The sequence below is a fragment of the Papio anubis genome, chromosome 5 (genome assembly GCF_008728515.1).
Source record: "Papio anubis isolate 15944 chromosome 5, Panubis1.0, whole genome shotgun sequence".
Lineage (NCBI taxonomy): Eukaryota > Metazoa > Chordata > Mammalia > Primates > Cercopithecidae > Papio > Papio anubis.
Window position 1 is genome coordinate 168,063,218 of NC_044980.1, and position 65,630 is coordinate 168,128,847.

Consider the following 65,630-nt stretch of genomic DNA (forward strand, 5'->3'; position numbering starts at 1 on the left):
GATTCCTCAAGGATCTAGAACTAGAAATATCATTTGACCCAGCCATCCCATTACTGGGTATATAGCCAAAGGATTATAAATCATGCTACTATAAAGACACATGCACATGTATGTTTACTGTGGCACTATTCACAATAGCAAAGACTTGGAACCAACCCAACTGTTCATCAATGATAGCCTGGATTAAGAAAATGTGGCACATATACACCATGGAATACTATGCAGCCATAAAAAAGGATGAGTTCATGTCCTTTGTAGGGACATGGATGCAGCTGGAAGCCATCACTATGAGCAAACTATCACAAGGACAGAAAACCAAACACCCATGTTCTCGCTCATAGGTGGGAATTGAACAATGAAAACACTTGGACATAGGGAGGGGAACATCACACACAGGAGCCTGTCATGGGGTTGGGGGGGTAGTGGAGGGATTACATTAGGAGAAATACCTAATGTAAATGACGAGCTAATGGGTGCAGCAAACCAACATGGCACATGTATACATATGTAACAAACCTGCACATTGTGCCCATGTACCCTAGAACTTAAAGTATAATTAAAAAAGGGAAAAGTTTTAAATTTTGATTAAGTTCAACTTATCATTTTGTTTCATAGATTATGCTTTTGGTTTCATATCTAAAAATTATTTGCTTAACCTAAAGTCATATAGATCTTCTCCTATGTTTTCTTCTAAAGTTGTTAGAGTTTTTATATTTTACATTTATATTTATAATTTATTTTGAGATAATTTGTCAATAAAGTATGAGGTTTAGATCAAGCTTCATTTTTCTGCAAATGAATATCCAATGGTTCTGATGCCATTTGCTGAAAAACTATCCTCCATTGAATTGCTTTTGCATTTTTATCAAAAATTAATTCACCATATTGATTGGTTTTTAAACTCTCTATTCCAAACACTGTTTCTGAAGTCTCTACTCTGTTTCATTAACCTGTGTGAGTATGCCCTCACCAATACCATACTGTTTGATTATTATAGTTTTATAGTTAATCTTAAAATGCAACTTCATTCTTCTTTGTCAAAATTTTTGTAGCTATTCTAGATTCTTCTTCTTGCCATATATATTTTATAATAAGTATGTCTATATCTATTTTTTAAAATCCTGTTGCAATTTTGATTGGACTAGCATTAAATTCATAGATCAATATACAGAGAACTGTCACGATTAACTCTATTGAAGGTTCCAGCCCATGAGCAGGGCATGTAGCTCCATTTATTTCTGTCTTTCTGAATTTTGTAATATCATTTCTCGTTGTTAGTATATAAAAATATAATTGATTTTCATGTGCTGACTTTGAATATGCAAACTTGCTAAGTTCACTTACATAGTTTTAGCAGGTTTTATTTCTTCCTTTCTAATCTATATGCCTTTTATTTCTCTATCTTGCTTTAATCCACTATTACAGGAGAGAACGAGAATGGACATTATTGCCTTATTCCTAATCTTAGAGGAAAGCATTCAGTCCTTAAGTATGTTATCTGCCCCTTATCAGGATAAGGTAGTTCCCTTCTATTCCTACCTCACTAAGATTTTTTAATCACAAATGATGGTGTATTTTTCAAATGGTTTTTCTGCATCAATCAAAAATAATCATCTAGGGTTTTTTTTCTTTACTCAGTTGACATGGTGAATTACATTGATTGGGCTCAACTATTGAACCAGTCTTTTATCACAGCAATAAACCCCAGTTACTCATGGTATATTATTCATTTCATATGTTGCTGAGGTTTTTTTTGAGTTTTCCTGAGAACTTTTACAACAATGTTCATGAACAATATTGGCCCATACTTCTCTTTTCCCATATTATTTTTGTCTGGTTTTGGAATCAGGATGATGTAAAACTCATAAAGTGAGTTGGGAAATGTTCCTTCCTCTTCTCTTTTCTGGAAGAAGTTATGTAAAACTGGCATTATTTCTTTTGTAAATGCTTTGTAGGACTCACCAGTGAGATCGTCTGGACCTGAAAATTCTTTCTTGGAAGGATTTTCACTACAAATTCAATTTTGAAAATAGATTTAGGACAATTCAGGTTATCTACTTTTTTCTTCAGTGACTTTTGGTAGTTTGTGTCTTTCAACAAATTTATTTTATGTAAATTGCCAAATGTATGTACATGCAGTTGTTCCTAGTATTCTCTTATTACCTTTTAATCTGTATGGAATCTATAGTAACATCCACCCCCCCACCCCCATTTTGTGATCTTATTTTTGCTCCATTTGTTTTCTTTTTTTAAATTTCTATTGTAACTTCTTACGGTTGTAGCTTCATTTGTGTTACCCCTTTTCACTTCTTAATATAAATCTTTTAAGCTGTGAATTTTCCCCTGAACACCATTTATAGGTTCTGATATGTAGAATTCATTTATCATTTCCTTCATATAATCCAATTTTGATTGAAATTTTTTTTCTTTGCCCTGACTTAAAAGAGTTTTGTTTGTTTACTTCGAAGAGATGAGGGTTTTTTCCGATTTTATATTTAATTCCTACTTCTACTGCATTAAAACTAAGAAATTTTCCTGTACCGTATCTACCTTTGGAAATGTATTGGGACTTTCTTTGTGGACTAATATGTGGTCAAGTTTTGCACTTCTTCCATAGGTACATGTTTTAAAAAGAACTCTATTCTTTATTTTCAAGGTAAAAAGTTTCCTTTATGCTAACTATATCTATATTACTAATTGATTATACTGTTTAAATCTACTTGGTTTGTAATTGACTAAGAAAGTTGAATTAAAATTCTTAATATTACTATATATCTGTTATGTATCTGTTTTTTTCTTTAGGTGATTCTTGTAGTTTTCACTTTGATCAATGCTGATACTTTTATTTAGTTCTTCATTGAGAATTATACTCTTTGTCCATTTTTTGTTTCTCAGCTTACTGAATTCCTCAATTTCATACATGTGTCTTACAAATATCATAATGGTAGTTTTCTTTGGTGACCCATCCAGAATTTATTCTTTCATTCATAGGTAAGTATATGAATTTCCTATTGCGGCTATAACAAATTATCACAGACTTAATGGCTTAAAACAACAGGAATGTATTATCTTACAGTTCTGGAGGTCGGAAGTCTGAAATGTGTCTCACTAGGCTAAAACCAAAGTGCTGACCTGGTTGTGTTCCTTCTGGAGCTTCTAGGGGAGAATCTGTTTCCTTATTTTTTTCCAGCTTCCAGAGGCTGTCTACATTTCTTGATTTACAGTCCCTTTCTCCATCTTCAAAGCCAGCAATGGTGGGTTGAATCCTCCTCGGACGGCGTCACTCTGACCTTCTTTTCTAGACTTAAATCTTCCCTCTGCCTCTTTAAGAAACCTTCGTGATGGCATCAGGCCCACAGATAATCCAGGGTAACCTCCTATTTAAGATTGGCTGATCAGGAACCTAAATTCCATCTGCCATCCTCACCATGTAACATAACAAATTCACAGCTACCAGGGAACAGTCCTCTATTTTCTTAGTCCTCTATGTTTTTACTTATTCATTTGTTCTTTATTAGCAAATGTTAGTTACTATTATATTTTTTAATATTTACATTTTAATATTTATATTTGTACCAGTGAAATTTTTGCAGATGCAGCATGAGCAGAGGCATGAAATGTTCTTTACTGGTTGGCTTGGTTGCTTATGCTCTTGTGGTATGCTATGAGAAGATTTCCTCTGGGTATCTGCTGCCCTTTCACCTGGGTCCCAAGCTAATACAGGTAGATATCTAAACCCCGTCTGGCCTGGAACCAAGCCCAGATGGCCCACAGCCTCAGGCAGGGTTACCTGACAGTATCATTTCTAATCAGCCCAAACCTCAGACAAAGAACACATCAACAACAATGATGTGATGCTCTCGTAAACCACTAGCTTCTTGAGGTCGATTGTTACATAGCAAAACCTGGCTATTATGATTTGTATTGCTACTATTTAGTCAATTTTAAATGATATGTTTTTACTCTCAGCCATTACACGAAATCTTCAATAAAATTTTTTCTCCATCTATTTTTTTTTTTTTTTTACCTTTTCTTCACCCAGTTTGGGTAAGGTCTATCATTTCTATAATGTGTTACAATATATAACATTCACCTTCTATCCTGCCAGTTGAATACCCCCATTAATATTAGTCTTAGTTCTTCTATCAAATATGTATAATGCTAACCTCCAGTCCTTGTATATAGTTTCTTGAAAAATGGTTGGTTGGTTGAAAGTTGTCATTTTTATTTTCCTCAAGGAAGGCTCATGGGAACACATTCTCTGAGTTCTTGTGTTTTTAAAATTGTATTTTTTTAACCTTTCTATTTAAAGAAATTTTTGACTGGGTATAAAATCATTGATTCATGCTCTCTTTCCTTAAATAGTAAGTGTTGTTTTACTGTAGTTTGGAATTAAATGTTGTTCTAGAGAAATCGGAAGCCAGCTGGGGACAAAGGAAATAAAGTCCTATATAAGGTATAATACTAGGAATCTTTATATTCACAGTCCACTAATTTTTCTAGGAAATGTCTCAGCATTGACCATTCAGAGTCACCTTTCTCGGGCACACAATGTATTCTCGGCAATGTGTAGATTCAAGTGTTATTTTATTTTAGGAATGCTTTTTTGATTTATACCTTTAATATTTGCTCTGTTTTGTGTTTTGTTGTCTTCTTTGGGAATGCCAGTTATGCATATATTTAATGTCCTTTGCCTGTGCACTAAATCTATCACTATCTATTCCTCTTTAACTCTTTCTATTTACATTTTATTTTGTTCACACTTCTCATTTCTATTTTCTATGTCATTATCTTTTTGTAGTGTTTATTAACACTTACGCTCTTTCAAATATTGTCTTCGTTTTTATCATGGTTCTATTTTTCTTCCCCTTCTTCTCTGAGTTTTGCCAGATCACATTTCATCTTCTGCTGCCCTGCAATCCCATCTCTGAGGTATTACATAATGGTTATTTTTAGAGATTATTGCTTCATTATGATGTTTAATTCATAGTAGAGTGTTTGTTCACAATTCTAATCTGTTCCAAGGCCATTTTACTACTGAACATTTTTATTCATAAATTTTGCTGTTCCCTTCCTCCTTTTTTTCATAGTATCTTCTTAAAAATGCAGCACTAGTGTATTTTTTTTAATCACTTATTGTTAAATGCATTAGGATTTCATGAGCCATGTATTTGCTATAGATGGAGAGAGGCCAGGGTGGAATTATAATCAAGTCAGCTTTCACAACTCAGAGGCTCTCTTCTCCTCACTTGCTACAAAGTGAGGCTGCTTCTCTTAAACATGGATTGTCTAACATAATTCTTCTACATGTAACCTGGTGTGGAAGATTAAATTCCCATTCTCCCTTCTTTTCTCCCTGTAGTAACACCATATATCTACATCTTTGCCACTGCCTTCTGGTGGATGGATTGTACTTTTCTTCCCCTTAAGTTTGGACTTGGTCATGCAACTTGCTTTAGCTAATGAGCTATTAGTGAGTATCTCATGATCAAAGGCATGATTCTTGGCTAAGCTGCCATTAGTGAGTATGCCATGATCAAAAGCATGACATATGCTCATGCAGTTGAGTTTATCCTCTTGACTCTTGCTTTTCATCATGAGAAGAACTTGACTCAGGTAGCCATTGATTTGAGAAGGTTGAGTTACATGTGGAAAAAAACAGCACTCAACCATCAAACTAGGGTCAAACCTAGCTTAGAACAGCCTACATACATTAACCCCAGCTACCTTAAAGATGCATGAGCAAGAACAAATGTTTGTTGAGTTTGGGTGTCTTTGTTACCTAGCTAAAGCTGACTGATACATCCAGCCTCCTCACTTCTCTGAACCTGACCAAGCTTAGGGGGACTTCTTCCACCTCTCAGTGTATTCTATTTCTTCACTCTCTTTTTTAATTAAATGACATAGTTTTTTCCCTTCAGAGTGGTTCCCCCAGCTTCAAAACGTTTTTATAATTTTTTTGGTCCAATGCTTTACTGACCTCACTCCTCTGCTGTTGGCTCCTCCCTCTTGCACAGCTCCTGGGTGCTCTTGGCAGCTCTTACCAAATATTTTTCAGTCTGTCTCCTAGCTTCACTGAAAAAGGAGTTTGAATTTTTGTTTTCTGTTCTCCTTATTGCTTTGGATGATTTCCAGGAAGAAAAGAAGAGATTATGAAGTTTGTGCATCCATTTTCAAATAGAAGTCTGCCTTGCTTCTAGAATAAGAAGCTGGCATGGAGTGTTGGAACAAATGTGGGCTTTAGAATCAGACAGACCTGAATCAGATCCTGGGTCTGCCACTAATTTCTGTGTGAATTTGAAAAATTTACACTGACCTCTCTGAGCTCCAGTTTGTTTCTTCAATCTATAAAAAGGATCTAGTAACACTTATATCAGAGTTATTAAAAAGAACATCTTCAGAGAATGAAAGCTAAAATATGGACAGCATCTAGCAGTGCAAATAGTAGGCACACCAAAAAATGAAATGAAAACCTATTTTTTTTTTTTTTTTTTTGAGACAGAGTCTCATTCGTCACCTAGGCTGGAGTGCAGTGGCGCCATCTCGGCTCATTACAACCTCCGCCTCCCAGGTTAAAGTGATTCCTGCCTTAGCCTCCCGAGTAGCTGTGATTACAGGCACACACCACCACAACCAGCTAGGTTGTTTAAAATTTTTTTTTATTTTTAGTAGAGATGAGGTTTCACCATGTTGGCCAGGCTGGTCTCAGACTCCTGACCTCAGGTGATCTGCCCACCTCACCCTCCCAAAGTGCTGGGATTACAGGCTTGAGCCACTGCACCTGGCCTGAAAACATAATTATTATAATCCTTTCATTGCACTGTTGGTGGTGACTACAGAACAAAAGATATAAGAATGCAGTTTTTAAAACACCTAGATGAAAAGGCAATAAAAGTACAAAGATAGGTCTTCCATTCTGTGAAATCTGCACAGGAACAGTGAGACCTGCTGATTCTTCGAGAAGTTCAGAAAATAATTTAATTCCTTGCATCCTGTCCCTCCTCTCCATACTTGGGTTTTCTATCCCCACCTCTACAGAACACATGTCTTGGTCTGGAGATGGGGCCAATGGCTAAAGTCAAGCCAATTTGCATAACCTCATTCCCTGACCATGATCCATTTGTTCATTGATGGGCACTGGATTAATTCAGGGCCAATTAGATTGAAAGAGATGTTAGCTGGTGGTTTTAGAAGAGTAAGGTTTTAGTCTTCTGAGGGAATTTCTAGGAACAACCTTGTCCCTCTCCCTTGACAAGTCCCAGAAGATTTTGAGAGCCCTCTGAAAACTGCAACAGGAAAGGGATGTGGTCTTGAGATGAGGCTGGCATGGCAGAGAGGAAACACGCAGAGAAAAAGACCCTGGATCCTTGATGATATTGTTGCACATCTGAATCAAACCAACACTGGAGCCCATCCAACCTCTTCACTGTATGGTAAATAAGCCACTTAACCTTCTTCCAATTGGTTATGCCCATTTGAGTTTGGTTGTCTCTTACTTGCAGCTAAATGTACTCCATTACATTATCAGACAGCAAAGTTTCCCAACAATTCCCATCACCATCATTAACACTTTCTCCACAAAAGACCATCTTGAATCCTGTGTCCCAGGTGCTTTCCAGAATCAAAAAACCATTGCTCAGTGTCCCTTTTATAATTCTGTTTTTTTCATAGACTATGCTCTTGCATGGTTCTAACAAACATTTATCAATAATAAAAGCTAATATCTGTTAAGTTCTTAATACATGCCAGTGTCTCCACCAAGCCCTTTGCTGCATTCTTTCATCTAATGCTTACAACATTCGTATGAGATAAGCACCATTGCCTCTTCCTACAGAGGGAGTAACTAAGACTTAACCATCTTAGCCTCCGACCTAAGTTATAGATCAATAAAGTGGTGAATCCAAGAGTCAAACTGACTCCAAAGTTGAATTCTTAAACAGTAGGCTGAACTGTGTCTAAAAAACATTTATTTGAGCCCCATCTATGCCCAGAGAGGAGTTAGTTTTTCCTCATGAGTTGCACATGAGCTAATGGGATAAGCAAATTTGTACACAAATCATCATAGCACAGCAGGGAATGCAGGAACATGCCTAAAGAGACAAGTGGAAGTCAATTCAGGAAAAGTCCCATACCATGCAAAGCAGCCAGGACTCTATCCTGAGGGTGATGGTGACCCAGGGAAAGGTTTCTGGCAGAGGAGTGACATGATCAGATGGGTTCTATAAACTGTGGATGTGACTGTAATGTGAAAGATAAACAAATGGAATGAGACTGGGGTTTAGCCAACCTATGAGGAAGGTGTGCAATACCCCAGGTGTGGTGCGATGTGCACATGGCCCATGAAAGAATATTCAAATGACTTCCCCTTGAATGGAAGAAAGAAAAGGAGCATAAAGTACTTCCACATTCTGCTGCAAGCCAACATTCAGCCCAGTGGGAACTGCAGACATGGACATCCTATATTAGGGAAGTGCCCCATCACACAAAAACCATATCCCTCCCACCCACAATGAACACCACTCTTTCTAGGTGAGCTGCTGGACTGCCCAGCAAGTGCCTATGATAATTGGATTGCAGAGAATTAGGCCAGAGTCAGCCAAGGGTGGGGTGTGGCCTCCAGAAGGAGAATGTGCTCCATCGTGCTTTCAACTGTTGTAAAGACTAAATTGACTCTGTGACTCATCCCTGTTCTCACCATGGAAATCGGCCCTTAACCATGCTAAAGCACACACATACGCACACAAAAAAATGTAAATACATCCACACACACACAAGAGGAAATGAAAAGAACACTTAATTGCAATTAGTCAATGACGTAAGCCATTTCTTTATTTCTATCTGTGTCCTAACCTTTGTAGCATTGCTTCTGAGCCAGAGGTCATCATCAGACTACAATTGCTAAAATTTAGTGAGCATGCACATTAATGTATTCATCTCATTGGATCAAAAAAAAAAAAAAGATCCTGTTATGTCAGTATTTCTGTCCTAATTTTGAAGAAGAGAAAACCAAGGTTCAGCAAGGAAGTACCTGAGCTGAGACTCGAATCTAGTCTGTGTGACCGCGACCCCATGCCTTCCAAAAATGAGTACTATCCTTCACATTTATCCAGCACTTCAGATTTACAGTAATACAATGTTATGTTGTTTAATCATCACAGCCACTGTCTACAAAACCATTGACATTTTTCAGGTTCATGGGTTGAGGCTTAGAGAGGGGAAATGACTAACCTGGGATCACACAGCAAGGAGTAGAAGCAAGGTTTATATTCAACCTCCTGAGACAGTGGTTCTAATCACAGGGATACACTGCCCATTTCACTGTAGGAACTTTGCACCTGCCTGGATTGATATACACCTTCTGTTTCTGACTCCAAATGGCTAAGTAATCTGCTCATGTTAATACATCAACCTAAATTACAGTAGAAAAGAATCTAAAGTTGACCACCACCTCATTATCTCACCCTTTTGCACAGAACGAATAAGAACAGTAGAGAATGTAGCCTTTGGCATTCTTTCAAAAAAACACTTTTCTTATTATTGTATTCTAAAGTATCTATGCACCAAAATTGCAAAGGAGTTTAAAGAACTGTCTTGAAACACATTTGGGAGTAGATTTGCTTCCCGTTCTTTAACAAGTCCTGGGCTGAGGTAAAAAACATTCATTTTATTCTTAAGGGTCTTGAAATCCATGTCTTTCACTTTTTAAGAACTAGGATTAAAGCATCAAAAGAAAAGTCCTTATTGAAGGGCTTTGTGTGGCTGGCCAAGAGTGAATTCACCAGCTATCTCTCCAGGCTCCTGTCAGCTCTGGCCACAGGGTACAGGCCACCATTGCCAGATCAGGGCAACTAGTGAACCAAGAGAAAAGGAACTGCCCTTTACTGAAGGCCCACCACATGCCAGGGGCATACCACTTGCCAAGCACTCTATACAGCCTAGGGATGCATAGCTAAAGGGCTAAATGCACACACCCTGGAAACAGCCTGTCTGGGTTTGAAGCCCAGATCTGGGCTATTGGCCGGAGGCCTTAGTCAAGTCTCTTAACCTCTCCATGCCTCAGTTTCTCCTCTGCACAATGAGGGCTGTAACAATAGCTTTCTTGTCGTATTGTTGTGGGTTGGGATATACAAAGAGCATGAAGTAATTCCTGGTACACAGTAAGAGTCCTCTTTCTTTAAATATTAACCACAATTGCTACTACTGTCTTTTTCAATTCTTACACCCACTCTGTGAGATAGTGTTCTCATCTCTTCTGGTAGATAAGGAAACTGCAGCTCAGAGCAACAAGGCAACAGTGGCTGGGGAAGTGATTGGAAAAGCTGAATTTAGCCCTGGTCAGGCAAAGCTCAGGCCTGTGGTCTGCACTCCCTCACCTCCAGCTGATAGGCACTATGCCAATATTTTCAAGTTTCATAATCCCGGTAATACCCCACAAGGAGAAACCCACAAGGTAAAAGTGCTATCAACATAGAACGGTATAAACAGATTGCTGGCAGTCAAACACACACAATAATCTGGTTGTGTCTGGTTCGGCTGCTTATAATCAGTCTCAGAAATTTTAATGACATTGTCTTCCTCCAATCCACCCACATGCCCACCCATCCATCCCTTCACCCACTCACCCATCTGTCCATCCATCCTTCCATCCACCCACACACCCATCCATCCATCCTTCCATACACCCGCAAATCCATCCCTCCATCCTTCCATTCACCCACACACCCATGCATCCATCCTTCCATCCACCTACACATCCACCCATCTATCCTTTCATCCACCCACACACCCACCAATCCATCACTTCATCCACCCACCCACCTATCCATCCATCCTTCCATAAATCCATCCCTCCATCCTTCCATTCACCCACCCACCCATCCTTCCATCCATTCACATGTCCATCCATCCCTCTACCTATTCACCCATTCATCCATGTATCATCAAATATTTACACAGAACATACTTCTTGTCCTTCCTGGTAAAACTGCTAAAAATCTTTAAAATAATTCCAAATTGAACTGCTTACTGAATTATGTGCTGGGTGCTACAGAGATATAAAATGACTATTTGGCAGATCTCAGCCACAAATGTACACCCTTCAACACTGGCACACAGAATTTATTTATCATTTACCCTCTGTGCCCATCACCACCCCCCAACAGGAAAAGAATTACTCATGAGACAGTTCCTGATTTGCAACCAAGGAAAAGGGCCTTGTTATTTGGACAGCTGACACATCCAGCTGACACATCCAACTTTGCTAGCTTAAGATATATATTTTTCTTAATATTCAAATGAAACAACTTCAATCTCCCACTTTACCTGCTACAGTCTGCATATTTGTCTTCAAAAACTTGCATGTTGAAACCTAATTACCAATGTGATGTAATTAGGAGGTGGGGTGTTTCGGCTGATTAGATTTGAGAGCTCATGAGTTTAGTGCCCTTATAAAAGAAGTTCCAGAGAGCTGTCTTTCCCCTTCAGACATGAGGACACAGCTGTGAGGACACAGGGAGAAAACACCATCTATGAACCAGGAAATGGGCCCTCAACAGAATCTGACTCTGCTTGATCTTGGGCTTCCCAGTCTCCAGAACTGTAATAAATACGTTTCTACTGTTTATGAGATACCCAGTCTATGATATTGTATTGTAGCAGCCCAAACTGACTAAGACATTCCCTATCAGGAGCAGGTCTGTCTTCCCACCTAGGGTGATCCCAAATACCTGCAAGGTGTCTCTTCAGTCTAAGGAGGCAGGTCTTATAGCCACTATCAAAAGATCAGAACACAAAAAGCTCTGCTTTGCTCAATTGTTGCCTTAGGCAGCGTGGGCTATGGGGCTTTGGTAACTGATAGGGACATACTTCTTCATCTCTGAGGAGGCGTAACATCAAGGCCGTGTCCAGCTGGGACATACATTCCCATGGCCGAATAGCATAGGCACTGTTTTCTTCGGATGCTTCATGAAGAGGGCAAGGGGAATAGGGAATACACAGTATCCTCTTCTTAAGTGTCTTGCTTAGTTGTGGTTGCTGCACCAAACCTCCACCTCCACAGTGAAGCTCTTTGAAGACTCAACTCTGTCAACACATGCCACACACACACATAGTTCTATGCATCATTAATAATCCATGGAGTCTATGTTAGAAAGAATTCAGTCCGTTGTGCCATGTGTTCTGCCTAGAACTAGTCCTCCCCTAAATTTTGGAGAGCTTATACAAAGAGGTGGGTGGGTTTCAGCGTGTTGGGTCCAACAGTGCCTCACAGGCCAAATAGATCATCCTAGCATCAGAACTTTAGCCTGACCTCCACACACACTCCGGTCCAGCCTAGGGGAAGTCCTACCCTCCCCGATCCCAGGGCCCACCCACTCCCTGAGCCATGACGGTTAGCAGCCAGAATGCCCATTCTCTTGCCTCATGTTTCCCTAAAGACTGATATCAGCAAATTGCCCTCAGTTCAAGATCCTCAGTTACCACCCTATATTTCTTTCCAAATTTTCCACCACTTCATTTTCTGGTATCCTCCTCTTTTTCCCTGAGAAGCATCGCTATGCTGTGGGCTGGGGATGGGAGGGAGAATCCATGGGCTGTGGAGACATTTCACAGGCTTCTTCTAGGCATTAAATGAGGAAATGAATGCAAAAGTGCCCAGCACAGTGCCTGACACATAAAAACACCAATAAACTTCAGCTGTCTTCCCCCTTCTTCAAACTACTTAATTTTCTGTGAAACTAACACTTCTTTTCTAATTGCCCTTGACTTCACATTCTTTAGCCCATACTTCATTACTAATCCATTCTTGCCTAGTTCCTCCTACATTCCTATTGTTCATGATAAAGATGACTTTTCTACTCACCTGTATAAGTCTTGCTGCCTCCTACACTGATTAATTTAGCTAGATTGAAAAGGAGGACTAGTGCTTCCTCCATAAAACTCCAATTAATCAATCATTTTAGAACTTGAGCTACTTTGTGTGATGGTATTTGTGGAAGGAGCAGGAACGTTGCTGTCAGTCCTGAGAGGTGGCATTTACTGGTAGAAAGACCTCAGACAAGTAATTTTACTCCTGTAAGCCTGAATTTGTTTATAGTACCCTAACTCATAAGATTGGTGAGATGTTTACGAATAACCTACGAGAAGTTTCCTGGGCAAAGCCTGACTTAAAGTTGCAAGGTAACATGAAATTACTGCACTGCGACAGATTTGATTCGGAGTACGTTTATGCCACTTAGCCTATTTTTGTGTATAAAATGTACAGAATACTTTATCAAACAAGAATAGGGTATACATTCTTCTCAAGCTCATGCAGAACATTCACCAAGATGGACCACATTCTGGGCTATAAGGATACACCTTAACAAATTGAAAGAGATAAATGCATACAAAGTGTGTTCTCATACCACAATGGAATTAAACTAAAAATCAACAACAGTAAGATAACCCTATCTATTTATAAGTTAAACAGCACGTTTCTAAATTTCACATGGGTCAAAGAAGAAGTCTCAAAGTTAACCAATAGTTCAAACTAAATGAAAGTATGATTATCAAAATATATGTGATACAACAAAACAGTTCTTCAAGGGAAATTTATAATATTAAATGCATATAAAAAAAAAAATCCCAAATCAATAAGCTAGGTCTCCACCTTAGGAAACTAAAAAAGTAAGAGTAACTTAAGCCTAAAGAAAACAAAAGAGCTAGAGCATAAATCAATGAAACTGAACACAGAAAAAAACAATAAAATCAACATGTGTTCTGCCTAGAACTAATCCTCCCCTAAATTGATAATTTGATAAATTTCACAAATCAAGAAAAAAAGGAGAGACGACACAAATTAAAATATCAGAAATGAGGAGGGGAAATGACTTTACAACTGATTCCATGGACATTAAAATGGTAAGAAAAGAATACTATGAACTACTCTATGCCCAAAAGTTTGATAACCTAGATGAAATGAAAGACGATTCCTTAAAAGATACAAACTACCAAATTCGTACAAAGAAAAAGGTAACCTGAATATTCCTAATCATTTTAAAACTTGAATATTCCTAATTATTTCCTAATATTCTTTTATTTAAAAATCAAATTAATAATGTTGCTCTCAACCTTCCAAAAAAGGAAACACCAGGCTTAGACAGTTACACAAGTGAATGCTACCAAACATTTAAGAATTTAAGGAAGAAATAGTGTCAACTCCTTACAATCTCTTTCAGGAAATAGAAGCAGAGGAAGCAGTTTTTAACTCATTCTATTAATATAAGGCCAGTACCAAAACCAGATGAAGACATTACAAGACATTACAAAAAAGAAACACTGTAGACCGAAATATCTCATGAACATAAGCACAAGAATCCTCAACAAAATATTAGCAAATCAAATCCAGTAGTGTTTAGAAAGAAATTTACATGATGACCATATTGTATTTATTCCAGATACGCAAGGCTATTTCAACATTCAAAAATCAATCAATGGTCTGAAGTCTTACATTTGTGTCTTTAATTCATCTTGAGTTAATTTTTGTATATGGTGAGAAGTAGGATTCCAGTTTTAGTCTTCTGCGTATGGTTAGCTGGTTTTCCCAGCACCATTTATTGGGTAGGGTGTCCTCTCTTCATTGTTTATTTTTCAAAGAATTTATGATGAAGACCCCAAAAGCAAATGCAACACAATCAAAAGTTTCGTTAAACTGAAGGAGCTTCTGCATAGTAAAAGAAACCCTCAACAGAGCACACAGACAGCCTACAGGATGGGAGAAAATTTTTGCAACCTATGCATCCAACAAAGAACTAATATTCAGAATCTATCAGGAACTCAAATGAATCAACAAGAAAATAACAAAAAAAAACATTAAAAGTGGGCAGAGGACATGGACAGACACTTCTCCAAAGAAGACATACAAGCAGCCAACAAACATACAAAAAAATGCTCAACATCAGTAATCATCAGAGAGATGCAAATCAAAACCTCAGTGAGATACTCTCTCACACCCCAGTCAGAATGGCTATTACTAAAAATTCAAAAAATAGCAGATGTTGGCAAGATTGTGGAGAAAAGAGAACACTCATACACTGTTGGAGGAAATGCAAATTAGTTCAGCCCCTGTGAAAAGCAGTTTGGAGATTTCTCAAAGAACTAAAAATAGAACTACCATTTGATCCAGAAATCTCATTACTGGGTATATATCCAAAGAAAAATAAGCCATTCTACTAAGAAGATAATAAGCCAATAAGTCATTCTACATGCACTCATATGTTCACTGCAGCACTGTTCAAAATAGCAAAGGCATGGAATCAACCTAGATTCCTATCAGCAGTGGATTAGATGAAGAAAATGTGGTACATATACACCATGGAATAGTACACAACCATAAAAAAGAATGAAATCATGACCTTTGAAGCAACATGAGTGCACCTGGAAGCTGTTATCTACGTGAACTAATGCAGAAACAGAAAATCAAATATCACATGTTTTCCCTTATAAGTAGAAACTAAATCCCACTTGGGTTCACATAAACATAAAGATGGAAAAAACAGACAGTGAGGACTCCAAAATAAAGGAAGACAAGGAGGGGTCAAGGGATGAAAAACTTTCTTTTGAGTACTATGTTTACTATCTGGGTGATGGGATCAATAGAATGCCCAAACCTCAGCATCATGCAATATACCGTTGTAACAAACCTACACGTGTACCCGCTGAATCTAAAATAAAAATATATATTTTTTTTGCGATGGAGTCCCTGTCACCCAGGCTGGAGTACAATGAAGAGATCTCGGCTCACTGCAACCTCTGCCTCCTGAGTTCAAGTGATTCTCCTGCCTCAGCCTCCTGAGTAGCTGGAATTTTAAAAAATCAATCAATATAATCCACCATATAAACAAGCCAAAGAAGAAAAATTGTATAATATCAGTCGATGCAGTAAAGACATTTGACAAAAATCTAGCAGCCAATCATGATTTTTAAAACTCTTAGGAAACTAAGAATAGAGATTAACATCTTCAACTTGATAAAACTAAGAATATTTACAGAATTCTATAGCTAATGTCATATTTAATGGTGACAAGCTAGATGCTCTTCCCTTAAAATAAGGAACAAGAGCCGGGCGCGGTGGCTCAAGCCTGTAATCCCAGCACTTTGGGAGGCCGAGATGGGCGGATCACGAGGTCAGGAGATCGAGACCATCCTGGCTAACACGGTGAAACCCCGTCTCTACTAAGAAATACAAAAAATAGCCGGGCGAGGTGGCGGGCGCCTGTAGTCCCAGCTACTCGGGAGGCTGAGGCCGGAGAATGGCGTGAACCCGGGAGGCGGAGCTTGCAGTGAGCTGAGATCCGGCCACTGCACTCCAGCCTGGGCTACAGAGCGAGACTCCGTCTCAAAAAAAAAAAAAAAAAAAAAAAAAATAAGGAACAAGAAAAATATTTTTTTTCTTCAACCACTCCTATTTAATATCATACTAGAAATTCTAGTTAATGCAGTGAGACAAGAAAAGCAAATGCAAAGTATACAGATTGGAAAGAAATAAAAATATTATTTTCACAGATCATATGATTGTCTATTTTAAAAACCTCAAAGAATCTACAGAAAAAGAAAACTCTTGAAACTAAAGTGATTATAGCAAGATTGTAGGATACAAGGTCAATGTACTAAAGTCAGTTGCTTTCTCATATACTAGCAATGAACAATGGAATTTATTTTTTTTAATTTCATACAGAACAACAAAATAAAATACTTATATATAACAAAATGTGTACAGAATCTGTATGCACAAAACTACAGAGCAGTGATGAAAGAAATGCAAGATACAAATAAATGGAGAGATTCTATGCTCAGGGATTTAAAGACTCAATATTGTGAAGATGCCCACTCTTTCTAACTTAATCTATAGATTCAATGCAATCATAATCAAAATCCCAGCCAGCAGTTTGGTAGATATCGACAGACTGATTCCAAAGTTTATATAGAAATACAAGGGACCTACAATGGACAAAACAATTCTGAAAACGAACAAAGTTGAAAGACTCACATTACCCAATTTCAAGACTTACTGTAAGATACAATAAATAAGACAGGGTGATACTGGTGAAAAGGTAAACATAAATTAACGGAACAGAATAAAGAGCACAAAAATAGACCCACATACATGTAGTCAACTGATCTTTGAATAAGGACCTAAAGCAAGTTGCTCTTTGTGTTTTCAACAAATGATACTGGAATAATTGGATGTCTAGATGTAAACCAATGCACCTAGACACAGACCTCACACCTTACGCAAAAATTAACTCAAAGTTGATCATAGAGCAGTGTGACATGTAAAGCTTTAAAATATCTAGAGGGGGGACCTGGCATGGTGACTCAGGCCTGTAATCTCAGAACTTTGGGAGACCAAGGCAGGAGGATTGCTTGAGCTCAGGAATTCAAGACCAGCCTGGGCAACATAATGAGATCTTGTCTCTACTACAAATTTTTAAAAAATTATCTGAGCATAGTGGTCGTACCTGTAGTCCCTGCTACTCAGGAGGCTAAGGCAGGAGGATCGTTTGAGCCTAGGAGTTTAAGGCTGCAGTAAGCTATAATCATGCCACTGCACTCCAGCCTGGGAGTACAGAGACCCTGTCTCAAAAAAAATTAAAATAAAATAAAATACTTATGAGAAAACAGGAGAAAATCTCTATACCTTTGGGTTTGGTGATATATTTCTAGATACAACAGCAAAAGCACAGTCCATGAAAGAAAATATTAATATGTTGTATTTTATTAAAATTTCAAATTTCTGCTCTGTGAAAGACACTATTAAGAGAATTAAAAAACAAGCCACAGGCTGGGAGAAAATGTTTGTAAAACATATATTTAATTGTAAAAAAAAAGTTGCATCTAAAATATACAAAGAACACTCAACAAAAAGAAAACAATCCAGTGTTGGGCAAAAGACATGAAAAGATACCTCACCAGAGAAGGTGTACAGATGACAATAAGCCTGAGGAAAGATGCTCAACATCACTTGTCATTAGGAACTTCAGGTTAAAACAGCAATGATATACTATTGCACACCTATTGAAATGGCTATTTTTAAAATGCCAATACAATTTGCTGGTGAGGATGTGTAGAAGCAAGAACTGTTATTCATTGCCGGTGGGAATGCAAAACTGTATAGCCACTTCGGAAGATAATTTGGTGGATTTTTACAAAACTAAACAGAAGCCCCATATGATCCGGAAACTGCAAGCAGTCCTACATATTTACCCAACTGATTTTAAAAATTGTATCTACACAAAAATCTGCATGCAAATATTGATAGCCGCTTTTAAAATAATCAGCAATAACTGGAGGCAATCAAGGTGAACTTTATATAATAGGTGAATGGACAAACTGTCCATCCATACAATGGAATACCATTCACTGTCCATCGATGCAATGGAATACCACTGAGCAATAAAAAGAAATGAGAAAGAGAAAGCTACACAGAGATGTGGATGAATCTTAAATGCACATTGCTAAGTGAAAGAAGCAGTCTAAAGGCAGTGCATATTGTATGAATTCATGGATATGACATTCTGGAAAAGGCAAAACTACACAAAAGGTAAACAGATCAGCAGTTGCCAGGGGCTTGGCAGAAGGAAGGTTGAATAGGTAAAGCACAGGAGGTATTTTAGGGCAGTGAAACTACTCTACATGATATCATAGTGCTGGATACATGGCATTATGTATTTCTCAAATACCACAAAACTCTACAGCATAAGCAGTGTACCTTAATGTATGGATTTTTTAATCATTTGGGAGTTCAGGAGATCCCAAGATGGAATGTAGACTATGACAAAATAATCTAACTGTATTACAAATGTATGAAACAACCTCACTGAACGGGGTAGAAGAAAAAAGGACTGACATAAGTAGCTTTGGAAATGGTGGAGTCTGTAAGACTGAAGGCCTTAAGGAACTGCACATAAACATTGTACCTACACACTTGGTAAAACTGATTCCCACAGGGATATGAGCTAACAATTCTGAAACCACTATACATGTGTCATGGGATTGAACAATTAAAATTCTGTAAATGTCCATGCATGCTTAATGTTTAGCTCCCACTTGTAAGTGAGAACATGCAGTATTTGGTTTTCTATTCCTGCATCAATTTGCTGCAGATTATGGCCTCCAACTCCATCCATGTTGCAGCAAAGGACATGACTTTATTCTTTTTCATGGCTGCATAGTATTTCGTGGTATATATGTACCACATTTTTTATCCAATCCACCACCATTAATGAGCACCTTGTTTGATTCCATGTCTTTGCTATTGTGAATAGTGCAGTGATGAACATATGAGTGCATGTGTCTTTTTGTCTTGTCTTTTTTGTATAATTATCTATATTCCTTTGAGCATATACTCAGTAATGGAGTTGCTGGATTGAATGGTAGCTCTGTTTTAAGCTCTTTGAGAAATGTCCAAATGGTTTTCCACAGTGGCTGAACTAGTGTACATTCCCACCAACAATGTATAAGTGTTTGACACTGCAGACTACAAGAAAGAGAAGGGAGGGAGAGGGACATGTGTTGAAAAACTACCCATTAAGTATTATGCTCACTACCTGGGTCCAACATACCCAAGTATCAATCCTACACATGTACCCCTTGTATCTAAAATAAAAGCTGAAATTAGAAAATAATAATAATAAAATAAAATTCGGTAAATGGATGGAAGATGGTAGGAGCCAGATTCCTCACTGTTAGAATGAGAGTTACAGATAAGCAAGGGGAGGAGGCTAGAATGACCCATGTGGTAATGGATTCAAGTTGGAGACATCAGCAAGAACTCAAGTTTAACTTAGTATAGATACAAATGGTTACACATAAAAATATTTATGTGTATGTACATGGGCTTGAAGATGCATATATTTATTTGCTCTGTAAGCTAAGGAGACCTAGAAGTAACGACACTCCAGTAGCAATGAGCACACCTAAGTACCCAGATCTTGGTTTCTAACACCATCCTCCAATAAAAGGAACCAGAGCTCCCTGGAGAGAGGGTTGATTCTAGGGCTGGAGCAGGAAATATCTGAAATGAGCCTGGAACATCTTATAGAGTCAGAAAGTAAGGAAGTGCAGGAAAAAAAAAGAAAACACAATGATAGGGATATGTCAAAGGGATCAAGTAGCCAATGACAAAACTCCCAATGGCCAAAGGTGGAATGATCTGAGCAACAGAATAAAGTAGTATTGGATTATTACTCAAAGTCAAACATAGGTTACATGAGCCATACCAACATAAATAAATAATTGAATACATAAACAAACATGGAAGAATAGACACATCTCCTATGCAGAAGAATTCCAAATAATTCACATAGATAACCCACCCCTAAGTGCAAACTGCACATAATGATGTTCTTCAACAAATATCATATTTTCCATATGGGTAATTTTACTGTGGAGAAACCTGATAAACACTACTTCAGCCAGGAGATCAAGGTAATAAGTCATGTTGAAAGTATACGTCCTTGATATGATGTGATAAAAATGGCTCGGCTCACGCCTGTAATCCCAGCACTTTGTGAGGCCGAGGCGGGTGAATCACGAGGTCAGGAGATGGAGACCATCCTGGCTAACACGGTGAAACCCCGTCTCTACTAAAAATACAAAAAATTAGCTGGGCGCAGTGGTGGGCACCTGTAGTCCCACCTACTCGGGAGGCTGAGGCAGGAGAATGGCGTGAACCCAGGAAGCAGAGTTTGTAGTAAGCAGAGATCATGCCAACGCACTCCAGCATGGGTGACAGAGCGAGACTCCGTCTTAAAAAAAAAAAAAAAAAAAAAGGCTCAGCAGTCTTCCTTCCAAACCCCATAACCTCAGTCTAATTATGAGAAAAGCAAACAAATCCTGATTGAGGGACAATCTACAAATGACCACTACCCCTCTAAACTGTCAAAGTCATCCAAATAAGAAAAATCTGAGAAACTGTCCCAGCCAAGAGGACCCTGAGAATGTGTGATGACTAAATGTAATATGCTGTGCTGAATGGGATCCTGGAATGGAAAAGAGCCTTTAGGGGAAAACTAAAGAAATTCAAACAAGATATAGATTTTAATTTATAATATATCAACATGAGTTCACTAATTGAGACCGTATTAGCATCAGGTGTTACCAATAAGGGACACTGGGTGTGGTGCATATGGGAACTCCCTATACTACACCTGCAGCTTTTCTGTAAATCTAAATCTATCCTATAATAAAAACTTGCTTTTATTTTTTGTCTGTTTTTTGTTTTTATTTTTTATTTTTTGAGACAGAGTCTCTGTTGCCCAGGCTAAAGTCCAGCTCAACCTCCACTTCCCGGGTTCAAGCAATTTTCCCACCTCAACCTCCCAAGTAGCTGGGATTATAGGCACCTGCCATCATGCCCAGCTAATTTTTTTCTTTCAAATTTTTGTAGAGATGAGGTTTCACCATGTTGACCAGGCTGGTCTCGAACTCCTGGCCTTAGGTGACCCGCCTGTCTTGGCTTCCCGTTGTGTTGGGATTACAGGCGTGAGTCACCATGCCCAGCCAAAACTTACATTTAAAAAATGTGAACTGGTAGCCCATATTTTTTGACAAACCCCAAGCTCTCTCCTCTGCCAGCTCTCCTCTCCTTCTCTGTGCCCTCTCTCCCTCCCTCCACCCACCTCCTTCTCTGTTGCATTTGGAATCTCTATTAAATGCACATCAGTAGTTTAATAGCGGTCAGGGAGAAAAACAAGAAAAACCGAGCTGACTGTTGAGTCTTGACTGCTCGTTCCTGTGAACGTAGAGTGAGTGTGGGCAGAGGCCTCATGACACGCAACCTTATTCTGGCCAAAGCAGTCAGTCACTCGTGAACCGATGCTCTAAAAAGAGGTCCCCAAAGACCTTCTCCTATACACACTTGTGTTTGAAATCACTTAACCTCATTTACCAATCTCTGTCTACAACTGACTACAGATTGCCAATGCTCCCTGATTGAGTATCTCGCCTCTGAGACCCCTCTGCATTTGACTCATTCTTCTAATGTTTTACAGGTTATACAATCTGATGCTTCACACGTACGTTTCTTCCTCCTTTTAGAATGAAAGATCAGATGAGGGAACCTGTCTTTGCCCTCAATACTGCCCTAAATGGTTTGATCCTCAAACCTTGGATTTAGAACTTGAAGCCTTCATTGCTCTTCTCTGGAAACATCTATAATTAGGAGCCTGTGGGAACATTTAACATAAAAGTATCACTAAAACATTTAATATCTGTGTCAATGATGAGAAAAATAGAATTTGAAAACCTCCCAAAAGGTTAAACCTAAGAACAAACACTGGAGTGTTTTTCAGTTTCAAAAGAATCAGAAGTGGTTGATGTCACAACGTAGACTGCTTTTTAGAAGAGGCTCTTAAACATTTGAGCAATAGCAACCAAGCCAGAAAACAGAGAGGATTCAACAGGGAAAATGGCAGTGGTCATTCCTGCTGTGCCCAACAGCACCTGACATCTTTGCTCTCAAAACGTGGAGAAAATTCTTGCTGTGGTTTGTTCAGAGCCAGGGTACTAGAAGCCTCCAGGGCCCTGAGCTTTCACTATTAATAAAATATCCAAAACTGACCTGAGGGGAAATGCCTTGGCTCCAAAATATGACAAAGGGACTGCAAAATTAAAATTAAGAAAAAATTCACAAATGAAATCTTCTTTTCTGCAGCAAATATATATATGTATATATTTAAGAAGGAGGTGGGAGCATTTTAATATGTTTGATCTGATTTGCATTGGAGCACCAAAAGTCAGAGTAGATGAGGTCTGTGAAGGTCTTAAAACAAGGCAGTCCCCTGAGAAGGGCCACTTTGTGTCAACTTGTAGGACCTCAGACCTGTTCCCACTAATGACCCCCAACCCGGAGTCCCCAAGGCCCCCTTGTGTGTGTTTCACCATTTCCCAAAAGCTGAACAGAGAAAATGATTTAACCTATGAGAAGGGCACACAATGCATTATTTTCTAAATGAGATGCATTTCATCAGCATTATTCCAAATATGGACTCTGAGGAAGCTCAGTAAAAGAGTCCCTTTGTATAAGACCCCCATGTAGTGGTGAAAGTCATGTCCTTGGGGGAAGGGCAAGGGCTGGGAGCAGGGCAGGCCCTGTAACCCTGTGATCTGCACTGGTCCCCTGAGCCTCTACAACCCAGGCCCCAGCCTCAGCCAAACCAGGCGCGGATGATCAAGCCAGAGATGTGCACAGATGAGCTCAGAAACACATAGGGTGCTCAAGACTGTACCTTCTTTCAAGGTCTCAGCACCCTCGGCCCAACCCCGCCAGCAAAGCAGCCACAGCTGGAGCTCTTCCCACCTAACACCCAGTCCAGCACGCTTCTCCAAATAATTTTAATATAGTTAAACCTACGATATACATAAACACAAGATTCTTGTAAAAAGCCAGAAATATACAAAGTAAAACGCTAAGGCCTCCCCTCCTCGGTTCTCCCCAAAGCTCACTCTTCTCCCGAGAGAGATACCACAGAGGTGCACGGTCACGGGGTGGAGCTTACCCTTGAGGGCTGGACTTACCTACCTAAATTATTTGGAATTCTTCCACATGGGAGATCTGTCTATGAACGCACATTTGTTTATTTATTTGTTTCCATTATTCAGGCGGGTAGGCACTTTTCTACATCTTTTCCTATGTATTTACATTAAGAAATATATACTTCTTACACTTTTTGAAAGAAAAGGAACTGTATTGTTTGACAACTTGTTTTTTCACTTAGTAATATGCTCTGAACGTTCTTTCTTAACTGTGCTTAGGGATCTACCTTTCTTTTAAACTACCACGTACTAGCAACAACGTGCATTTTAGTCATTCATTCCCCTCCTGCTGGACTCCTGGTTTGTCTTCAGCTGGCTTTTACAAGCAAGGCTGCAGCGTGCATCCCTTACGCACACATCTCTGAGCACACAGGTGAGGAGGCATGTAAAAGAGATTCATGGAAGTGGGATTGCTGGGCCAGATTGTGTGCATGCTTTCAAGTTTGGTTGTCCTAGCCAAATCCCCCTTCCACTTGTCCATATCCATTTACACTGCTATGAATAGGACAAGAAAGTGTCCGTTTCTTGCCCCAACCCAGAAGTTCTGCTATTCAGTGGAACCTCATCCAACTGTGACATTCTAAATGTCATGGCCCTAGGAGCAAGCAATCTTATTAGTACCAATGAAAGCTTTCTAAAAATGGGATGCCAATTTGCTCTCACCTTGAAGGTATTATGACCAGTCTTTTTAAACAAACTAGAACCCTCACCTTATTGCCCCCGGACTGGATCCTCTTTAATCCTCTCATTTGCCAGTCAGGAACACACTGTTTTACAGTAAGTAAAAACCCACAGCTGTTTTGGCAGAATTAGCGTGGAGCACCCGTCTCCCCTGACACCCCCCCCACCAACCGTTTAACAGTAAACAGCAGGGTGCATTAAAGAAGCTCTTACAAATGGGGCTGACCATTATCTTAATTACAGTCAACATGTTTATAATGCTAAATACATCTGTCCTAAAAACTCAATCTCAAAACAGCATGCGTGGGGCTAGATAATCTGGGAGCACATTTGTGACATTTGGTTGACATTTCCTCTCTCTGCTGGGTAAAAGGGTTGACTGCTATCCAGGCACATTCCCATGAGAGAGAGCCATTTAAACACTATGTCACTTATTCTTCCTGTGATTGTGTCAGTGATGGAGAAACCTAATTTAACAGAAAAGATCAGCCCTTATAAACTCAGCAAAGTCAATCTCACAACAAAAATTAAGGTGTGTGTATAAGCACCTAAACTTTTTATAAAGTTATCAATTCACTTATTCATCTAATGGACTAAAATATTAACTTGGGTGCCTGTTGCATGCCCGGCCATGTGGGTGCTGGGAATACAGTGTTGAAAAGGACACACCGAGCCCTCCAAGGGCTGCCTCACTCACTGGAGAGAACGGGAACCAAACAGCACACAGGACAAGATGGATGTCCTGCAAGGGGGCTGGAGTCTGGAGGGAAGGATTCCAGCTCTGAGGCCCACACTTGAAATGGGTCTCAAACAGATGAGGATGACAGGGAGGAAGGGTGCCCCTGCTGGAAGAAAAGCTAAGAGGTGCCACCAGCGTGCCTTTGAGAACAGTGGGCAGGTGAACACAGCTGGAGAGGGTGTGCAGAAGGGAAGGTCATGCTCACACCCAGGGGCTTTCAGGAAATAATCTGGTTAATTATGCAGGTGACCGAGAAGGGGCTTCTGCAGAGGGTAGAGATCACCCCAAAGCCACTAACTTGGCAGCCTGTAAGTCCCCATTTGGACCAAACCTAATACATTTAAATTAATCTCCACTTCATGTCCTATAGCCAGAAAATCCATCTGGCACCCACTTCCCAGTCCCATGTTTTCAGACACTGGAGCTCCCACCCCAGCTCTCCTCATTCCCTGTCTCTTTCCACCTGTCAAAGCTCTGTCCGTCCTTCAAGCCCACCTCCAATGCCACTTCCTTCCCAGCGCTGTGCTCAGTTCCCATGCTCTGCCAGTAACACTCCCCAGTCTTCCCCATCCTGCCTTTACGCTCTCGTGTCCCTCTCCAAAAGCACCTGGCAAGTGTAGGTAAACGTTTACTGAAATAAGGTGTACCCTGATTGAACTGATCTGCAAACATAGGAATGTTTCAGCCCTTGAGTAAGCCATCTCCCTATTTTGTTATCTTTGAACTCCACAAGGTCATGTTTTTGAAATGTAAATGTCTCAAACGTTTTCTTACACTCTACCCAAAGATACAAGCTTCCTGTTGTCATTGCTCACTTAACCCTTTCAAAGACCATCAACCTCAGTGTTGCTAATGTTCACAGCCCGGTAATGTTCACAGCTGGTTCGCAGGAGTTTGTAAAACCGTTGTCTATACTTTTTGTATATCCTTGAAAAATATCAATAATAATAAGAAATTTTTAATGCACAGTCTTTGAGATATTTGGAACCCTCTTAGGAAGTCCTTGTTTGGTTAGGACTATTTCCTGGTAAACAGATTCTTGATTAAAAGAATAGGCTTTGAAGTCAGACAGCCTAAGTTCAAAGCTGGCCCCATCATTTACCAGCTATGTGACCTTGAACACATTACATGCCCTCTCTCAATATTAATTATGATCTGTAAGATAGCAATGATGATAAGTGTGCCCACCTCATAGGATGAGTATCAGAATGGAGTGAGATAAGGAATACGCATAGTGCTTGATGCAACGCAGGGCATGTGGTTATCAAGGCTCAATAAAATTGAATTATTGGCATTATCTGGAAAAAAATCTCCTTCTCCTTACATTATACTTTCAAAACATTTTTTGATGATGGTTTATTTGCATATATGTCTTTCTCCTCTAAGACTAGAATAGTGTCTAATCCATTTCTGTGTCCCTAGCATCCAGCACAGGGTCTGAATCATAAAAAGTGCTCCTAAAAGGTTACTAACTTCAAATTGTATTGAATCATATATACACATATACACACATATGTATGTGTATGCATATATGTACGTTTATATATGTATATGTCTCTAAGTGCATGTGTGTGTGTGTGTGTGTGTGTCTATATATATATATATATATGCAATTACCTCTATAGAACCATGTCACTCTAGGGAACTGCAAGCCTCAGAAATCATGTGGAAGTTGTACCCAAAGACTTTAGAGAAAGCCTAGTAGACTTACACAAATACATCAAGCACCCAGAAATAAACTTCACTGAAATTGTGACTCCAGCATTCCTTCTTTTGACTTGTCCATTCTTTCATTCATTTAACAAAGATTTAATAAGCAACTCCTATAAGACAGGGAGTGTGTCAGAGGCTTAGGAATATACAAAGAGAGGAGGGAAAAAAATAAAATAGCTTTTGCTCTCATATGCACATAATTTAGGGAAAATGATAAGGAAGTCAGGAGATCACTTCATGACAACGTGGTGGACCTTTGGGAAGAAATGAGGGAGTAGAGGTGGGAAGAAGACGCCAAGGAGGAACTCCGACTGAGTCGGAGTGGACGGACAGGCAACAGGGAAGGGTGCCCCAGGTCAGGGAACGGCAGGCACAGACGCCTAAAAGCAAGAAAGGACTCCACAAACTGGACGAAGCTCACAATGCCTGCAGGGTGGTGCTGCTGGGGTCATAGCAATAGATGAGGCTGCAGAGGCCACCAGAGGCAGGATCATGAAAGGCTCTGAATGAACTTTATTTTTTTACTAAAAGTAATTGGGAGCCATCGAACAACGTTAAGCAATGGCATAGCCATCAAATTTGAATTTTATGAATATCCCTCTGTTAGCTTTCTGAAAGCAAAGAGAATGGGGACTTGAGAAACTCATCGGGGGAACCTATCAGAGTCATATTTTGCCTATAATGAATTTTATATCTCCTATTTCTTTTTTTTTTTTTTTTTTTTTTTTTTTTTGAGACAGAGTCTTGCTCTGTCACCCAGGTTGGAGTGCAGTGGCCAATCTCGGCCTACTGCAATCTCCGCTTCCCAGGTTCAAATGAGTCTCCTGCCTCAGCCTCCCAAGTAGCTGGGACTACAGGCATGCACCACCACGTCCGGCTAATTTTTTGTATTTTTAGTAGAGATGGGGTTTCACTGTGTTAGCCATATGTCTCCTATTTCTAAGCCAGAAAATATCTTAGAAAGCATCTTATCTAACCCCCTTATTGTAGAGACCAACCCCCCACTTTACTTTCAAGGAATGTAAAGCAGCCTGTCCATTTTTTTTTTAATGAAATAAAACATCTTGCCCTACAATTCAGCCTTCCTAGGTCCCACCACCACTGCCATTTTGCTAGCATTTCTGCCAGTGGAAGCATGAGAAGTAGTATCACTTCTGAGTGTGCAGCTTAGGGCAGATCCTTTTCAATGGCTGAAAACATTTACCCATTTTGAAAGCTGGTAGGGTCTGTATTCTATGAGCATGAGAAAAATTCCAACTGGCTTTGTATATTTTCTCATAGTGATTAGAAAGTTAAACGCTTTTAAATCAGAGATTATTCTTGAGCTTCTAATACTATTTAAATTACAACTCCCAAATCTTGAATGATGTAACAGACTAAAGTCCAAATGCTGCTTTTTAAATTCTGTGCATCACACGGAAGTTACTTAACGTGACAGAAGGCAACATAGATTGGCCTGGTAACAAAATCTTAGCGATTTTGTCTGTGCTAGAATGCTCACCATCCTCTCAATCCTCCATAAAATAAACAGGTTGATTTGTCATCATTTATATCCAGGAAGTCTCAAACATATCCATAGAGATGCATCTAATCTATATAGTACTACAATTTCATAGCCCAGAGGGCTCAATCCTTCTCATGACCAAAGTAACCAGATCGTGCAAAGCAGTAAGTCCTAAATTTAACAGCCGGCAGGCCATCAACTCATTTATTACTCCTGAAACAAATTCTACAAGATAAAGACATTTTAAGAAGAAAATGTTGTGGATAGATTTATTCAATCAGTATCTAGCGGTAACTGAAAGCAATTTTCTTAACCACACAGATATAAAAAGCCACTTGCTTTTGGAGTACCAGATAACCGCAGCAAAAGACAATAGCGTCTGGGAAAATCCCAAACCACCTGTACTCTGCAAGTCATTTCCACTTGCTTTAAGCACACATACGACAAGTCAAGTATATAGCAAATCCATTATTACTAATGCAACAAATATTGTGATTAACCCCTTCAAAATAGAGATCTTGCAAAGAATCAGTGAGCACATCTCAGTGCTCAGAGCTCTGATAGGCATTAACTTCATTTTAACCCTCCCAAGAACCTGCATATTTATTTCAGTTTCACAAATGGGCAAACAGGCTGAGAGGCAAAGGCGTAGGGCTATGCTCACACAGGTAGCTGCAATTCCTATCTGAAATGTCAGCCCTCCCCTGCCTGAAACAAACTCTGAGCTTTTTTACATTCCAGGCCCTCAGCTGTGGGCTGGCTCTGGGGGAAGGAGTGGCTGACATGCTGCTGGTGTAGGCCTGGATATAAATCATGATGGAGTCCCCAGAGAGTGGAGAGTTCAAAAAGTCACTGAAGTTAGACTACGTATCAATTTGCTTTGGGGGGCAACACCCCCACTGAAAAAGTTAATGCAGAGGTTTTGCTCCTCCCATTTAACGGCTCAGGATAACTGAGGCTCAGAAAGCATGACTTGCTTAGATGCCAAGAGAAACCAGTAACTTTCCTGAATGAAGCCTACCCTACGCATTGAAACCCAGTGTTCAATCCCCACTTCCACAAAACTTCCTGCTGTGTCAGTGACCAATAAGACCTGTGTATCTAGTTGATTAGGAAAGATGCCTTCTTGAATGGAGAGGGGAAAAAAAGCCTCTCTTTCAAGCTGCCTTAATCTTGGTAAAGTGTTTCACATATATTTAGAATTATTAAGGCTCACAAATACAGTTAAAAATGAAGTGAATGTCATCTTGTAATTTCACTTTTATAATTATAAATCAAGTTCTCTGAAAGGTTCTTTGAGTAAAATTAACATTTCGTAAGATGCCCTTTATCAATCCAATATGCCAGGAATCCAAAGTATAGTCTCACGGAAGGTGTATTGAATGTTATAATTATTGAACATAATTTCTAGACATATCACTCATTTTCACTCTTTTGCCAAGGAGATAAAACTGTAAAGGCTCCTATTTCATTGGTTTGACAATTCTGCCTGTGCATTGTAGCTTGTGTTGCTGAGCTTCCAATTTAAAAACAAAATTAGGCTTCAAAGAATAAAGATACCCATAAAGTTATGAAACAGAGAGAAAAGACATCATGCTTTATGGGTGCTCATTCTAGATATGTTCATTATATGCCAAAGCCCAGAGAAGGCAAATTCGGAATTTAAAAAGACACCATCTGTTATGTGATGTTCCAAATTACACACTTAACCCTTAATTTCTATATCACCTGCCGTTTAGCTGTTCTCTTTCCTCAGTACAGGAAAAAAAAATGGCTCAGCATATTAACTGAGTAGCTTTGGCAGGACCTATGGATGTGCCTCATAAGACATTTTGGTAAGCTCAGCATCACAACCTGTATATTCTGTCCAGAAAAAAAATTGTTATATTTTACTTTTAACACAACCATCACATGTACGATGGTTGCCATCAGCTGAGAGGCTACAACAACCCAGTAGCAAGTCATGGTCTTTTCTGAAATGTTTATTTTCTTTAAAATAGGCTTTTTGAAAGAAAAAGCAGAGATTTTAGAAAGTTTTAAAATCTGTGAAATGAAAAGTAAAATAATTCCTCAAGTAATTCCTCTTTTCAAAAAAAATTATTAAGACAGAAGACAAAAGAGTATATAGCCCAAATCAGAAAACATTTTCACTCGAAATATTCAAAGGCAACATGTGCCATATGTAACAGAAGAAACTCCCATTAAAGAAAAAATATATATATACTTGAAAATGCCTGTGTTTCCTTCCTTGTAGATCTGAAATGTTCTAGTTTTAAAAACACGTTTAGCAAACGCAACACAGCTCATTCAGGGTTGATTTGAGTTCACAAAATATTTTTATTATGTGTAAGAAAGCATACAGCCAATAAAATTAAGAAAACATTCACAATACATAAATAACACAGACCTGATGCAGGAGATATTTTTCAGATTTTTTTTCTTTTCACGGATTGCATCTAAATGTTAAGTTCATTGCTTATCAAGAAGAATACTTTGTAAACATTTCAAAGAAACTCTGTTGAAATGCCTCACGAGCTGGCATCTGGCAAGGGAGGCTTATGATACTTTTTACAGTCCGGGTAATGATGCAGGAACTTGATTCCAAAGCACAGAGAAAGGACTAGCATTTGTCAAAAGAGATGCTGATGGCTTTAGGGGGCTCAATACCCCCAAAGGGAAGGATTCTTCTGTTTCTCCCACCAACAGAAGCATCTGACTCAAGGATGATAATGAGGCACTATTCGTTAGTCAGTATACCATTAACATGTAAAGACTTCTTTAAAACTCAGCTCTAAATTCAGATTGAAGCACTACAAAAAGTAGCCCCACTGAGTGGCTTGGTTTGACCTGGTAAGTTGGAAATGCAGGGTTTGAGTCTGGTCCCTCAGTGGGACTGCTGTAACCCACTGTCCTTGCTATGCATCTCTCTCCAGGAAAGCCATTTGTCTGGTTCAGAAAAACTACCTGACACGTGAAATGAGAAAAGATGGAGAGGGCCAATTATTTTACATAAATACAAAGCAGCGTATACTTTTCATTACCAACTAAGATCATAAATTTAATGCTGGGTTCCTCTTAAGCTGGCTTTTATTTAAGATATTTACAGAATTGCAAATTCCCCTGGGAAAGTCATTTAAAACATTTTGAACACAGTAGTAGCTGTTTTTTTTTAAATTTTTCAAAATCTTTTCAGAAAAGAAAGCATGTATAGCATTTGTCAATTCTCACCTTGCATTTATTTGTATCCATGAATTTTAAGGAATCATTTCAACTTTATTCTCTTATCTATCAGTTTCTGCTATGTTTCTAGAAGTTACATGAACATTTAGAATGTCACAGAATCTGTGTGTTTGTTTCATTGACTTATAAAGTGCTAGTTAAATGGCCAGAAATGTGGTTGTAAGGTCTTGGATAAAGCTCATTAATTTATCCTATTAAATGTGATAAATATAGATTTATTATATAATAAATTAAAAATATCCATATATACAATAAATAAATAGAACCAATATCAACAAAACATCTCTCAATTCTGGAGAAAATTTTCATTCCTACCGTGAGGCTCAATTAATGTTTTAGAAATAACGTATGAAGGCATGCACCTACCTTTACAATCTGAAAACTTTGCTTGGAACAGTGTTAGCACCTGTTTGTATACAGCAAACTCAACCCATCTCATTTTCTTCCCAGAAAGATTTGATTTTAAGTGAAGCTGTTCACTGTTGATTCTTTGCCCTATTTTGTAAGTCCTAAGATAAGAATAAATTTCTAAAAACAATTCTGAAGCCAAAGACATGTCCCTTGTGGCTCCCCATGTTTGTAGTGTCCCCGTTTGATTGACTATGAACAACACGGGAAATACACTGGAATGTATTTGAAAGTAGAGTTAGTTGTGTGTTGGAAAGCAGCAGAGGGCTCTCCTGACACCTCAGAGTCTCACCATACCTTAGTTTCTTAACAGCAAGCCCCAGAGCAAGTTCCTCTAGCTTTTGGGATGAGCATGTGTGGCAGGATTCATCTGGGAGTTCAAGTTGGGTGCTGTCCGTTTTGTGTGATGGGTTGGATCTTCTCCAGAGAGACGTCAGTGTCATAGTCCAATATGACCGATAGGGCTGGGGACAGCTTCTCCAAGGGTCTGGCGATTCCAGCTGCCTCCTCCTTTTTCAGGTCCTCAGAGGAGCCCACAGCATGTGGAATCAGGTAAACCAGATTGCACTCCTTGGAGATAGAACCTCGTGGCTCGTGATGGCTGGAAAACATCGCGGCCCCATTGTTATTGATACTCACCGTCTCTATGGCATTATTTGTCGCCGGGCAAAGTCTGTAGCATCCTAAGAGGGTTGAAAATGCCTTCCGAAAATCAGCATTAAAGGCATAAATGATGGGGTTCAAGGATGAATTAGCCCACCCAAACCACACAAACACGTCAAAGGTGATGGAATCGATGCAGAAGGGCTGCGTCTCCCCAGACCCGCAGAACGGCAAAATGCAGTTCAGGATGAAGAAAGGTAGCCAACAGCACACAAACACGCCCATGATCACCGACAGAGTCTTCAGGACTTTAGTTTCTCTTTTGAAGGACATCTTAAAAGAACTTTCCGGTTGAGAACATTCGACAGGCTTTCCATTACCTGTGGTGGTCTGGCAATTCTTGGCATGGACTGCTGCCCTCTCCAAGGCCGCAATGCGCCGTATTTGTTTCTGAGCAATCCTGTAGATCCTGGTGTACGTGACAATCATGATGGCCACAGGGATGTAAAAACTTATTACAGAGGATGAGATGGCATATGTCCTGCTGAGGCTGGAATCACAGTTGTCTATGGTCTCAGCCAGGGAAGTGGCATTCCCATCAGAGGGGCTGGTGGGTTTTGCCTTGTGCCAGCTGAGCTGCACTGGGATGAAGGAGATGAGTACAGACAAGGTCCATGCCACACTGATCAGGATGAAGGCTGCCTTGGGGGTCATCTTTCTCTCATACCGGAAAGGGCTGGAGATAGCCCAGTACCTGTCCACGCTGATCACACAGAGGTTGAGGATGGACGCGGTGGAGCACATGATGTCAAAGGCCACCCAGATGTTACAGAAGGACCCAAAGGGCCAGAAGCCAGCAATCTCAGCCACTGCTTTCCAGGGCATGACCAAGACGGCCACCAAGAGATCTGACACAGCCAAGGAGATGACAAAGAAGTTGGTAACCTTGGACCGCAGGTGTCGGAACCTGATAACGGCAGCACAGACCAGCGTGTTCCCCAGGAGCGTGGACAGGATGAGCAGCGACAGGAAACAGGCAGTGAGGATACGAACAGAGAAGTCCCTCTCCACCACCAGCCCAGTCCCGTCCATGGCAGAGGTGTTCAGAGTCCTCATCTTCCTAAGGGAAAGCACATCAGGGGCTCTGACACCCCTCAAGTTCCTAAGCAGGGAACAGGGGTCAGTCAGATTTCCAGGAGTCCTCCCCACCAGGCAGCCCCTTGCACAGCCCTGTTGCTTCCCTGGCAGAGGTCTTCACCAACATTCCATCAGAGGACTGCTTGAGTGGCAATCCAAGTCAATCCTGCGGACTGTCACTCTTGATTTCTACATTTGTCTTCTGACTCCCTTGCTGCAGGTCACTGTCCTGGGCACCAGAAAGCCCCTGAATTCCCCCAAATAAAGTATTGGCTTTTTAGCATGTTCTAAATCATCAATCCAGTGACTCCTGGGCCTCTGCTCTGCTAGTCAGTTGCAATCACATTTCGGGGCTGTTGCTTCTCTGGTGATGACAGGAAATTCTCCGCTTCTGAGACACAGCTGAAAATACATGTCTTCTCGCTCCTCCAAGCCGCTGGCTCCTCAGCAGCTCTCCAAACGCCTTAAAAAGCAAAGAGAAAACACAGGGTCTTTCTCCAAGACTTAAGCAGATCGCATCTTTACTCACGTCAAGCCCAACCTAATAATCCCCAGAGCAAGCCCGTCCCAGCCACCTACCTTGCCTTGGGGTCGTCTCTCTCAAAGCCCCTGGAGCTTGGAATGTGGACTTCGTCAGGCGCAACGGCTCTGAAACGCTGAGGAAGCGCGTCTGAGCCCAGTCAGCTGCGAGCAGCAGGGGTTCGGCTCCCGGTGCGCAAAAATCGCCGGGGTGCGTTTGGGGAAAGGATCCCACGCCAGGTACCCAGAGAGGAGGCGCCGCCCCACTGCCTTGAACAGCTAGGTATTGTTCAAAGGGCACTGGACCCAGGCTAAGGGCTCCTGGGCGCTCGAAGCTTCCTTGGGAGAGAGCATTCCCAGGACTGGTCCCCTGGGCAGCTTCTTTTCTCGGCTTCCTTTCGAGAGCCCAGAGCCTTGGCGAACCTCGGGCGGCCTTCAGCCCTACAGGGCAGGGCCCTGCGCCTCCCGGCAGAAACTGCCCGCGACTTCTCAGGAGCCTGTGGCAATGCGAGGCAGCGAGCCGAGCTGGCACCAGCAGGCGCACGGGCCGGCGGGGTTCCCGCGGGGCACAGCCCACCCCGCCCGCGCGTCCCCTCCCCTGCCCTGGGGGCGGTCCTCGCTTGACAGTCAGAGTTGCGGGCGACAGCCGCACGTGGTCCCCCTGGATGGTTCTGCGGGCGAGGTGGGCGGAGGACGCCCGGGTGAGTGCTTGCCCTCCTTGGTTATCTCGCCAGTCTCCGGAGCTCAGCGCAGCACGCGCAGGGCCGGCGAGACAAATCCGATGTCAGAACCTCAAGTAAGCTTGAGTCCCCTGAAAGCAAAGCTCGGCCCCGACATCCAGCGCCTCTTGGGGTCAACCTCTAGCCCGACCCAAAGCCATAAGCGAGCAGGAGCCCCCCATTCTCTGCACACCAACTCCCAGAACTGCCGGCCGACGTCCGACCTGCGTTGTCTCCAAGTGCCCCCTAAGTAGGCTGAGAGATGCCCGTGGGCGCCTGTACTCACCGCTCGCAGGGAGGGCGCGGCGCAGCGGGGATCCGGGCCAGCGCGCGCCGCTGCGCCACGAGGGGACACACTCCTTCTCCGCCCCGGTGGCGGGCGCGTCCCGGCTGCGGTCAACGCCGGACTGCAGCGAGTGCCCCGCGCCTACCCAGCGCCCCAACCCGAGCGCCGCGCGCTCCGTGTGCCCGGGGCGCCCTCTGCCGGCGGCTGCGACTTCCCGAGACCCCGCTGTGCCCTCGCAGGGACCAACCTCACTCACAAGCGTTCCAGCGACCGCCAGGGACCCGCGCCGCGGCTCGTTTTTCCCCGTCCATGACTGCCAACCTGAAAACAGGGAAGCGGAATCTTCTTCACTCAGGGCTCCTCCGCTTGAAATACCCCGAAAAAAGGACATGGGTGAAAAATTTTACTTTGCTGGCATTGTATTCGTGAACCAATGTTTCCTCCTGTGCGCCCACTGCGTTCAAACCTGGGGTGCTAGAGCAGGCAAGACGCAAGCCTTACTGTCAAAGAGAAAGGCAGAGCGGGCATTGACTCGGCAGCATCCGTGTTGCCGGTGCACTCTTTACGTTGTTCCCCCCGTTAAAACAATCCTTCCCCCGCTCCGGGGCCGGCTCATCCCGCTTCGCCCAAGTGGAAATGCGGCTCAGAAAGGTAGCGGGGCCTGCTCAAAGTCACGCAGCTAACACGGGAGCTGCGCCGCTGCCCACCTGTTCTTTTAACTCAGCACATGTGGTATAGGAACCCACAAACTGGAAACTTACCTACAGGGCTAAAATACAAGGAAGAGCCATATGGAGGCAGCAGGGCCTGGTGGAGAAGGAGCCCCCAGCCTCTCCTGGTTGCCCCAGGCAAGCTCACAGGTGAGACTTTGCACTAATTGTGCGGAAATTGCGACATTGTGGTGCCTTCCTGTGCCTTCCCAAAAGGTATGAGGAGAATAAGCATGGACCCCCCAGGTCACACTGCCTGACCGCCTGGTCCTGCCCTGCCACTGTGGGCTGCAATGTGCACTCTCTCCTCTCTGAGCTCGGGTTCTTCCTCAATGAAACCACGAGGACTTAACAGGATTGTTCTAAGTATTAACTGAGACGGTGTTTCCAGAGGGCTTGGCACCAAACCTAGGAGCCCGTCAATCCTCCCTGGGCAGGAACCCCTGGCACCCAATAAAAACCCAACAGTCCAGGCCAGGCACGGCGGCTTACGCCTGTAATCCCTGCACTTTGGGAGGCCGAGGCAGGCAGATCATGAGGTCAGGAGATCGAGACCATCCTGGCTAACACGGTGAAACCCCGTCTCTACTAAAAATACAAAAAATTAGCCGGGCGTGGTGGCAGGTGCCTGATAGTCCCAGCTACTCGGGAGGCTGAGGCAGGAGAATGGTGTGAACCTGGGAGGCGGAGCTTGCAGTGAGCCGAGATCGCGCCACTGCACTCCAGTCTGGGCGACAGAGCAAGACTCCGTCTCAAACAAAACAAAACAAAACAAAACAAAACAAAACAAACAAACAAAAAAAAACCCAACAGTCCAATCTTCACAAGAGCCATGCACCATATCAGAAGCAAAAATTTTCTCTGGGGAAAAAAAAAACCTAAACCAAGTAATAATTCCATTTAGTTCACCAGCACAAACTGTACCTTGGTTATTTATTTATTTATTTATTTATTTAGAGGCAGAGTCTTGCTCTGTCACCCAGGCTGGAGTGTAATGGCTCTGTCTTAGCGCACTGTAACCTCTGCCTCCCGGGTTCAAGCGCTTCTCCTGCCTCAGCTGCCCAAGTAGCTGGCATTGCAGGTGTCTGCCACAACGCCCGGGTAATTTTTTGTATTTTTAGTAGAGATGGGGTTTCACCATGTTGGCCAGGCTGGTCTTAAACTCCTGACCTCAGGTGATCCACCTGCCTTGGCCTCCCAAAGCGCTGGGATTACAGGCGTGAGCCACCAGGCCCGGCCTTTTGCACCTTGGCTTTAGATGAAACAACCATATTGCTGGCACAGACCCTCCTGTGCCTGTGCTCACAGCTCTCTCCTCCCACCCACGGCCTTGCCGTCACACACAGTGTCCAACAGACTGGGGGTCAGAGACACAATTGTTGCCACACACATTCCCCAAGAACTGCATTTCTGTAGAGCCGTAAGTTGTGCTTAACATAACACTTTTGGATCACTTTCCCCAAGACCATCATTCTCCAAGCTTCTTGACCTTGTTTCATTTTCTTTCTTTCCCTTTTACTAATAAACACAAATTAAAGATATGTTTCTGGTTCGAGACTGTCATGTAAGCCTGAGCATTTAACTCCTGACATTCTACCCTGGCATCTGCAATTTTCCACTGAAACTACCCAGAAATAAAATAGGTAGGGGAAATTCAGCATTAACCTTGGAAAGCAGGAAAGGGTGGGGTCCTGATCTGCAGGATAACGAGCCAGCGGGATTGGACTGGAGGAGGCAGGACTCTGTAGGAATATTCCATATGGCAAGAAAATGTACTTCAGGAAGTAACCTCGAAAGAACACACTAACTGCCCTGCCACCCCAAAATCGAGGTAGCACACACCGGAGGTGAGGATGAGGCCAATTTGAGGGGTAAAATTTCTGTCTAATGACTGCCTTTCAGAAGTGCCCCCAGTTCCCGAGTCTTCTCAGAGCCAACAACAATGCCGCCGTTCTTGTAATTAAAACAAGGGTGACAAACGCATCACAACACCTGGGCTTCAGGTGGTATCACACTCAAGAAAACATCAGTTTAACCGTGGAAAAATATTTGACATGACCTTTAAATATTAATCAAAATTTTGTTCAAAGGAACATTCATAGCATACTTCATGTTCTCGTTTCTCTCAAGCCCACCAGCTGCTCAAAAAAACTTTTTTGTTTTGCTTGAAAAATCACCTAAAGTATTTCAAACTAGCCCATACTGACCTTTATCTTTTTCTCTCCACCCATTTACCTGACAAGTCCAGATGATCAAATCAACACACAGCATTTTGGTAGTGGTTGAGAGCTATATTTCTCCACCACAAGTAAATTCCTGTCATTTTCAATGTCAGGTATTAAATCTCCTCCCTACCCATATGCTGTGGTTTGAATGTCTCTGCCAAAACTCATGTTGAAATTTAATTGCCATTGTGACAAGATTAAGAGTTGGGGCCTTTAAGGGGTGATTAGGCCAAAGGGTTCTGCCCTCCTGAATGGACTAATACCACTATCTTGTTATCTCTGGAGTGGGTTAGTTACTGCTGGAGGGAGCTCCTGATAAAAGGATAAGTTCAGCCTCCATTCCCACCCTGCCTCTTGTGTACTCCCTTCTTCTGCCAAGTTATGATGCCACCGCATGATGTGGGACTTCCCAGCCTCCAGGAACTTGAGCCAAATAAACTCCATTGTTTATAGTTTACATAGTCGGTGGTATTCTGTTACAGTAGCAGAAAACAGACTAGACATCATAACACATAAAAAAGGCTCAGAAACCCAGCCAGCAAAGCAAAACCTGCTAAACAGGCAGAGAAGGAGAGAACCTGAGAATAACCAAGGAGGTGATTTTGTTTCAGATCACCAGGAAAACCAGAATGTTGGACCAGTTTCTCTATCATTCTATAACTCAATGCCTGAGGTGCCTTCCTAACAGACATAGGTCACTGGCTTTTGAATATCATTGCTGAGAGAACAGGAAAGAGTAAAATGGAGCTTAAATCTCAGCGTTTCACTTTGCACAGAGTGTGAATTTCAGAGGAACTTACAGTTTTGCTAGAGGTTTGGAGTTTTTCCTATTTTCTTACTTGAAGCTAAGGTGAAACAAAGCCTTCCATTTTGTTCTATAAAAATCTCCCCCACAAACATCAAGAACACAAATATAAATGCAATCGGGTATTAGATCATGCTGAGAATGTAAACCCAACACAAAAGCACCTTTGTTTAACAAATTAGTATGTCTTTTAAGCTCTACCGTGTGTGATTTACGCACAGAGAAGAGGGGGAGGTCAAAATGATGCTTTTCAACAAATCTTTATTTGGAGTATATAAAAGTCGGTGAATACAGAAGGCACACTATCAAAGGGGAGCTTAATCTCATAAAAGAATAAATAAAACAACGGAACTGTCAAGTATATCAAATGATGTATTTAAGAGTCTTTAGGATTGTTAAAGCTGACTTTATACACAAAATGATTAGCTTATGATGTTAGTGAAAAGAGAGAAAGTTTGCCTGACCTTGACTAAGTAACTAGAATGCTTGTTTCTGACAGTAAATATAACTTCTCTGAAATTCCTAATCCCGTGTCATATTTTCCTCTCCTATAGTTACACAATTCAAAAATCAACGCTTCAAAATTTCAAAATCAATATATATCAGTTTCTTCAGTGGTTGATAGGTAGTGGAACACGCATAATGTGTTTTCTATTGTTGCACCTGCTCTTTGTTCCCTTTTTCCCCTCTTTTCTGCCTTTTATAGGCTTAACTGAGTAGTTTTTATAATTCCATTTTATCTTTTTTATTGGCTAATTTTCTATAATTTTTTGTTATTTTCATGGTTGCTTTAGAGTTAATATCATTTCTCTGTCTATATATATTTATACACACATATACACATATATATTTTATAACATACATATGTAATATTTTTCAAAGCCTGCATTCAAGTGATATTATATCATTCCATGTATCATTAAGAACATTACAATAGTATTCTTCCAAGTCTTCTTAAATGGTCAATTATCTTTTAAAGAACTCTAAGTAATAAGAAATAAATACTGTATGTTTCCCATGTGCCATTTCTGATGTTCTTCCTTTTTATGTAGATCCATATTGCCATCTGGGATCATCTTTCTGCTAGAAGGATGACCTTTAACATTTCCTGAAGTGCAGGGCTGCTGGTGGTTGATTTTTTTCAGTTTTTATATCTCTAAAAAGTATCCATTTTGCTTTCATTCTTGAAAGATATTTTTGCTAGGTATAGAATTCTAGATGGACAGATTTTTCATTTTAATGGTTTCAGATGTTGATCTGCTATCTTCTTATTTATATTGTTTCCAACAAAATATCTGCTATCAACCTTATCTTTGTCCCTCTCTACATAACATGTCTTTCTTTTCTCTGGCTATTAAGATTGTTTTTTCTTTATCACCGGTTTTAAGCGACTTGATCAAGATCTACCTAAGAATAGTTTTCTTCAAATCTTTAGCATGTTTTTCTAGTCTATAGGCTTACAGTTTTTGTCAGTTTGGAAAACTGTGGTCATTATTCCTTACTTTTTTTTTTTTTTTTTTCGAGACAGAGTCTCACTCTGTCATTCAGGCTAGAGTGCAGTGGCACAATCTCTGCTCACTGCAACGCTGGCCTCCCAGGCTCAAGTGATTCTTCTGCCCCAGCCTCCTGAGTAGCTGGGATTACAGGTGCACACCACCACGCCCAGCTAATTTTTGTATTTTTAATAAAGATGGGGTTTCAGCAGGTTGGCCAGGCTGGTCTTGAACTCCTAACCTCAAGTGATCTGCCCACTCGGCCTCCCAAAGTGTTGGGATTACCGGTGTGAGCCACTGCACCTGGCCTAAATAGTTCCTTTTTTTTTTTTTTTTTTTTAATCTTTCCCCTTTCATTCTCTTCTTTGGGTTCTTTAAATGCATGGACTGCTTGCAGTTGGCTGCCAACTCACTGATGCAGGTTCTCTTCTCTTTACTCTCTTTTCCCTCTGTATTTCATTCTGGATAGTTTCTATTGTTATATCTTTGAGTCAACCAACATTTTTCTTCTGCAAGGACTAACGTGTTGTCAGATCTCATTCTGTATATTTTTCATCTCACATTTTGTAGTTTTCTTCTCTGAAAGTTCATTTTATGTCTTTTTTACATTTCCTGTGTATCCACTTAACTTTCTGAATATGTGAAATATGGTTATAATCACTATTTTAATGTCCTTCTTTGCTAATTCTAACCTCTGCGTCCATTCAATTGATTTTTCTCTTCATCATGGGTCATATTTGTCTAATTCTTTTCATGCCTGCTCATTTTTTTGGATGTCATACATTGTAAATTTTATCTAGTTGGTGCTAGCCTTTTTATATTCTTAAAAATAGTCTTGAGTTTTGCTCTAGAAGATATTACTGTTATTTGGAAACAGTTTAATCCTTCAGTTCTTGCTTTTTTTCTTTTTCTTTCTTTTTTCCCCTCTTTTTTCTTTTGTTCCTTTCTTTCCTCACATCAGATGAGTGACGTGCTGACACTGTAACAAGGCTTGAGGCAGCGCATCTCACATATGAACATGCAAACCTAATCATGATGCTTATGAACCACAAAAGGATTCAGGAATTGCTTGTAAGAGGTAGTAGGTAGAACCAGAGCAGAGTTTAATCTGGGTTTATTTATTTTGTGTGACTGAAGCAAGATTCTTTTTCAGTGTATCTGGCTGGTGGTGGCAAACCCTGTTCATGGTCCTGCGTCAGTGCCAGGCACTGAGATACTGTTCCTTGTAATTTCCATGCTTATATTTCTGCACACTCATGTACTGGTTAGTCCTCTGCTGAACACTCAAAGGGGACTCTCTGAAGATCCCTGGAGTCCTTTCTCTCCCTCTCTCTCTCTCTCTCTCTCTCTCACTCTGTCTCTTTCTCGGCAGGTCCCTCCTTTGCAGTACTCTGTTCTGTGACCTCTGGTCGTCTTGATCTCCCTGGACCCTTAGTTGCGTTCACTCAACTCAGGCAGTCTGCCCGACTCCTCCTGTGTCCCCCTCCCTGCACTATGGCTTGGAACGTCTTTTGAGGCAGCAAGCTGGGTGACAATAAGGCTCACCTCATTTTTCCCCATCTTTCGGGGATTGCTGTCCTTTGTTTCCTGATGTCCAGTATCTGCAGAAACATTGTTTCATGTATTTTGTTCATTTTATTGGTTGTTTCTGGTGGGAGGGCAAATCCCATCCCTGTTGGTTCATCTTGTCTGGAAGCAGAGATCAAGAAAAGTCACAACTCTTAGATTTATGTCTCAACTTTTTAGATTTTAAGTCTAAAAAGGCGAAGGAATCTAATCAGGCAGGAAAAACTGAGGTTGGAAATGGAGGCTAGTCCAGTGATACTTTAATACCACAAAACTGCTCCTGGTTCATGACTCTGGCCTGCTATAGAATCAAATCTAGCCCCGGCCCCACCTGTCATTACGGTTCCAGCATTCTCATCTTCCCCCATCTAAATCCTTCATTCTTTTTTTTTTTTTTTTTTTTTTTTTTTTTGAGACGGAGTCTCGCTCTGTCACCCAGGCTGGAGTGCAGTGGCCGGATCTCAGCTCACTGCAAGCTCCGCCTCCCAGGTTCACGCCATTCTCCTGCCTCAGCCTCCCGAGTAGCTGGGACTACAGGCGCCCGCCACCTCGCCCGGCTAAGTTTTTGTATTTTTAGTAGAGACGGGGTTTCACTGTGTTAGCCAGGATGGTCTCGATCTCCTGACCTCGTGATCCGCCTGTCTCGGCCTCCCAAAGTGCTGGGATTACAGGCTTGAGCCACCGCGCCCGGCAAATCCTTCATTCTTAAGAGACATAGAGGGTCCACCTGGCTCTGCCTGGTCTTTGGGGGGTATGGGGAGTGCCAGTGCTTTGAGAAGGGATGGAATGGTTATGAACACCACCATGCCTTCCCTAAGTATTTTTTGAGTGCCTATTATTGGCCAGGTACTGTTCTAGGTGCTGGGAACAAAACAAACCACCCTGTCCTCATTGATTTTTTATGACAGTAGTAAATGATAAATACTTTTAGCACAACACAAAATAGAATTGCTATAAGCTTTGATTTTGTTGAAAAAGAAAAATGTGCTTGCTAGCAAAATCATAACCTAAGCTGAGATGAAAGACAGGCTAATCCACAAAAATTGTTTACCCTGTGTAAACGTAGAATCTATTTAAGTCACCTTAGAGAGTCTTCTTTAGGCCATTTATAGAAGACATGAATGAAGCCCAGGGGAGAGTCTCTGCAGCGAAAAATGCTGAAGTGGCTCTTGAGGCTGAAAATCAATGCTTTGTGAAGAAACAAAAGCTACTAATTTGTCTGCTGGGCCCATGAGATTGTATATCACTGGAGGAGCCCAGAGAGTATCCTTCAATTCACAAAGGGTTTTCCTCTCAGCCTGCCTCTGCATTGATTTAATTACTTCCCCTCCCTAGAACATATGCACTGGTCACTCTCACCCCCAGCTTCACGTATCCCAATTCAGGAGACGAGCCTGGGGCTGCAGTGGAAGGAACAGTGGGTCAGGCAGACCTGGGTTTGAATCTTGGCCCCATTACTGTCAAGCTGTGGGGCCTTGTTCAAGTTTCTTCACCTAGATGCCCTCCTTATCTCCCACCCCTGAAACTGCAAATACAGCTGCTAAGAAGCTTACATGAAATCCCATCCAAAGTATCAAGCAGGTGGGCACAGATCACGAAATCTTCCCTTGCATTGCATTTTGTCTTGGCAAAGGCTGTTTGTAAAGTGTACATTCATTGGTCTTTGCCAGTCCAGCATCCATTTCACCTTCTCTGAAGAAAACATTCCAGATTACTTTGGGGGAATTACCTGTTCTAGTGGTCTGATAGGGCCTGTCCCTCCCTAGCTAAGGGAATAGACACATGACCTGAGACAGGTTGACCAGATGCTTCCTCCCTGAGATTTGTATCTTCAGCAGAAGAACAGATAAATTGAACCCATGTGAATGAAATAGCATCAGCCTCATCAGCATCCCTCTGACCAGACTGCTTCTGCTGTGAGACTATGCATGGAATTCATGCTTCCAGAAGCCCTGGGTGCTTTGTTCCTTGTCCTTTCTCAAGCCTGGCTCCACAGCCTCCCCTCCACTCAGTGTTACCTTTCCAGTGAATTTCCATTTGATTAGGTTAGCCATAGTACATTTCTGTGACTTACAGTCAGAGATTTCTATGTGATCAGCTGAAGAAGAAGAGGAAGAGGAGGAGGGAGAGGAGAAAGAGAGAGGGGGGAGGAGGGAAAGAGGAGGAGGGAAAAGGACAGAGGGAGAAAGGAAAGGGGAAGGAATAGGGAAGGAAACACATTTTATGTTTTGTTTGGATTTAACACAACCGGAGCCACAATTTTTGCTTGGCTGGCCAGCAAAGAGAAGAATTAAACACAAGGAACCTCAGGTTTTTTCCTAATTAACAGATGACTGATGACCCTACATAATCTATATAATGATGGATCTTCTCCCAATAATTTATTTCATTTGCAAACTTCATTCCCTATAATAAACATATTTAATAGATTAAATAAATGATGTGTATTACCTGCTTCCAGTGGGCAATCCCCTGCTATCTTACCTGGAACCATTGGAGCCAGCAGGCACCAAATCTCCCAATTTTGCACACTGAGATTGGCCTGATTAGCTGTACCTCTAGAAATACAGCTAATGGAGATGCCCATCCCAGCTTTGGGAGGGTGGATAGGGGCACCAAAAGAGACTTTACAGAGGATGCAACACTGAATCTGATCTTAACGGAAGATCTCAGAGGACAAGCTTAGACGAAGAAGGAAGGAAAAGTATGTTCGCAAAAGGAATGAGACTCAGGTGGGAGCGTGTGGGGAGGGGAGAAAAGCAGGGATAGGGAGAGATATGGTTACAGGATTGGGAAAGAAATATAAAGAGGGTCCTTTTAAAATCAGAGCACTTTTGAGGTCAGTGTACTTTTATCCAGAGATTTCTAGAGTCTCAAGGATACCTGAGAGACCTTGTTATGCTCATGAAGTAAAGAAACTGGAAGAAGTCCCCATATTTTAGTGGTTTTGTTACTGGAAAGGGGTCTCAATCTAGACCCCAAGAGAAGGTTCTTGGATCTTGTGCAAGAAAGAATTCAGGGCGAGTCCATAGAGTAAAGTGAAAGCAAATGTATTAGGAAAGTAAAGGAATAAATAATGGCTACTCTGCAGACAGAGCAGCCCCGAGGGCTGCTGGTTGCCCATTTTTATGGCTATTTGTTGATTATATGCTAAACAAGGGGTGGATTATTCATGCCTCCCCTCTTTAGACCACATAAGGCAACTTCCTGACATTGCCATGGCTTTCGTAAACTGTCATGGCACTGGTGGGAGTGTAGCAGTGAGGATAACCAGAGGTCACTCTCATCGCCATCTTGGTTTTGGTGGGTTTTGGCTGGCTTTTTTACTGCAGCCTGTTTTATCAGCAAAGTCTTTATGACCTGTATCTGGTGCTAACCTCCTGTCTCACCCTGTGACTTAGAATGCTTTCACCATCTTGGAATGCAACCCAACAGGTCTCAGACTCATTTTACCCAGTTCCTATTCAAGGTGGAGTTGCTCTGGTTCAACGCCTCTGACAGCACTAATTTGGAAGAGATGGAAAACTTTGAGGAGGTCCCAGAGAACGGCCAGCAACCTCACGGACAGAATCCTGGGTACCTTGGGTAAAAGTTTCCTCTCCACGACACCCACAAGACACTGTGGCCCCAATCGCCAGCCCTCCACCTCTCTGGGATTTTTCTATTATATCATCTGTCCACTCAACATCTCCCTCAGATTTTACCTGTGTTTTTTTATCAAACTTACCATCTTCCTCCAAAACTCGCTGCTCCTCTTGTAATTCCTCCATTGGTGAAAAACACAGTCTTCGCCATACACAACAACAATTGGACTTCAAAATGAAGAACTTTTGCACATCAAAGGGCACTGTAAACAGAGTAAAAGCACAACCTATAGGCCGGGCGCAGTGGCTCATGCCTGTAATCCCAGCACTTTGGGAGGTTTAGGCAGGCGGCTCACGAGGTCAGGAGATCGAGACCATCCTGGCTAACACGGTGAAACCCCGTCTCTACTAAAAATACATCACATGTAAGCATTATGTAATGCTTCCCCTGCCTACACCACATTCAAAGTCATACATGCTTGCTCATTCTTCTGGGATTCAGGGAGACATCTGCTCCTTTCACCTGATTTTAACACCCAGTGTTCTAATCCAGGTCTCAATGTCTCTCATATGGGTTACCTCAACCAGCCTCCCCATCATCATCTCAGCCTCCCCAAGGGCATACACCGTGGACCTGAGTTGTGAGGTCGTGGGCTGTGTATCTCTAGCTTTCACAGCAGCTCTGTAAAGTAAGATGAGCAGCACCCATAATTGACTGTTCTGTTTCTACCTGAGGCAACTGGATATGGTAGCAAATATTATACACTATTTGCCCCTTTCTTTAAAATCGATTGCTTCCTTACATAAACTTTTACTAGGTCTTAGATTTCTTTAGGCCGTGCTGTACTGGAAGAAATTCTGTGTGCAATCTTGCTGAAGAAGGTCCTCCTAAATGTAGGTAAAGAAAGGAAAAAAGCTGGTGTGGCTCCATCTGGAGATGAAATCCTGAACAGTACAGCCTTTTAGGAAAAAAAAAAAATGATAAAATTGGAAGTAGGAAACATTTCAAGAATAAAACTCCGGGGGGGATGTTTAGAAGGGGGCTGAGGGATAAGACTACACATTGGGTACAATGTACACTGCTCAGGTGACGGATGCACCAAACTCTCAGAAATCACCACTAAAGAATTTATCCATGTAACCAACACCACCTGTTCCCCAAAAACGATTGAACTAAAAATTTTTTTAAAAATAAAAAAAAAATTTTAAAACTCCGTTCCCTGATTGGAAACCACAAAAGGGGCCTTAAGAGGTTGTCTGTACATGTCTCTTTGGAGATACCTGGGCTCAGGGTCTGCCCTGTGGAATGTACCTTGAATCTCTCAAGGTCTTTCATGCTCACTGACCATCACAGGAAATGGCATTCAAATCAGCATCTATCATTTTTGGAAGGTTTATAAACTGACATTTTACTTTGCCAGAAATAGGAGACTCAGAATCCAACCTTGTTTGTGTCTTCTCTCGTGTTGCAGAGGCAAATGACCTGATGGACCTGGCAGATTCCCCATCTTTAAACAATGATGGTTCGCGCTGACACTCTGTCCCTGGCTGCAGAAGGCACCTCTTTTTCTGTGCACCTGACACCTTTCTCTCCCAGACTGCCTGGTCCTGGTGGGCTGCCCATCATGGGCCTCAACTCCCCAGACCACGTGGGACAGGCACAAGACCCACAACACTCTGTTCAGACTCTCTCTCGGGCATCTGAAATTTCCTTGGCGACAGAGGGACAAAAGAAGGACAGAACTGTCTTTTCAACAAATGATGCCAAGAGAACTAGATATCTACTTGCCGAAGAATGAAGTCATACCCTCATCTCACAGTATCTACAAAAACTCGCTTAAAATAGACTAAAGAGCTAAACAGAAAAGTTAAAATTATCAAATATAAGGAGGAAGCTTCATGGTATTGGATTTGGCAGTGATTTCTTCTTTATGACACTAAAAGCACAGGCGACAAAAGAAAAAAGACGGAAATTGGACTTCAAAATGAAGAACTTTTGCACATCAAAAGGCACTGTAAACAGAGTAAAAAGACAGCCTATAGGCCAGGTGCGGTGGCTCACGCCTGTAATCCCAGCACTTTGGGAGGCCAAGGCGGGTGGATCACAAGGTCAGGAGATCAAGACCATCCTGGCCAACACGGTGAAACCCCGTCTCTACTAAAAATACAAAAACAAAAATAGCCAGGCGTGGTGGCGGGTGCCTGTAGTCCCAGCTACTCAGGAGGCTGAGGCAGGAGAATGGTGAGAACCCGGGAGGCGGAGCTTTCAGTGAGCTGAGATCGCACCACTGCACTCCAGCCTGGGCGACAGAGTGAGACTCTGTCTCAAAAAACAGAAAAAAAAAAAAAAGAAAAGAAAGAAAAAAAAGACAACCTATACAATGGGAGAAAATGTTTGTAAATCAAATTCCTAATAAAAAATTAATAACCAGAATCTATAAAGGACTCCTATAACTCAACAACAGCAATTAAAAACTAGGCAAAGGACTTCAATAGACATTTCTCCAAAGAAGTTATACAAATGGCCAATGAGCACAGGAAGAGATGCTCAAGATCACTAATCATTAGGGAAATGGAAACCAAAACCACAGTGAGATCCCACCTCACACCCATCAGGATGGCTACTATCAAACAAGCAGAGAATAGCAGGTGTCGGTGGGGATGTAGAGAGATTGGAAGGAACTCTTGCGCATTGCTGGTGGAAATGTAAAATGGTGAAGCTACTATGGAAAATAGCACAGAAGTTCCTCAAAAACTTAAAATTAGAATTACCATATGACCCAGCAATTTTGTTTCTAGGTGCATAACCAAAGGAATTGAAAGCGGGAACTCAAAGAGTTATTTGTACACCTACGTTTGTAACAGCATCGTTTACAATAGTGTGAAGAGATCATCGCGGGCATGTTAACATGTTAAAGCGTTTATTTGAGCAGACAGTGATTCATGATTTGGGTAGCACCAAACTGCGAGTAGTTTGGGCTCCACCAAGAGGGTGTAAGGGGAAAATGGTTAAAAGGTGTCCATGAAAGTAAGACAAAGAAAATATTTGATTGGCTAAGGCAGGAAGTCTCCAGTTAGAGGTTAGTTGGAGGTTTTTGATTAGTAAAATCTCTAGTGAGAGGTTAGTTAGTAGTTTCTGAATGGTTCAGCTGGGGTGTCATTTTCCTAGGCTATGGTCACTCACACTGAATGAGGTTTCAGTTTGCTTATGTAGGAATCCAAGGTGCTGGGTTTGCAGCCAAATGGACTCCAAATTAATTTTTTTTTAATAATAGCCAAAAGGTTAAATCAACTCAAATGTCCATCGATGGAATGAGTCAATGAATTTGTTTACTCGTCAATGAATGTGTAAACAAAATGTGGTATATACATACAATAAAATATTATTCAGCTTTAAAAAGGAAGAAAATTCTAAGCCATGCTACAATAAGGATGAACTTTGAAGACATTATGCTAAGTAATATAAGCCAGTCACAAAAATAACAAACTCTGTATGATTCTCCTCATATGGGGTCCGTAGTCAAATTCATAGAAACAGAATAGTGGTTTCAGGGGCTGGGTAGAGGGGGAGTCATTGTCTAATTTGCAGTGGTTTTTTTGTTTTGTTTTGTGTTTGTTTGTTTGTTTGTTTTTTGAGATGGAGTTTCCCTCTTGTTGCCCAGGCTGGAGTGCAACGGCACTATCTCGACTCACTGCAGTCTCTGCCTCCCAGGTACAAGCAGTAATTTGTAATGTTAAATTAAGCTTAACCTAAAGCTGCCTGCTTACATATTTTAAGTTCAGCCTAAAGATCCCTCCATACATGGTGAACTGTCCTCTAACTGGATGTATGAACAGACTGTAACCTACTCTTGCACCAGTCACTGAATTTCTGCAAATCAAAGGTGGCCAGACCCTGTTTAAATAATGCAAACATTGAGCTGTAGCCAATACAGTAGTTTCTGAACCTCACTTCCACTTTCTGTAGATTACTTTCCTTTTTCTGTCCAGCAGTCTTTGACCAGACTGCAGCAACAGGGTCTCTTTGAACCTGTTCTGGTTTAGGAGACTGCCCAATTCACAAATCTTTCTGTTTATTTAAACTCTGTTAAATTTAATGTATCTGAAGTCTTTATTTTAACAATTACAGAGTTTCAGTTTTGCAAAATATGAAGAGTTCTGTGGATGGATGGTGGTGATGGTTTCACAAACGTGTGATGGTAGTTAATGCCACTGATCTGTACCCTTAAACAGAATAAAAATGGTCAATTTTATATTGCTTTATCACAATAAAAAGAGAAGGAAGTCAGAGCTGAACCATCAGGCGACAGCCTCCAGAGTGATGGTCTGTCCTTGTGTGCTGTTGAAGACCCCGGTGCTTCCCTGACCCCTCCATGGCAGGCCTGAAGGATCTGCACTCCTTCCTAGCTCACGAGTGCCCCGTTGTGTTCACCTTTAAGTCCTCTTTTGAATGAAGTCACCCAGGATAGGCTTCTTTTTGCCAAAGAACATCCCCTGAAATGCCAGCATTCTACGTAAAGTGGCTGCAGCTATCTGCCTACCAGAGAGCCATCCCCAAATTGTTCTATGGAACAAAGAATGCCTGCCGTTTGCTTGCCACCCCTTATGCACTCTGCTGCCACCTCGTCCCAGGGTCACCCTGTCTGTCCAAGCCCTCCAGAGTGGAGATTTATTTGACAGTACATTCATGTTTTTCTTTTGGTTTGTCTCTAATATTCTTTCCTATTTTCATTCCTGTAGGTGACATGTACCACAGCTCATGGGCCAGTAAAAGCCACCAATTGCAGCAGTCCTGATTCCTGGGCATGATGTGATAGTCTGCACTCACCCCGTCTGGGTGAGGAGCCTGTGCAGACATCATTTCCATCTTACCCAAGAGAAAACGGAGGCTCCAAGACGGGAGGGGGTTTGCCCCAAGTCTCAGAATGAATAACATGATGGAACCAGTGTCTTGCCCAGGCCTGTCCAACTTCAAAGACCATAATCCCTATCCACTAGAGAGAGCGTGGCTGACGTTCTGTATATCGAAGCAGCTCTTGGATCAAATGCTAAGGAGCTAGACAGAACTCTCCAAATCACATAGATTGGTTTGAGACTCATTGTTATTACTTAAAAAATAGATTTTTTTAACTACTTATGGCATGAAAAACAAATTCACAAATTGAAACAAGGCAGTCAATATATCAACAGATGTCATTTTTTAAAGCCAAATTTAACACATTCATTAGAGCATAAGAGACTCAGTGGCAGAGCAAGAGATCACAAAATTAAACTTAATTAATGTATAAATTTAAAATGTAATTAATTGGGTTGAATTACTGCAAAACACAGCCAATCTCAAATGGAGGGGTTTCTGAATTAAAGCCAGTATAAAAATGTTGTTCTAATGAGAACACATGGACACAGGGAGGGGAACATCACACGCAGTGGCCTGTCAGGGGGTGGGGGAGTAAACGTAGGGAGAGCATTAGAACAGATTCCTAATGTACGCGGGGCTTGAAACCTAGATGACGGGTTGATAGGTGCAGCAAACCACCATGGCACATGTATAACTATGTAACAAATCTGCATGTTCAGCACATGTATCCCAGAACTTAGTAAATTTTTTTTATAAAATACTCTTCTGTATTTGCTGCAACATAATCAATGTCATGTTATTGCTCATATATATTGCAGTGAACACACACACACACAAAAATAATGATGACTACAAAACCAACACAGTGAGAAGGAAACTAATGTTTTGTTGGTGCCCTCTATGGGCCAGCTCTGATGAAAGTTTTATCATCCTTGTTTTGAATGTGAAGAAACTACAGCACTGAAATACTTGTTAACTAGCCTGAGGTCATATACTAATAAGAGGCAAAGCTGAGATTCATACTTGATTCTATCTGATTACAAAGCCTGGCCTCATTCCACGATCTTTCAAGTTTACATATTCATTTATCCGACGATGTATTTATACACACACAATATACACACTGCTCCTAAATCACCGTAGATTTATTTACAATTTATAATTGTAATAATTGCTGTGAAAGAAAGCAAACAATAGGAAGTATTAAGAGAAAATACAGACTGGGGGTGACCTTTTTGGTAAATTATTCTTCATAATATTTGCTGCCTTTCTTTGGGAGAATATTCTACTTGCCCAGCTCGTTGACTTCAGGCTTAGCCATGAGACTTTACACATCCCTAAGGGACATATGCTTGATACTCTATGGGACTATTATAGGTCCCCACCCTGGGGAACTTGGGAGTGTCCATGTGACTTCATTTAGCCAATAAAATGAGGCTGGAGAGATGTGTATTATTGGCAGGAGGAAGCCTGGTTTTTACCCTGATGGCTCACCGTCTCTCTTCACTCTGCCCCAAGTCCAGCAATGTCCCAGGGAAGGCAGTTCATCAGCCTGTGTCCCAGAGTGAAGTCTTTGTGAACAGGAGCTGCAGCTGGCCCTCGATAGAGTTATCATTGAACCAGGCATGGTGGCTCACGCCTGTCATTCCAGCACTTTGGGAGGCCCAGGTGGGCGGATCACTTGAGGCTAGGAGTTCAAGACCAGCCTGGCCAACATGGCAAAATCCCATCTCTGCTAAAATATAAAAGTTAGCTGGGCATGGTGGCACACGACTGTAATTCCAGCTACTTGGGAGGCTGGGGCATGAGAATCACTTAAACCTGGGAGTGGCTGAGATCGTGCCACTGCACTCCAGTCTGGGTGACTGAGCAAGACTCTGTCTCAAAGACAAAACAAAACAAAAAAGAATTGTTATTGTTGTAAGTCACTGCGATTTGAGGATCATTTGCTAGCACAGCATAGTTTGACCTATCCTGATGGAGGAACCTTCTTAAGGGGGTCAGGGAAGACCCCTTGGAAGAAGTGACATTTGAGCTGAGGCCTGAATAAAGAGAAGGATTCTATCTGTGAAAGAGCCAAGAGGGGAGAGATTTCCAGACAAGGCAAAACAGCAAGTGTGCACGCCCCAGGGTGGGAAAGAACTCAGCACACTTGATGAAAGAAAGCCCGAGTTACTGAGCTGACAAGAGCAGTGAGGGATGAAGCCAGAGATGTGTCCAAGCTTGAACACAAGGGTGTCACCAGCCATGTGAGGAGGTTGGGCGGTATTCCATGTGTGACAGGAGGACACTGAAGGAGCCAAGTGGTGGAACGACGTGGTCAGATTCAAGCATGTAAGATTGCCCTCAATGCTGTGTAGTAGAAGAAGCAGGGAAACCAATTAAGAGGCTTTGTTCAGGCCTGTTAAGGGCCAAATGGTGTTCCCCAGTAAATCACATGCTGAAGTACTAACCCCTAGTAGCTCAGAATGTGGCCTTCTATGGAAATAGGATGGTTGCATGTAGAATTCATTAAGTTTAGATGAGGTCACACTGGAGGAAGGTAGGTCGGTCCTTAATCCACATAACTGGTGTCCTGATAAAAAGAGGAAATGTGGGTGCACACAGACACACAGGGAGAATGCCATGTGATGAAGGCAGACATTGGGGTGGTGCTCGTGCAAGCCACGGTATATCAACAATTATCAGCGAACCACCAGCAGTGGAGCCAAAGGCATGGAACAGATCCTCTCTCACAGCCCCGAGAAAGAACCACCCCTGCTGATGCTCTGAACTTGGACTTTCAGCCTCCAGAACTGCGAGACAATACATTTCTGTTGCTTAATCCACCCAGTTCATGGTACTTTGTTATGTCGCCCTAGCAAATTAACACAAGGTTGGAAAGAATGATGCTTTGGACTGGAGTCATAGCACTGGAAATTATCAAAAAGCAGATGAATTCAAGGTACATTTTTTTTTTTTTTTTTTGAGACGGAGTCTCGCTCTGTGGCCCAGGCTGCAGTGCAGTGGCGCGATCTCGGCTCACTGCAAGCTCCGCCTCCCGGGTTCACGCCATTCTCCCGCCTCAGCCTCCGAGTAGCTGGGACTACAGGCCCCCGCCACCACGCCCGGCTAGTTTTTTGTATTTTTAGTAGAGATGGGGTTTCACCGTGTTAGCCAGGATGGTCTCGATCTCCTGACCTCGTGATCCACCCGCCTCGGCCTCCCAAAGTGCTGGGATTACAGGCTTGAGCCACCGCGCCCGGCCTTTTTTTTTTTTTTGAGACAGAGTTTTGCTCTGTTGCCCAAGCTGGAGTGCAGTGGCACTATCTCAGCTCACTGTAACCTCCACCTACCAAGTTCAAGAAATTCTCCTGCCTCAGCCTCCTGAGTAGCTGAGATTACAAGTGCATGCCATCATTCCTGGCTAATTCTTTGTGTTTTTAGTAGAGACGGGGTTTCACCGTATTGGCCAGGCTGGTCTCAAACTCCTGACCTCAGGTGATCCGCTCACCTTGGCCTCCCAAAGTGCTGAGATTACAGGCATGAGCCACCACACCTGGCCTCAAGGTACAGTTTCAAGGGTGGAAATAATGGAAGTTCCTATTGGATTAGACGTAGATTAAAATGGAAAGGGAGGAATTAAAGAGGAAATTCTCAAAATTGTGTATTATGCACTCTGTTCAATGTTTTCATGGATTATTGCCTCATTTCATCTTCACCAAAGGCCCACATGTCAGTTGGGTCCCCTGGGACGCAGACACTGAGATGGAATTAGGAATGCATGAAGTGTATTGGAGTAATGTCTGTGGATGATAAAAAGGAGAGGAAGCAGGACTAGGCAGGGAAAAGACTGCGATGCAGATGTGACAGAAGATTCAGGCACCCCAACCCAACAGGGAGCTTCAGAGCAAAGATTTCCCATCACAGCATCTTGCATTGGCAGAAATAGGCCCTAGTGTTCCCACCACTCTTGGCCATGGGCTGGCAGGAGCTGGAAACAGTGTGGCCTCTGCTTAACAGTGAAGGTGGATCCTGAAGGCTCTGACAGCTGGAAGCTGTCAGCTAAATTTGCTCCCAACAGTGAAACAGCAAGTTCTTATTTGAAGGGAGATCAAGCCACTCACCATGCTCTGTAAGGTACAATTTCTAACTATATTTCTCAAATTAGGAAATGGAGGTTCAAAAATCATACTTTGAAACATTGCCTTGAATGGGACAACATAGACTCTGGCTCTGCTCCTCTAACGTCATGGTCTCTGCCAAATTATGGCATTTGTGGCAGAGGCTGAAAGCTGGCCCCCTCAGTGCTCGTTCCATTCCGGTGCCCTCGAAGCTTGCCTCACAGCACGATAGGGGATGAAGAGCTAAAAAGCAAAGTCTCAGATACCTCTGAGGTGTGGGTGCAGGTGTGTGACCTGGTTTTGGCCTGTCTGATGTGTCACTAGATTTGTTCATGACTGTCAGAAGTGAAAGGTAGGACTGTGGCAGATAAGAGGCTTACCTGGAGAGCTCGGTGGCTGAGTCCCTAGACCTACAGGTGGTGAGTGGCAGGTGGTAACAGCTGTACTGTTTTTACTAGAACAGCCCTTGATATGACTGACTGATTCTCCCAACTGTGTTGTGCCTGGTTCTTTAAACACTCTGGAGGCTTGCAAACTATCCAGGATCCTTTAACAAATTCCCTTCTATTCTAACAAAATCCCTCCCTACTAGGAAGAAGGACCTCTGTTGTCTGCAATAGAGAGCCTTGAGAGACACGATACTGGCTAGAGTACACTGAGCCATACAGACACAAATGCACTATTGAGCAAGGAAATTGAATTGAAATCCAAATGCTTTTTTCGAGTTCTGGCGTACTTCACTGCAGCATTTCTCCTACATAAATTGAACACATTTTGGTCTTAGCAGCATGCAAACATATCTAAAAAAAATCAAGTACACACCTGGAAGGCAGTGTGTTGGTTAGAAGGGTCTCAGATCTGCAAGAAATCGCCTTGCAAAAACCAGACTTTTTTCCAGCTGTATGCAAATGAACTATCAGCATCTTTAAACCAAGCAAAATACTAGCTGAAAAATTCCAGTGTCTTAGCTACAACACAGAATAGGTGTTCCCAGATTTTTAATAGAAGACCCTCTTAAAAAGTCCCGTTTTTATCTGTGATGTAATTCAAAGAATGGGTTTGATTTTTTCCTCCCTACCTGTCCACCAAAAGCAAATCAAAGGCCTTTTTCCTCAAGGAAGTTGCCACCCTATGAACAGCCACGAATGTCAAGAGCTGACTTGCAGGCTGAGCTCAGTTACATTAAGGACTTCTTCCTGTGCAAGCGGGGCTACTGAAGGCGACAGTGAGATTAGTAAGGGGGAGAGTCATGCACCTGGAAACAAAAACCTTGACTCTCCTCATAGCCCTGCGAAACAACACTGACTGGGTGTGCAAGCTGGTCCCTTCCCTGAGCCTCTCTGTCCTCCTCCGCAACCCTGCCTATGCGTTCATTTTCAGGATTTCACTGAAAATCTCACAGTACAGGAAGCTGACGTGGTCTACAGAGGCACCGAATTGAGGTAAACAGAAATTTCAGAGGCCACCTCTGCTTAGAGAAGCCACAGGCAGAACCGTCCAGTGCATCACCACCTCGGACCACACCCCCCCAAGTCATCCAGGCCCCAGAGCGCCTTTCTCTGTTGTTTTGTTTTCTCTTTAGAGACAGAGTTTTGTTTTATTACTCAGGCTGGAGTGCAGTGGCATGATTATGGCTCACTGCAGCCTTGAACTACTGGGCTCAAGCCATCCTCCCACTTCAGCTTCCTAAGTAGCTAAGGCTACAGGCTCTCACCACTATACCTGGCTAATTTCTTTTTTTTTTTTTTTTTTTTTTTCATAGAGACAAGGTCTGGCTATGTTGCCCAGAATGATCTCAAACCCCTGACCTCAAGTGATCCTCCCACCTTGACTTCCCAAAGTGCTGGGATTCCAGGCATGAGCCACTATGCCTGGTAAAGCCTCTTGACCAAAAGCCCCGCTCCAGTGGCTCCCAAGAAGCTGGTTTCAAAAATCCTATCCGTTCAATGGATTAAAAATCCAGCATCCTTATACGATGGAATACTACATGACAATGAAAAGGAACAATGCACAGATGCTCGCAGCAATGTGGAGGAATTTCACAGCCATTGTGATCAGGAAAACAAGACAGACACAAAAGACAACATGTTATAGGGATTCCATTATTGGGCATGCTAGAAAAGGCTAGGCTAATTTAGAGCTACAGAAAGCAGACTAATGGTTTTGGGGATGGGGGCTTGACTGCAAAGGGACACAAGGGAAACTTTTTTGGACACTGAATATATTCTAAATTTCGGTTGTGATAGTAGATACACAAATGTATATACCTTGGTCAAAACTCAGTAAACTACACAACTTACCATGAATTGTGCAGTGTGTGTTATATAAACTGTGCCTCAATAAAGTCAACAAGAATAATCCTGTCAGGATGACTAAGACTTTCCATGTGAGCTGAGATCCGGCCACTGTACTCCAGCCCCGGCGACAGAGCAAGACTCCGTCTCAAAAAAAAAAAAAAAGAAAAAAAAAAAAGAAAACCCCTTTTCTATATGTTCCTCTTTAAATACCTGCCCCTTTGCTCTGTCTGAGAGCATAGATAGTTTTGCTGCCAGTTAAACCTGAATTATAGTTATCCTCATCACAAAATGTTGTCTGAGAAAAATATGTAGGCTCTGCACTTACTTTCTGTGTGACTTTGAGCATAATACTTCACCTGTCTATGACTTGGTTCCCTCATGTGTACTATGGAAACAGCAGTACAAAGAGGGCCCAACAACACAGCTTACACAAGAGAGCCCAGCCCAGAGCTGGGCATGTGCTGTGTGCTCAATAAACCCTGGTTTCCTGTCTTCATGCATCAGTTAGGGCTCTTTAGATTGCATATAACAGAACAGCTGGTCCGATTTATCCAGAGGTGAGACTAATGACGGAAGAGCCCAGAGCTTGTACTGACTCCAGAAGGTCAGCATCAAGGCCAGGCACTGGATTTCTCTCCCTCTCTCGGCCATGCACTTGGGCACGTCAGCATAATCCTCTGGCCCCATGCGGTGCACTCCCTCCCAGCAGCACCCACCTCTCCCTTTGGGCCTCCAGAATGCTTTGCCTCCCATGCCATCCTGGAGGCCCTCTCTCTGTCCCCAGTTGGGACACACGCCCTTTGTCTTAGCCAAGAACTGCAACCACGGGCACATAACATGCTAGTAGGATTAAGCAAATCATCCTGGAGCTGCAATCTGGGTTCAACGTCCCCCAAAAAAGTGACTGCTACAAAATGGGGCACAAGTGACTGCTTCTCTCAGCAGAAGAAAGGGAGTCATTATATGGGAAGATAATCAACAAATGTCCATCGAACACATTCTGTCTGTCTGGGAATTCATCAGGAAACAGAAAATACAGAAGTTATTTTAACAGAGGATTTAATTCAAAGAATTGTTTAAACAGGTGACAGAACACTGAAGTCATCACAATGTAGCAACTGCAGGAATCAGCTACCATTCCTAATAGCAGGGGACGAAGAGGAGAGGCTGGGATAGGAAATGGGCGAGACCTGGGGGAAAGACAGCACTCTTTGGCTGGTGCTCCTGGCCCAGAGTTTAGGGGAGAGGCCCTTCGGTTCCAGGACCCAGAACCCTGCGGAGACGTGCTGGGATCTCTGAAGCGGTGTAATGGGGCTGAATCAGGGTGTGTGGGAAAAACCTAGCTCTTCGATGAAGAAGCAAGACTGGAGTGATGCCAACGAGAATAAGATGCAAACAGGAAGGGACATGTCTCTCCACCCGCTTTCAGTCTTTCCTCCGTCCCTGGGTCTGCATGTGAGCCAGCTGGCAAAGCACAAATGTGGCTTGCAGAGTCATAGAATCACAAAGCATCAGGCAGAACATTGGGTTTGGAGCAGAAAGACAATTACTTAGCAACTAGCCCCCAAACTATTCCACAATCAGGGTATCAATGAGGACATTTTCGCTGCAAGAAGTAGAAACTCCAACTGAATTAGCTTAAGCAATGAGAACATTTTCTTCCCTGGGAAGAGCTACCCCAGATTTGCTTATAATTCAACTGTTCAACATTGCTGTTAAGGACAAGGTTCTTTCCATCTTGGAGGAGGCGTTTCTTGGTTCTGGAACCCAGAACACTAACGGGGAGAGCTGGGGTCCACACTATGGATATGTGTGTGGATATATCACATATGTGGATATGCATATAGGCGCCTCAGGAGGGTTGCTGTCATGCATATACATATATACTACATGTGTATATACATGCTGAATATACGTGTGTGTATAGAGAGAGAGGAAATTTATTTTATTTTTGAATTTTTATTTTTAGTTCTGGGGTACACGTGCAGGATGTGCAGGTTTGTTACATAGGTAAATGTGTGTCATGGTGGTTTGCTGCACCTATCAAGCAAATTTATTATAAATATGCTGACATAAAGGATGTGTAGAGCAAAATTTACAAACGATAATAAATTATACAATACTCCTTATTATAAGTTTCATATAGGCAACTGGTTCTCACAGGATGCTTTCATTGATTTTTGCCAAACTCTTGGATTCTCAGCCAACCTATGGTTGCAACTGATGAAGTTTAGTTCAGGCATGACCTTGTTTGATATAGAAAAACAAACTGAAACCATAAAGATGTATGCGTGAACTTCACTTGTTAGCCAATAACATGAGCATTTCCCATAATTGAGCTTAAAAAATTAAAAAAATAAAAAATAAATAAAACTCTATCTGGAGCACTCCTCCCACTGGGGTGATTGAATGTTTATCTTAGTTAATTCAAAGTTTACCTATCTCCTCATTTTCTTGGAATTACATCCAATTTCCAGGACATGCTGGGAGGGCCCATGTGATCTTGCTTCAGTTCAAAGAGCTCACTGTTTACATAGTTGCACATCCATCTGTCAGTACTTATGTTTGCATATCCCTCATTCCCATCCACGAGATACTTTGGATCTGCTACCTCTGTTTCCATATCCCACACTGAGAGCCCAAGAATCTCCATGAAGCGAAGTCCCCGTCTCCCAAGGCTCATCACCATGCTCTGCCAGGGAAGCAGGATGCAGATTCCTTCTCCCTGGAACACATTAATGTCTGAGTTTTCCACGTTTTCCCTCTGCTCTCCTCTTCCTTCAGCCTGATGGAATCATTCCCATTCTGTGGGAGCAGTAAATCCATACATGCCTTAAATGCCCTGATTCAGTGTAGCTGAGAGTGCAAGGGAAACTGGCTCACTCTTTGAAGAAAAATAAAACTGAATTCCCACCTCTCATACTGCATACAAACTCTAGACAGATTTTAGATTACATTTTACCTTCTAGAGGAATGAAAGACCCGAATGTGAGGTGTAAACTATACAACTAAAGCATTAAACATTAGAGCAAACCTTTTAAGCCCAGTGTTGAGGGAGATCTTCTCTAATAAGACATCAAAAGGCCAAAACAAAAGAAAAACAAACTGATGGATTTAATTACACCAATGTTCGAGATAATCTGTTCAACAAAAGTATACTGTAGACAAAACTAACAGGAGGATGACAGGTTGGGGGAAGATATTCGCAATGTTTTTGGCAGACTTGGAACGCTTACTAAGAGATAAAGGAAAGGAAAAAAAGGCAACAAACATAAAGAAGTGCTAATAAGTAGATGAGAAGATTCTCAAATTTTTTAATAACCAAAGAAATACAAATTAAAATGACAATATAGCACTTTATTCCCATCAGATTGGCAAAACTTAGAAAGAACTATAACACCAAGTCTTGGAGAGACATGAAAAATACAGGAGCATTTTTGCACACTGGTGATGAGTTATACAATGCCATCATTCTGGAAAGTCCTCTGGCAGTGCTATCTAAATTAGACATGCATGTATCTACAGAAATTTCACCCTCGGATATGTTTCTGGAGTCCTTATTAAACAAGACCATAACTGGATATGCGTTAATATGTTTTTGCAGGGTTTATGGTACTGAGAAGTACCATAACACATCCTACATAGTAGATAAGTAAAAATGCATCCTAGGTAGTAGATAAGTAAAATGTGGTGGCTCTACACCAGGGAATTTTATCAGGAGTTAGAAAGAACAAACTAGATCTATACAAAACAACATAAACAGATCCCAAGCACTCAGTAGTGAGTGACAAGTGAGAAAGCAAATGGGATCTCCAAAAGAATACCATTTTTATAACTTAAAACCATATGCCCAAAACATTACATATTCTGCAAAGACATTTTGTAATGTGTTACAGCTGTTGCCCACAGAGGACAGGAAAACAGAAATGGAGGGCAGGGATAAAGTGAATGATTTCTTTCAAACACATTGTCTCCATTCAGACTTTCTCCATTCCCCTAAGGATTCAGATTTATTGACCCTAGAGTTCCAAGTCTAGAGCCTTTCCTTCTGCCTTGATGCAGCTTATCATTGAGAAAATTAGCCCAGAACAGCTCAGTCATTTGATGGAGACTGAGGGGAATAGCAAAGGGAGTTGGGGGTTGGATCAGTTAATCAGCTAACTGCCAAAATCTCGATATATTATCCCACCACAAATGTTTCAGGGTTCTTGGTGAGAGTTTTCAAATCCATAACAAAATCACCAGAAAAAGAATGTCTACTTTATGTTGCAATTTGCCTATGACTTGGATAAGTCTGTTCCAAATGACCCTCTGTGAGGACTGCCACATTCAGTTGTGCAGCCTGTGCACTGCACAAAGATGCTCCTGCCCAGGGGAGCAGGAGGAAGCTGGAATTCACCAGGGACTCTGTGTATGAGCTGGGCCTGCCTGGGGCTCTTTCAATCACAGAGAGGAGCCTCAGGAGGTTGGCTGTAACTTGTCTGCCAGAGAGGGTAACCTTGCAAAATTCCTACAACGGTGCCGTATGTACTTGCTGGAGTCCTGACTTAGTTTACCCTCAGCCTCCCCATGTCTCAATCTGGTCAATATCCTTATCAGAAATTCACTCTAGCTTCCTTTACAATCTGCTTTTAGGACAGTCCTGAGGCAAATTTCACCTGTTCTTCCCTCTGCCTGGAATGCTCTTCCCCAGTTAGCCACATTGCTCACTCTCTTCCTCCACTCAGGCCTCTGCTCCAACATCACCTCCACAGGGAGGTCTTCCCTCCACATCTCCTCTAAAATAGGCTCCCATCCTGCCTTGCTCTCACCTCTCATCCCACATTCTTCATCCTGCTTATCACCCACGGAATGTGTATGTATTCGTTTACTGCAAGCTTCTCAAAGGGAGAGACTCAGTCTCACTCACTAATTGGTGCCTGTCCTGCGCTGGCACAGAGTAGGTGCTCAGCAAATACATGTTGGATGAATGCATGGATTGAATCTAAACAGCAAGCAGAGTATGGTATTATGGTATTCCTCTCCAAAGAGCACAGGAAACAGAACAGCAAGTGCTGAACCAGGGCAAAAAGAAATGTGAAGTATTACTTCTTCCTTAATTCTGGCCTATTATATATAATAAGATTAATTTGACTAAGAACCAGTCCCTTAAACCCCATAATGGAGTAGCTCAGTTTTCTCAGAATAATAAACGTTGTCTTTAGCCTCCAGAAACGATTTCAAAGACATAATTGGCTTCTAAGCGATGCTTAGCATTCTTTATTTTTAAACAAAGAGCCAATTCATGATGTGTTCCTCAGAGGCTTTGTATGTGAGGCTGACTGGGCTTTCACTCTCAAACAAGAAACGCTGGCCAGGGGAATGGGAGAGGGATAACATTAGGAGAAATACCTCATGTTAAATGACGAGCTAATGGGTGCAGCAAACCAACATGGCACATGTATACATATGTAACAAACCTGCACGTTGTGCATGTGTATCCTAGAACTTAAATAAATAAATAAATATTTTTAAAAAGTTTGTGCTTGAATGTTCTTGGCTGCTTTATTCGTGATAGCCCAAAACTGGAAATATTGTAAAGGTCCGTCAGTTGAAAATTGAATACAAAAACAAATGTGATATATAACAGAATTCTATGCCCCAATGGGGAAAAATCCAACACCATGGATAAAACTCAAAAACACGCTGCGTGAAAGAAGCCAGACATATACACACACAAGTGTAGCCGTATGATTCCATTTATACGAATAATAAATATTTCAGAGCATGAATGAGTTACAGAATATTAGCTTGGTGCAAACATAATTGTGGTTTTTGCCATTGAAAGTAATGACCAACAACGCAATTACTGTTGGCTACTCCAGACAAGTGGTTAGGGTAGGCACCTCTGAGGAAGGTGACACTAATAACTGAAAATTAGTGTCAGAAATTATGGAAAGCAGGTGACAGAAAACAGGATGATGTGATGTCGGGAGTGGAGGTGTCCTGACTGAGAAAGGGCAGGAGGGGACTTCTGTGTCTGAGTGGGAGGCAGGCGTCATTGGCCTCTACAGGAAAGGCCTGATGTTGCCTGGCATGTGACCTCAGCTCAGCCAGTCAGATGCTCCTGCCCAGGCAGTGGAGACTCCATTCTGGTAGTGGCTGCAACAACTAGTTTCAAGAGAGGAGTGGCGTTCGTCCAGTGTTCAGGGCTGCAGGCCACAGAGTCCTCACCACAGTGCTTCCGTGGCATAATCTGGGCTGTGACAGCAACTGCAGGCACTTTTCAAGGAGCTGAGAATATAGCAGAGGATAAAGAAGACAGGATTCCTGCCCTTACGGTAGAAAATTCTAGCTGAAAACATAGAGAAGAAACAAATCAAAAACAAGTAAACAAGGTAATTTTTTGTTTAGTTTTTGGTTTTGTTTTGAGAAAGAATCTTGCTCTATTGTCCAGGGTGGAGTATAGTAGCGTGATCTCAGCACACTGCAGTCTCAACCTCCCAGGCTCAAGTGATCCTCCCACCTCAGCCTCCCAACTAGCTGGGACTACAAGTGTGCCACACGATGCTCAGCTAATTTTTTAATTTTTTGTGGAGAAAGGGTTTTACTAGGTTGCCCAGGCTGCTCTTGAACTCCTGGGCTCAAGTGATCCTCCCACCTCAGCCTCCCAAAGTGCTAGGATTACAGACATGAGCCACCACGCCTGGCCTAAATGAGGTAATTCTGAAAAGTGACAGTACGACAAAAGAAATAAACAAGCCATGAGCTCCAGTGTGAGTGAGAGGGACTACTCCAGACAGGTGATCAGGGAAGGCACCTCTGAGGAAGTGACATTTGACCTGAGAGCATTCCAGGCAGAGGGAACAGCATATGCAAAGGCCCTGTGGTAGGTAAAGTTGCCCTGTTGAGCCAGCACTACCATGAGCATAGGGAGCAGTGGTATATGGTAAAACTGAAGAACTGGAACAGGACAGATCATGAGGGTCCATAGGCCACAGTAAAGAGTTCAAATTTTATCATAAGTATAACTGGAAACTGTTGATGATTTAAAAGCAGAGGGCACATGATTTTATTTACCTTTCCAAGAGATCAGGGACTGAACAGTTAGAGGCAAGAGCGGAAATGGAGATGTAAAATCAGGGGCAGAGTAGTGTGATGGTTGCTTTTATGTGCTGACCTGGCTATTCTATAGAGTGAATTAATCAAACACCGATCTAGGTGTTGCTGTGAAGGAGTTTTGTGGATAAGTTTGACATCTACAATGAATTGACTTTAAACAAAAAAGATTACCCGCAGTAATGTGGGTGGACCTCATTCAATTGGTTGAAGGCCCTAAGAGGAAAACCTGATTTTCCCAGTGAAGTTCAGCCTCCAGACTACAGCATCAACTCTTGCCTGAGTTTCCAGCCTGCTGACCTGCCCTAGAGATTTCAGACTTGCCAATCACCACAATCATGTGAGCCAATTTCTTAAATCATTCTAGACAAATAGATGGAGAGAGAGAGATGGATGGAGATATAGTAGAAAGACAGATATATAGATATATAGTTTATTGGTCAATTTCTCTAGAGAAGCCTGACTAATGTAAGTAATTAACCCCTCAGGGATGCAGTGAAGACTAGAGAAGATGTTTGTGCAAGTGGTTAGGGTATGTGTTGCCTGCCCCACTCACAGTGGATACTCAGTTACCGGCATTCCTCTCCCTCCCTTCTGTAAGGCTCTGCTGAGTTTCTGGACGCAGAATCTCCAGGTCTTCCCTCACTTGAGAAAAAAACACACTGAATCCAATGTGTGTGAGTGGGTAGTACAAAAAGACTTTCTTTGACAGGTCGGGTGGACGCTGACACAGCTGCTCCATGAAATGTTCTACAGCCATTCAAGCAAGGAAGGGCACCTTCCCCTAGGTCTTCCCTGACCCAGCTCCCTGTCACCTCTACACCCCCTCCTTTGTTTACTTATAGGACTTACTACCTTCTAACATGCTATATATCCTACTTTTTTTTTTTTTTTTTTTTTTGAGACAGAGTTTTGCTCTTGTTTCCTAGGCCGGAGTGCAATGGTACGATCTCAGCTCACCACAACCTCCGCCTCCCGGGTTCAAGCGATTCTCCTGCCTCAGCCTCCCAAGTGGCTGGGATTACAGGCACGTGCCACCACACCTGGTTAATACTGTATTTTTAGTAGAGACCGGGTTTCTCCATTTTGGTCAGGCTAGTCTCAAACTCCCGACTTCATGAGATCTGCCCACCTTGGCCTCCCAAAGTGCTGATCCACCTGTGCTGATTACAGGCGTGATCCACCATGCCTGGCCTTATATATTCTACTTATTCATTGTGTTTATTGTCTGTCTTCATTTCCTACACAATCAGCTGTGTGAGGGCAAGGGGCTACATGTGTTCCATTCACTGTAGCCTCCTTAGCACTTAGAATAACGACTAATGTAGAATCAGTCAGTGTTCAATAAGCATTTACTGAATAAAAAGCATGAAAGAATGCATAATGAAGATTATGATGTGACCTGAGAACATGTTTATAAAATATAACTTTGAGTGAAGAAAGCGAAACATAAAATACATGTACCAGGATTCTCACCACATATTTAGCAAACAAATACGGCATTCACTGGATGTCCTGCTAGACACTGGGGATAGAAAGTTGAATGACACTGAGTTTCTTGTTTGAAAGAGTTCATGGTCTGGAGAGAAGACAAGACTGTAAAACTATGCAGAGAGAGTTTATGAAGTGCCGCAGGACCCATGAAGCTGCAACTCTAAGAAAAGCAGCTCTCAATTAACAAGGCTCACACTGACCAGGCGCCCTGCTCATCTCTGCACATACGTAATCTCAGGTAATAGTCACGATGGCCCCAGGTAAGTGTTAGTCT

General features: G+C 42.0%; 1 protein-coding gene and 1 non-coding gene across 3 annotated transcripts; both read right to left on the minus strand.

Moving 5' to 3' along the window:
- Positions 1–30,279: 30,279 nt before the first annotated feature.
- Positions 30,280–35,201, minus strand: DRD1 (dopamine receptor D1). 2 transcript variants are annotated; one of them, XM_017960145.3, is made up of 2 exons: positions 35,124–35,201; positions 30,280–34,062 (listed from the first exon to the last, which is right to left on the minus strand). In XM_017960145.3, the coding sequence occupies exon 2, from the start codon at positions 33,576–33,578 to the stop codon at positions 32,238–32,240; it is 1,341 nt and encodes a 446-aa protein (XP_017815634.1). In that variant the 5' UTR covers positions 33,579–34,062; positions 35,124–35,201; the 3' UTR covers positions 30,280–32,237. The 2 variants fall into 2 exon arrangements, with proteins under 2 accessions (XP_017815634.1, XP_003900597.1); XM_003900548.5 differs by lacking the exon at positions 35,124–35,201 and adding an exon at positions 34,179–35,112.
- A 6,110-nt stretch (positions 35,202–41,311) lies between these two features.
- LOC116275167 lies at positions 41,312–41,414 on the minus strand. The gene has a single exon (XR_004184124.1). It is a non-coding gene; the product is annotated as a small nucleolar RNA U13 (small nucleolar RNA).
- Positions 41,415–65,630: the final 24,216 nt, after the last annotated feature.

Coding starts and splice junctions, on each gene's coding strand:
- DRD1 (XM_017960145.3), bottom strand. CDS start 33,578: ATGAGGACTCTGAACACCTCTGCCATGGACGGGACTGGGCTGGTGGTG.